At 47.1% G+C, this 60,948-nt stretch overlaps 2 protein-coding genes across 2 annotated transcripts; both read left to right on the plus strand.

Annotated features, from left to right (window-relative positions):
* The first annotated feature begins 14,349 nt into the window (after positions 1-14,349).
* LOC128060020 (membrane-spanning 4-domains subfamily A member 7-like) lies at positions 14,350-28,317 on the plus strand. The gene is made up of 5 exons (XM_052652225.1): positions 14,350-14,502; positions 21,280-21,414; positions 23,076-23,132; positions 24,782-24,988; positions 28,126-28,317. Exons 1-5 carry the CDS (start codon positions 14,350-14,352, stop codon positions 28,315-28,317), a joined length of 744 nt encoding a protein of 247 aa, XP_052508185.1.
* A 4,898-nt stretch (positions 28,318-33,215) lies between these two features.
* On the plus strand, positions 33,216-60,000 carry MS4A14 (membrane spanning 4-domains A14). The gene is made up of 6 exons (XM_052652227.1): positions 33,216-33,353; positions 36,717-36,845; positions 39,461-39,511; positions 42,752-42,901; positions 47,268-47,366; positions 57,985-60,000. Exons 1-6 carry the CDS (start codon positions 33,216-33,218, stop codon positions 59,998-60,000), a joined length of 2,583 nt encoding a protein of 860 aa, XP_052508187.1.
* The last annotated feature ends 948 nt before the right edge of the window (positions 60,001-60,948 follow it).

Below are 60,948 nucleotides of genomic sequence, written 5' to 3' on the forward strand. Positions count from 1 at the left end.
GGAAATGAAGATGTCTCTTTGAGATATTGTGTTCCTTTTTCTTTGAATATATAGATCATTCTTGAATAACACAGGATGCTTTGAACTGTGGTGCTGGAGAAGACTCTTGAGAGTCCCTTGGACAGCAAAGAGATCAAAGCATAAAATGCTAAAGGAAATCAACCTTGAATATTCATCGGAAGGACTGATGCTGAAGCTCCAGTACTTTGGCTTCCTGATGTGAAGAGCCACCTCACTGAAAATCCTAATACTGGGGGAAATTGAGAGCAGGAGGAGAAGGGGACAACAGAGGATGAGATGTTTGGATGGCATCCCTGACTCAATGGGCATGAGTTTGAGCAGACTCCTAGAGACAGTGGAGGACAGAGAAGCCTGGCGTGCTGCAGTCCATGGGGCGGCAAAGAGTCAGACACGACTTACCGGCGGAAGATCGGCCATGTGGAAAGGATGAGAAAACACGGACCCCTTGGAACAGTGCCTGGCAGGCGTTTCACCGAGCTCTCGTCACCCTTCCCAACCCTTCCGCCATGTTTGCTGCCTTGTTCCTAGATGGCAAAGCTAGTTCCCTGCTTCCGCCGCCTGACTCCTTTATTTTCTGCAAAGAACTTAGCCCTCTCCACTACGCCCTAACCAGCCCCACACAAGGGAGTTTCTGGTACAACTCCTGCAAGACCAAGCAAAGGAAAAGCAGTACAGTGAGCCCCCTACACACGAACCTTCACATCGCGGACTTGTACAAGGCGAGCACGTGTGTTCACACATCCAGTCACGTAAGTCAGTTCTGTTGGAGGAGGCACCGTTGGTTTACGAGGCTCAGGACCTGAACGTAGAGCAGTGCACGAAGGCTGCCGCAGCCATGCAGAATGCAGTCGCGTCATCTAAGACGGGGAGGAGAGCCCCCCGCAGCCCTGGATCGTTCCCAAGAGGTAGACCTGGAACCGCATCCGGCGAGGAACCAGGACCCGTGCCGTCAAGGTCAGGCGTGAACACGCTTGCAGCTCGCCCCCCGACTCCTGCTGCTGCCCACGCTTCAGCTCTGCCTTCTCCCCCCTCGTCTCCCTCCTGGGTCAGTGACGCTTCCCGCCTGTTCGCTGCATGCCAGCCCCCGCGTGCCAGCTGTTGTTTTCTGTACTGTTGTAATTTCCAAGGCACTCTATGGCAAGGTTAAACGTTTTATTTTTGTGTTTGTTTTCCATGTGTTGTTTGTGAGAAAAGTATTATAAATTCATTACCATACAGTAGTGTATATCGGTCTTCCCTGATAGCTTAGCTGGTGAAGAATCTACCTGCAATGCGGGAGACCCCGGTTCTATTCCTGGGTTGGGAAGATCCCCTGGAGAAGGGAAACGCTACCCACTCCAGTACTCTGGCCTGGAGAATCCCATGGACTAGTCCGTGGGGTCGCAAAGAGTCAGATAGGACTGAGCGACATCCACTTTCACTTTCTGTCACTGCACTACGCAGCCGACTGTGTTTTGGGTGCCGAGGCTCACTTTGTTGGACTTATGAGCAAATTGCACTCCTGAGAGTGCTCTCGGAACGGAGCTCATCCATATGGGAGTTTCTGTATATGCTGGAAAGTGTGCGCCTTGGTTCTTTTCATCTTGTTTAGGCGCTAAGTCATGTCCACCAGGCTCCTCTGTCCATGGATTTCCCAGGCAAGCATACTGGTGTGGGTTGCCATTTTCTTCTCCAGGGGATCTTCCCCACCAGGAATCGAACCCGCGTCTCCTGCATTGGCAGGTGGATTCTTTACCACTGAGCCACTGAGGAAGCCGCTTTCGATCTTAGATAACAATAAATGTTCCGTCTACTTTCTGACAGCTGCATGAACACATTTGTGTCATGCACACGGGCATACATGCACACACACACACACACACACACACACACTACCATCACAAATCAGGGTGCAGGTGGAACAATACACTGATCTAAGAGGCCCCACCCATTGAGTTTTGCAACTACTGCCCAGCAGATGGCAGCAAAGGAAGGGCCGTTTTCTCTGATCCAGCCCCGGAAGGCACTGTGAAGCTGGGGACTGATCGTCCATCCGGGGGCAACCGGACTTAAGCAGGAAGGACGCTCTGTCCAGTTCACCTGAGACCCAGAGACAGCAGATAACACAGCGTCATACCAAAGACAGGCAGTGGGAAGGATGTGCCCCGGGAACAGGCCATTTTCCGATCAGACTTTTCTGGAGCAGTATTTTATTATCAGTATTTAGAATTGCTTACACATAGATGATAAAGGGTAGATGACAGTTCAGTCATTGTTTGAAAGCTTCTCCAGACCATGTTCTTCCTTATGGCCTGCACCTGGACAGGCCACCTCCATCACCCCATTCTTGCCACTGACAATCACCCCCGATTTACAACATGAATTTATGCATTCACCCAAGAAAAAACTACAAAAGAATAGCCAGGTGGTTTTCTCAGAACTTGCTCAGAAAATAAATTTGAAGACTGAGAAGGAACCAACAGAATGTCATAACAGTCTATTATTTGAAAGGGCTTCCCAGGTGGAGCTAGTGGTAAAGAACCCGCCTGCCAAATGAGGAGAGACAGGAGACCAGGTTGGATCCCTGGGTCAGGAAGATCCCCTGGAGGAGGGCATGGCAGCCCACTCCAGTGTTCTTGCCTGCAGAATCCCATGGACAGAGGAGCCTGGCGGGCCGCAGTCCATGTGGCTGCAGAGTCAGACACCACTGAAGCGGCTTAGCACACACACATATCATTTGAAAACTTTGCTGCAGAATTCCATTGGAAGAAACTTACTGGAGTTCTGTGGGGCTTTACCCCTCCTCAGGGCTAAGCTCAGTGAGACAGGCTGCAGTGGGACCACGATCGTCACCGTAGACTTGAGTCTAGCCCACTGGGAAGAACCAAAATCGGCCCCGGCCGGGGCTTCTAACTCTGATGGCCAACGTCTGTTCCTACCGCTGCAGGACCCATTGCCACAGCCTCAGAGGTTGAAACAGCACAAGAAACTGGTTGTGGCTTGACAGGCTCCTATGCGTCTAGGTCTCACAAGGCTGCAGACAAGGTGTTGGCAAGGTTTCAATCTCAATTGAGGCTCGGCTGGAGAAGGATTCACGCTCAAGCTTCCCCTGTTGTTGACAGAATCCAATTCCTTGTAGCTGTAGGACCAAGGGCCCTGTGTTCCTGCTGGGTGTTAGCTGGCGGTCTATGCAGGCTGTTGGCTAAGGCCACCCTCAACACCTAAAGGCTTCCCAGTTCCCTGCTACGTGGAGGTCCCCAGCATGGCTGCCTGCTTCCTCAGAGCTGGCCGTGGAGAGAAAGCGACCCCAGAGGGCTTCTCTTGGGGTTCAGGGGTTAAGAAACTGCATACTAATGCAGGTGACTGGGTCGGACCCCTGGTCTGGAAAGTTCCAGACGCCACAGGGCAACTGAGCCCGCAAGCCGCGGTGACTGCAACAGGAGGCATTAGCACAGTGAGAAGACAGAGAACCGCAACGAGTGAGGATCCCCATCAGCTGCCACGAGCGGAGGCTGGGGCACAGCCACGAAGACTCGGCACACTCAAAGATAAACTAAAAATAAAAATAACTTTAAAACTATTAATTAAATAATTATTTAAGAATAATAAAGGATTAGAAAATAAAAATAGAGAAACCAGGAAGGCAGGTGCTGCGGTGCTCTGTACTATCATAAGGCACGCCCACGCGCGCATCTTGCCCACGTGCGCATCTCGACCCCTTCGCCATTCTGTACTTACTCAGAGCAAGTCACGGGTCTTGCGGTCCATAGTCAAGGGGAAGCTTTCACCAAAGGGCCCGAGCGCCCAGAGGCAGGAGTCGTCAGAGCCACCCCAGGGGCTGTCTGCCTCCACTGAGCAGGAGAGGAAGGTCGTCCTGGGAGAGCCTCCCGCTACAGGTAAGCCACGAGAGAGAGACAGCATCTGGGTGGTCTTAGACCTTGCCTCAAAAGGACATCAGGAGGAGAAGACCTCGAAGAGAAGGAGCCTGGAAAATGTTGATGGACACTCAGGGTGGGGTGTGGGAGGAGTTGTGAGCTCTGAGTACGTGGATTAGAATAAAAGGAATCTCAGCAGCGGAGCCACGAAGCCACCAGCTCTACCAGCTGGACAGTGAGCTGGGGAAGCAGCAGCCAGGAGACACTTCCTGCCCCCAGCTGTCCTCCTCCCACCCTGCCCTCTGCAAGGACCGGAAAGTCCTCTCAGCAAGCTAGAGACGACGCTTAAAAACAAAACCACGCTCTCCTCCTCCCCTGATGGGACTGCTGTCTCAAGCAGCTCCAACTTCCCTGTAAATAGCCGAGTTTCTATTCTTGCATAAGATAGTACATTTTAATGCTGAAGTGACAAGAATTCTCCACTTGCTGACAGTAACTTACCTTAGATTTTAAACAGAAAGCTGAAGGGAACTACCACACTGAGGGTGTTTATGAAGGACAGTTGTAGGGAAAGAATGAGGTTGTTTTCTTTGGATTCTGTGAGCCCAGCTTATTGAATTCCAAGTTGCAAAGATTCTGAAAACCCAAATAGGAGAAAAAGCAGTATATTATTTTTCTGTTCTTCATATTGCCTATATTCATGCTTTAGGAATTCAGCTATTAAATTCCTTAACACTGTGTGATACTCCTTAAAAATAAAATGGGATTTTTCAAGGGTTCTGTCTTAGAAAAAGTGTTCTACCCCTAAATTCCATACTTAAAGAGCCATAATTTTGAACCAGTTATAATATTATTTACTTACTTTAAGTAACCCATTTTCTCTATTTAAATACATACATTTAAAAATAAACCAAATACCACCGTGGCACATTTTTATGCAGTTTTTTTTTAACAATAAAAGGTAACCACAAATAAATGTAATTTAAATGAAAAATCGTATTTTAAGTAAATAAATATCTGTAACACTACACCCAGCTGACAGATGACAAGAATAAATGTGATTATAATTGGTTAGAGGTGAAGTGATTTTGTCTGAATATTACTTACTTAAAATGAAGGTGACATTTCATAACAATGTCTTTAAAAATTTGCCCACTTTTCCTTGGTGCCTCAGATGGTAAAAAAAAAAAATTGGCCTGCAGTGCAGGAGACCCTTAATCAATACTGAAAATCTCAAAAAACATGTGGAATCAGAAGCCTCAAAACATTTTAATCCTGTTATCTAATAAGATTTGACATGTGTGTCAAAGAGTCAAATATCACTACAGGGCACCCAAAATAAGAAATAAATAAAGCTGAGTTTGTGTGTTTATACATGTGCCCAGAGAGGAAACAAACCAGAGAGGAAATTCATTACTTAGCGAAGGGGAACTCAGGAGTTTGTCAACTGGGCCTAAGAAGGACATTTCATCCTGTTTATGCAGAGATGGCTGGATGGCATCACTGACTCGATGGATGTGAGTCTGAGTGAACTCCGGGAGTTGGTGATGGACAGGGAGGCCTGGCATGCTGCAATTCATGGGGTTGCAAGGAGTTGGACACGACTGAACGACTGAACTGAACTGATGCCGGGTAAAGAGGCTGAAAAGTAAAACCATGGTGGGAAATGCGAGTCCCTTAGAACAAGTCCTGTTATGCATAGTTGATCATCATTTTCGGCTTCAGGAGGTTGAATCAGTTGTAATGAGACATACTCAGCTTTATTTCCTAGAGATATTTACCTTTTATACTCAAAATTAATTGCTAGCCAAAATGATGGGAAACACTGACAAACAAATTTTGGGCTTTAAAATACCATCAAAATCTGACATAATACAGGTGTTGTATATTTAAAAATGAAAGATAAAATTCTTACAAGTGTATTTTAATAATTATCTGCAAAGTGATGGCAAAATGGCCCCATATCTATTCACTGCTACTAGCTTGTTTAAGCAAATACTTAGGAAGTAGACTTATTAAGTCTTCAATGTTTCATTTCATAATTTTTCAAACATTTTCAACTAAATCTTCAAAGGCAGGTGATTTCATCAGTTTCAGTCCACTGATGCACCCAGTCATTCTCAAATGCTGTAGACAGTGTGCTATTAACAAGAGGTGTAGGTTTCCCATGCCTCTGGACGCTGGGAGGCGCAAGGTCAGGGTGCTGGCAGGCTTGGTGTCTGGAGAGAGCTCTCCTCTGGGTTTGCAGGTGCCAGCTTCTTGAGTCTTCCGACGGCAGAGAGATAGAGGGTTCTGGCCTCTTCTTGTTTATAAGGACACTAATCGCTTCGTTTAAAACTGATGGCCTTCCAAAGCTTCCACCTCCTAATACCATATAAATTGGGGGAGCACAAACATTCAATCTGTAGAACACAGCCTGGCACAGAAAAGGTGCTCAAAAACAGTGAGTTGCATGAAAAGCAAGGTCCATTATTTCTCCATTTGGAAATTTCTTGGAAGGGTTACTATGTCCCGACACCTCTTCAGGAAGATTTTCTGTGAAGTTCCATGGCCTGACAGAGCTGCTGAGAGTGGTGTGAAGTGAGACTCCACCTTCCGTGGTTTCCCCGCCACCGTTCTGTCTGGCCTCAAGTGGACAAAGATACAGGTGCTCAGCCTTGTCACCATCGGGGGCAATCTCACCCTTTGTCCATTTTGCACCAGGGAATGCTCAGTCCCAGAGGCTGTGTAGATCCAGGCCATTACCAAATAACAATTTGTTCACATCTCACTCAGAAGGAAAGTTTTCACAAAAGAACTGAGTTCAGCTGTCCAAGTCAAGATATACACGCTACTGTATTTAAGACAGATAGCCAACAAAGGCCTACACAGGGAGCTCTACTGAATACTCTGTAGTAACCTGAATGAGAAAAGAATCAGAGAGAACAGGTGTGTGCATGGGTATCACTGAGGCACTTTGCTGTTCACCTGACACTAACAAACACTGTTAATCAACCACACGTCAACATAAAATAAAAATTAAAAAATAAATACAGTGCCTAATAGAAATGTACATTTAAGAAAGAGGATCGGGAAAGCAAGTTCCCAGCAGTGAGAGCACAGCGGACTAGTTAGAGTTTGGCCCCTGACATCTGATTACCTGAACTCAAATTTAGACTCCACAAACTACCACACACCTGGTAATAAGTTACATATCTGATATAACTTAGGCTAACAGTCAGGAGAAAAAAAAAATCTCCCAATGTGAGGCTGGGGTAAAGATCCTTTAGCTTTCCTTCTGCCGTCACGATGTGAGATTCTAAGAAGCAGCAGAGGAAAACCCATGAGGAGCGTCAATATCCGGGCTTCCCAGGTGGTGCGACTGGTAAAGAGCCCGTCTGCCAACGCAGGAGACGTAAGAGACTCAAGTTCAGTCCCTGGGTGGGGAAGATCCCCTGGATAAGGCCTGGCACCCCACTCCAGTCTTCTTGCCTAGAGAATCCCACGGACAGAGGAGTCTGCTGGGCTAGAATCCATGGGGTCACAGAGTGTCGGACAAGACTGAAACGACTTAGCACACACCCAGAGACAGTAACCGAAGTCAGACTGCAAAGAGAGTCAGTGAACTATGCCCCGAGGAATCACTCCTGGACAGTAGGCTCTGCATTCCCTATTTCTAGAGAGAAAACAAATCTCAGTCACCTACGTTCAAGGTCAGTAGAAGTCTGAGATGCACGTCAGCTTTACTAGGTTCACTGCCGGTTAGAGGGAGGGGGTGAGTGGGAAACTGGTAAATCCCTAGGCAGTCAGCTCAGTTGCTCAGTTGTGTCCAGCCCTAGGCTGCACGCTTAGAGCAAACTTAACACCAGGAGGTGCTTGCCAGCGCAGAGCACCAGGAAACGTTGAAAGGACTGAGTATGTCCCAGTCAATGCAGAAGAGAATCAGAGAGTAAGTGTGAAAAAAAAATTCCCCATCGAGACCAGAGATCAATCTAGGGATAAAATACACTTTTCTACAAAGCGGGTGGGACAAGATACTGGACACGGAACACAGATTTTTCTCAGTGTTACTCTATGTTGGATTCAATGCTGGGCACTTTACATGTGACTTTACAGGACTTCCCTGGCAGTCTAAAGCTTAGGAGTGTACCTACCAAAGCAGCGGGCCTGGATTCAATTCCTGGTCAGGGAAGATTCCACCTGCCACGGAGCAGCTAAGCCTGTGAGTCACAACTGCCACTCCAGAGCCCACAGACCGAGACTAGAGATGCCGCGACAAGAGAGCCCCATGAGCTGCCTCCAGAAACAGCCTGCGCCCACAGCAAAGGCTCAGCGCAGCCAGAGACGACAGACAGACGAAGGGGTGAACGTGACTTTATGGATGGCAATCATACAAGCCTTGGAGACTTTGTACTCTCATTTAATATATGAGGAAACTGACGAGATAGTCAACTGACCTTCCTATAAACTCCTACTTAGACCCGAAGGAGGATGAGAGTATCCCAGATGACTGAGATTCTTCTTTGGCAAATCACTCAAAGCAGATCACAGGCCTGGAGAGAGGCCTGGGCCGTGAGGGTTTTCTTAGATGAAGAAGAAATGGGTCATGGGGACGAAGGTGATGCTGACAAAATGGCAGACTGTCACCAAGGCCAAGACTTGTCCTACTTCACCAGCTTGACCTGGGATCTGGGCTGAGTTCCCTCAGCAGTATCACCTCCTTTGGAGTGATTTTAAAAAATGGACTAAAGTGATTAAAAAACTGGACTAAAATTTTCCCCAAGCATTTTACAAGTTTCCTACAGCCCTCCTGGCTGAGACCTCTTCCTCTCTCAGGGACAGCCTTGTCAGCCCTGGGGAAGTTGAAAAGCATCAAGCATGTCCCCCTTTCAGCTGTGGTCACCGGCTGCGTGTCCCAGAGTCATCCTAACCTCTCCCTTCCTGTTCTCCAAGCAGCCTTAAAAGGAGGTGAAAGTGGCAACAACGTCCCCAGCAATGCACATGTGTCAGTCTCTCAGTCGTGTCCGACTCTGAGACCCCATGGACTGCAGCCCCCCAGGCTCCTCTGTCCATGGGAATCTCCAGGTAAGAAGACTGGAGCAGCTTGCCATGCCCTCTTCCAGGGGATCTTCCCAACCTGGGGATCAAACCCAGGTGCCCACATTGCGAGTGGATTCTTTACCCACTGAGCAACCAGAGACGCCGCTGGCAATGCATACCTCCTGGAAAATGAGCTTGCTTTCAGCCCTGATGGCTTTGTCTTTGACTCCAGTCTACTGACCTGCTTCCTGAGATGCGCCTGCGCTTCTCTGAGCCTGAACTTGGGAAGATACGAAGCCAGGACATGAAGAAACATCCAAAGGGAGCAACAAGTGGGCAGTGAGAGATGCCGTAGGTCGCTTTCACTTTGCCAGCAGCCAGGACAATGGGGAAATATATCAGTTCTCCCAAGTTCAAAATTAATACCGTTATTATCACAAGTTATGGAATGCCTACATTCTGTAAACTCTTTCTGTCCTCTCCCTCTAATTTTCCCAACAGCCATAGAGTGGAACTAGCGTCCCACTCCAGTCCTCTTGCCTGGAAAATCCCATGGATGGAGGAGCCTGGTGGGCTGCAGTCCATGGGGTCATGAAGAGTCAGACACAACTGAGCAACTTCACTTTCACTTCTCAATTTCATGCATTGGAGAAGGAAATGGCAACCCACTCCCGTGTTCTTGCCTGGAGAATCCCAGGGACAGGAGCCTGGTGGGCTGCCGTCTATGGGGTCGCACAGAGTCGGACACGACTGAAGCGACTTAGCAGCAGCAGTAGCAGCACCCACATTATTATTGTCTACCTTCCCAGGTGGCTCAGTGGTAAAGAATCTGCCTGCAATGCAGGGGACACAGGTTCAATTCCTGGGTCGGGAAGATCCCCTGGAGAAGAAAATGGCAACCCACTCCAGTATTATTGCCTGGGAAATCCCATGGACAGAGGAGCCTGGTGGGCTACAGTTCATGGGGTTGCAAAAGAGTTGGACATGATTTAATGGCTAAACAACAAGCTTCATTTCACTTCAGTTCAGTCACTCAGTCATGTCCTACTCTTTGTGACCCCATGGATTGCAGCACGCCAGCCCTCCCTGTCCATCACCAACTCCCAGAGTTTATTCAAACTCATGTCCATTGAGTCAGTGATGCCATCCAACCATCTCATCCTCTGTCGTCCCCTTCTCCTCCTGCCTTCAACCTTTCCCAGCATCAGGGTCTTTTCAACTGAGTCAGCTCTTCACAGCAGGTGGCCAAAGTTTAGCAGATAAGAAAACTCAGGCTTAAAGGAATCAGCTGAATGTACCCAAGGAAAAGGGAAATGGATTCTAACTGGGGTATGCATCTCACGCATCTCCACAAGCTCTTTCTCTTATCTGTTACTTCTCCTTTGTGTTATTTCCCAGACCTTGAAATTCAGAAAGAGGAAGGAGAAGTATTTTTCACACATCAATTGTCTGTAAATAGAGCAAATCATTTCTTGTGTAATTGGAAGTACTGCCGTTCTGAAGAAGGGATGGGAAGTGTCAGAAGTGGGAGGGCAGAGGAGCAAGGTCGCTGCGGCAGGAGCAGCAGTGGGAGGTTCTGGCTGAGCTCCTCCGGCAGAGCTGCCGCGCCAGCCACAGCACACAGGCCTGGGCTGCAGGAGCAGGTAGGCACCATGGTTTGGGCTTCCCAGGTGGCTTGGATGGTAAAGAATCTGCCTGCAATGCAGGAGGCCTGGGTTCCTGGTCGGGAAGCTCCTCTGGAGAAGGGAATGGCAACCCACTCCGTATTCTTGCCTGGGGAGTTCAATGGAGAGATGAGCCTGGAAGGCTGCAGTCCATGGGGTCGCAATGAATTGGACACAACTGAGCAACTAACACTTTCACTTTTTCTTTTGACTTGGATCATGAATTTGCAGGGCGAGGACCGTCCTTTAAGTGGGCAGCCAGGAATAGGATTCTCGTTCTGTCTCTGACCCCATGCTTGGCTTGCTAAGACTTCCCAGGCTTCTGTTTATTTACTTTCCAAATCAGAGAATGGAGTGAAATGATCCTTAGGTTTCCTTCAAGATGTTGAGGGGATGATTTTCTATAGTTCTCTGCATTTCCTGGTGTGTCAGTCTTATACAGAACGTGCTCTCAATAAACACTGTGCAGTTAGATTGAACCCTCAGCACCGAGCCCCACTGCTCTGTTCTAATTCTGTAAGAGAGAAAATTGCTCGTTGCAGAGCAGGTGGCCTCCAAGTGGTGACTTGTCTTCAAAGTTGGGGTTTTAGAAGTGTTTTGCAAAGTTGGGAGCTACCACATCTTTATCTCCCCTTGATGAATGTGGAAGGAAAAAGGAGCTCTCTCAGACAGTGGAGCTTGGAGATGATGGCATCCAGTCTGGAGCCTTCTTGTAAAGTCATAAGGAATCTTGGTGATACAGAATTCTTCCTAAAAACCAGCCATATGTGTCAAAATTCAGGTAGTGTAGCCTTAAACTCCTTAAAAACACTTCTAAATGTTACACTCAGAAGGTAATTGAATAGACGTGGCACCACAGAGGGGCAAAGATATTCACTGTGGCATTGCTCATAATGGTAATTGTTCATAATGGGCTTCCCAGGCGGCTCAGCTGGTAAAGAATCGGCCTGCAATGCAGGAGACCTGGGTTCCATCCCTGCTTTAGGAAGATCCCCTGGAGCAGGGCATGGCAACCCACTCCAGTATTCTGGCCTGGAGAATTCCATGGGCAGAGGAGCCTGGCAGGCTGCAGTCCATGGGGTCACAGAGTCAGACACGACTGAGCAACTAAGCACAGCACAGTGTTGGAGTTTCAGCTTCAGCATCAGTCCTTCCAATGAACATTCAGGACGAATCGCCTTTAGGATGGACTGTTTGGATCTCCTTGCAGTCCAAGGGACTCTTAAGAGTCTTCTCCAACACCACAGTTCAAAAGCAGCAATTCTTTGGCGCTCAGCCTTCTTTGTAGTCCGACTCTCACATCCATACATGACCACTGGAAAACCATAGCTTTGACTGTATGGACGTTTGTTGGCAAAGTAATGTCTCTGCTTTTAATACGCTGCCTAGGTTTGCCATCGCTTTTTTACCAAGGAGCAAGCGTCTTTTAATTTCATGGCTGCAGTCACCATCTGCAGTGATTTTGGAGCCCAAGAAAATAAAGTCTGTTGCTGTTTCCACTGTTTCCCCATCTATTTGCCATACAGTGATGGGACTGGACCAGAACTGTGTCTGAGTGTCTCCTGCGCAGGTCCAGGTCAGCAGTGGCCTGCCACAGGGCAGGGGCTCTGGGTGCATCAGACCTGGGTGTGGCATAAACCCTCTTGGAGGAGGTCACCATTAACCCCAACATAGAGCCGACAGTACTTAGACAGGACTTGGAAACAGACTCTTGGAGGGCACAAACGGAACCTTGTGCACCAGGACCCAGGAGAAAGGAGCAGCGACCCCATGGGAGACTGGCCCAGGCTTGCCTGTGAGTGTCCAGGAGTCTCCAGCAGCCTACACCCGAAACGAATGCAACATTATAAATCAACGGTACACCTAAATTAAACTAAAAGGTTTAAGTGGTAACAGATAATAAACAGAGATGGTATATGAGAGTACAGTGAGGCAGAAGCACCAACGGATTCCAGCCCTAGTCTCAGGCTTAGAGCCAAGCATAGACTATAGCCCTTGGCTACGAGAACTGACAAATATAGGAAGGAATCCAGAACCACAAAGACTTTTTAAAAAAAATCTTTAAGTTGAAGGTCAATTTTTTTTATTTCTTTCGAATTTTATTTTTTAATTTTTATTGTGGTAAGAGCATAGAACATGAGCTCTTTGTAAGAGAATTTTAAATGTATAATACAGTATTGTTATCTATAGGCAAGATGTTGTACAGCAGATCTCCAGAGCTTATCTTGCATAACTGAAACTTTATACATATTTTACATCAACTCCTCATTTCCTGGAAACCACCATTCCATTCTAGTCCTGGCTTTTATGAGGCTGACTATTTTAGATACCATATATAAGTTGAATCGTGCAGTTTTTGTCCTCTGTGACTGGCTTACTACACTTAGCCTTTCCTAAGAACAGTCTTAAAAAAAAAGAAGGAAATTCTGCACTCTGTGTCAATATGAATGAACCTTGAGAGAATGGTTCCTAAGAGCGGCGCCAGCAGATAATCATGGGACTTTATTCAAAGTATGACCTGAAAGAAAGAGAATGTTGTTCAGAGAACAGATCTGGGAGCACCCCAGAGGCAGCAGTCCTGCTGAGCTGGTGGATAGCAGACAGCTCTCTCCTTGGGTCCACACTGAAGCTGCCAGTGTTAGGATGAAAGAAAGGGAAAGATGAGGATGAACGTGGTGCTGAGAGGAAAATCACAGGTCAGACGGCCTCGGTGCAGAAACACTCTCCAGTTATGCGAATACAAGCTTGCACTAGTTATGTTGGCTATACGATGGCAGGCTAAATACCTCGCATGACACTCTCATTTAATGAAAACCGCTTGCACTTATTATCCCTAAGTTTCTAAATGTATGAAGTGGATTGAATAACATCCAAGTTGTTATAAGGGTTACAGCTACTACGGCCCAGTGCCTAGAATTCAGCGGGAGTTAACTAGAAGTGTTCGCATTGACACTTATTAAACGAATAGAGACAAAGGGGTTGTTCTAGGCGCCGCCGCTGTCCTGTCTGGCTCTTTCCGACCCTGTGGACTACATGTAGCTCACCAGGCTCCTCGGTTCGTGGGATTTCTTTCCGGCAAGAACAGCTGGACTGGGTGCCAGTTTCTCCTCCAGGGGATCATCCCCACCCAGCGATTGAATGCACAGATGTCTTACCACCAGCACCACCTGGGAAGCCCCCGTTCTAGGTGAGAGAAGTCATTTGCTGAAAAGGATGTGGAATAGGATTGATCAACATCTTGAAGGAAAGAAAATAAGACTATGACGGAAGACTGGGAAGGACAGATGCAGCACAAAGTTACAATACGGGGGAGGGGGACCCTGGTGGTTCCGACTCTGTGCTTCCACGGCAGAGGGCCTGGATCTGCCCCCTGGTTGCTGCGAGGTCTGGCCATACCATACCGGGCGATGTGGCTGGGAATGTTCCATGGTGAAGCCGGGGTTCAGAGGGGTACGGAAGAGGGGTGAGAGCAGGGGTGGCTGGAAGGAGAGTGAAGTGGGTGCGAAGCGAGCTCCTTGTGGACTGTTTGCCTCCGCTCCGTGCGACTCCTCAAAATGCTTCCAGCTCTCACCCCGCGACACGCTTCCTGTCCACAGTGAAAGCACCGCGGCAGGCTTGCTACCGGCCAACACTTCCCCTGCTCCCCGTACTCGGTTTGGTCCCTAAAGGACAGGTCACCTCTTGGACAATGGGGAAAAATCTTAAGCTCCCGCGAAGTCTGGTTTCCTATCTTTAAGTCAAACCTTGGGTCCCAACTGGGTTCACTTCTTTTTCCAGCATCACCAGCACCAATGCCATCACCGCTCAAGCTCATGACTGACCGAGCCTTTGATGCCTTCACTCCAAAGGGCGTCGCTATTTCCAAAAGGCAGAAGCCTGGACAGGTCTACCAGAAAGAAGATGACCTGCCAAAAGGTCTGCCAAAAGAAGCCACAGTTCTTGGAGTAAGTCTGTCTCCTTACAGGCGGAACCCTGGGAAAAATATTATGAATGTATCCAGACCACAATCTACAATGGACCTGGGAGAATCTTTCTTTTTACCCCCCTGACTCCAGGCTTATTGGGACATGAAATGGAGCTTTATAGGAAGCCTGCATCTTCCTCAGGCTCTTTTGTAAACTAACGGAAACCATTAGATCTTTTCCACCAGAAATCTATACGATAAATCCTCTTATAATTTATCGTTAGTATAGTAGAGACTTAGGATTAACCATTTGATTTTACTCAGTATGTTTCAACTTGATTTTATTTTGAGCATATTTCTTAAACATTTTGAAATGAGACAATCTGGAGTAATCTCACTGCTCATTTTCTCCCGTTCACGGGAGGAACTATGAGACGCCCAGGTGTCCTAGGTCACCACCCTTCATATTCAGGACCGAATTCCCACATGCTCTTTAATATCGCCTTTAGAGACCTAACTCCCACTCATCCCCAGATTTGGAAATCTGCCGAAAATCAGAATTCAGGGTTAGTTAACAGCATTATAGAAGGGAACGACAGAGGATGAGATGGCTGGATGGCATCACCAACTCGATGGACATGAGTCTGAGTGAACTCTGGGAGCTGGTGATGGACAGGGAGGCCTGGCGTGCTGCACTTCATGGGGTCGCGAAGAGTCGGTCATGACTGAGCGGCTGAACTGAACTGACAGCATTATGGCGCTTCCCAGGCGGCCCTGTCAGTGCAGGAGATGCAAGACACCTGGGTTGATCCCTGGGTGGGGAGGAGTCTCTGGAGAAGGAAATGGCAACCCACTCCAGTACTCTTGCCTAGAAAATTCCATGGACAGAGGAGCCTGGCGGGCTGCAGTCCGTGGGGTTGCAAAACAGTCGGACTCGCCGAGTGACTGCGTGCACGCAGCTCACACACGGCACAACAGCGTTGTATTCTTTATCCCTCAGTTTTTTTCTCAGAGCCTCTTCTGAGGGCTTGTGCAAACAGAAATCTTGTTCCCAAGGGCACAGTTTCCCCTGACACACTCACTGCTAGGCATGGAAATGAAGGCAACTTCTTTCTAGCTTCTCGTGGAGACTTCTAGATCAGTCTTTTCCTCTCATTTCTATAAACTTCTACTCTAGAATCTCATGTCATCCTGGTGGGTTATTCACTCCAACTTTTAACGAAAGACAATGCAATTGTCCTTTTCATTTATTAATTGAAAAATCCTAATTTCAGTCTCTCACCCAGAAAAGATATTTTTGAAATGTTAGCTGTGTTTTCAACACTGGAAAAGAACAATTACTTCAAGCAATTGTAGGCAGTCATGAACTTCAAAAGGTATTTGTTAAAGGTAATTCTAATATTAGGAATAATTAAGAGTTGATAGAATAAAATCTTAAGAAGTTTGAGTTTAGTTTAAACAAACCTAAGAAAAATCAGTGTCTTAGAAAATAACAGTAAATGATACACTGAAAAGTTTGAAACATGATCGTCTTTAGGATAACTGTCTGATGAATACATTGCTTGAAAATAACACCACTTAATGTTTTTTATTCTACTATCATTTACCAATAGTCACTCTCTTAATTTACTGCTTTCAAATAGCTGGTTCTGAGCTGACTTGCCTTTCTCCTTCTTGTTTTGCCCGTGCAGCCCACAGGTAGCCTAGAATCACAAACACATTCCACCATTTGCTTCAGCAATCAATAAGAGACATCAAGAAGAGATATGTTTTTCATTCATACATTCACCTGTCTTTTATTGAGCACCTCCAATGTGCCAGCTACTATTTTACACACTTGAGTTAATCAGCAAACTCTACACTTGAGTTGTTTTTTTTTAAGCCCCATCCCCATATTCCTTGAAGGAATTGGAGAGACAAAGACAAACTTCAGTGAGTTCCCACTTCTTTCACTCTCCCAGCTAATTCACTCTTTCCCTTTAACATTTTGACAGTTCAGTCGCCATCACTCCATACAGTAGAGTTTCTATCATAAGCCACTGCTGTTTCAATATTTGTGTTTGTGATCTTTCCCAGTGCTGTGCCCTCTTAGTTCCCTGACCTCTTCTCCCCAAGGATCTTGTCTAGCCTTCCTTAGACAAACATTCCCTGGGTCACACCCCGTACCTTATCAACCCTAAGAGCAGGAAACCAGTTGAGAAGGTAACAGGCAGGAAACCTCTGGGCCCCAAACGGAGGAAGTAGGCTGCAAGTATCTGACGATTGCTTATCTCTCTCTTAAGCAGCAGGAGAAAACAAGCTACAAATGCAAGATTTTTTTCCCTTCTCCATACAAATTTACAAGGAGGTTTCTTTTAATATTCTGTGTTGCAATGACGACACCTGGTTCCACCTGAACTTCGGTTTTCTCAACCCTTGAGCTACCCAGTGTGGTTTTCCTTATGGAAATGTCTTTCTTAAGCTATGTTAATGAACTATCTATTTACCTTAGACTCTGTCTTTCTTTAAGTTGATTCTTCCTAAGACTCAGAACGGATTAGGGCTCAACAAACCAGTATGTTTTACTCACGGAAATGCTCTCTTCAGTTCAGTTCAGTTCAGTTCAGTTCAGTCGCTCAGTCGTGTCCAACTCTTTGCGACCCCATGAATTGCAGCATGCCAGGCCTCCCTGTCCATCACCATCTCCCGGAGTTCACTCAGACTCATGTTCATCGAGTCAGTGATGCCATCCAGCCATCTCATCCTCGGTCATCCCCTTCTCCTCCTGCCCCCAATCCCTCCCAGGATCAGAGTGTTTTCCAATGAGTCAACTCTTCGCATGAGGTGGCCAAAGTACTGGAGTTTCAGCTTTAGCATCATTCCTTCCAAAGAAATCCCAGGGCTGATCTTCACAATGGACTGGTTGGATCTCCTTGCAGTCCAAGGGACTCTCAAGAGTCTTCTCCAACACCACAGTTCAAAAGCATCAATTATTCGGCGCTCAGCCTTCTTCACAGTCCAACTCTCACATCGATACATGACTATTGGAAAAACCATAGCCTTGACTAGATGGACCTTAGTTGGCAAAGTAATGTCTCTGCTTTTGAATATGCTATCTAGGTTGCTCATAACTTTTCTTCCCAGGAGTAAGTGTCTTTTAATTTCATGGCTGCAGTCACCATCTGCAGTGATTTTGGAGCCCCCCAAAATAAAGTCTGACACTGTTTCCACTGTTTCCCCATCTATTTCCCATGAAGTGATGGGACCGGATGCCATGATCTTCGTTTTCTGAATGTTGAGCTTTAAGCCAACTTTTTCGCTCTCCTCTTTCACTTGTGTTAATGAGACTATGTATTTGCTTGGAAACCTGCCTTTCTTCAAGACTCATGTCAACTGTCTTATGTCCTGGGATGACTCACGTGGTGCCAATGTTATCTCAGAATGCACGTTGTGGGTGAGCAGCCTGGTGCCACTCTCTGAGTTTTGAGACATGTCCTTTCTCTAATTAGCAACCTGCTAACAGGTATATAGCTTCTTGCTAAAACCTAGTGGGGGCACTCTTTCTGTCCCCTTCTGATGTCTATGTGAGAAGCTTTCTCTATCACTTTTATACTTTAATAAATCTTTATCACACAAAAGCTCTGAGCGATCAACCTCATCTCTGGGCCCTGATCAAATTCCCCTCGTCTGGAGGCCAAGAATCCCAGTGTCTTTCATGGCTCAGCAACAACCTTTCACAATCATTATCTATTTTTCAAGAATCTCATACTACAGCCACAAATTCTAATCTCTCAAGGTCATTCCCTCCAACTTCCATTGATTCTTTGTTTAACCTTGCTGAAACTTACTGATAATAACCCTCCTTCACAGAGCCTTCCTCTCCCAGCCATGACCCCCCTAGTTCTCTCTCTTGTGATGCCCTCAACAACCTCATCCTCATATCCTTATAGCACACTCTCCAGCAAAAAACCTGACATTGTTTTAACTCTAACGCTGCCCCATTTGCCTAATCTGTACTTGAATTCATGCCTGGAAACATACACACACTCACGTGTGTGTGAGTGTGTGAAATGCCTGTGAGTGTGTGAAATGCCTGTGAGCGTGTGAAATGCCTGTGAGTGTGTGAAATGCCTGTGCGTGAAAACACACACACACTCACATGCCTGAAAACACACACACACTCGCATGCACACATACACATCACTTCTTAGTTATGACTCTGAGCCCACGTGGACTGTCTAAGCTGCCTGAAATGCGCATGACATTTATTTCATCTGTTCCCTTTCCTATGACCCCAGAAAACCACTTCATAGATTCTTTCCCTCCCCCGCCCCCAAAACCTCCAGAGTCTTCCTTTTCCATTGATCACCTCGCTTCCTAAAAGGCTGAGAAAACTGAGCCTCTCTGGTGAGAAAGTCTGCAAGCTTCTGCACGTCTATCATTACCCGCATCTGTGCCCATATGTTCTTTACCTCCTCCCCATTGCTAAAGATAAAATAAATGCCCACCTTCTAGTTAAGATATTCCTCTCTGGGGGCAGCAGATCCCAACCCTTATCACTTGCTCCAGAAATTCTCTGAAAATTTTCTTATCAATTCCATGAGGGCAGAATCTTGCTGCAATTTCTCCCCATCTTGAAAACAAACAAACAAAAAGCAAAAACAAATACTTTTACCTTCACACACCCTCCAGCTAATGCCCCCTTCTCCCCTTGCATTCCCAGGAGCACTTCCTAGTGGTGGGAAGCCAGTGTCTCTAATCTCTCTTGAAACATATCTGGTGGTATCTGTCCCCTTTGCTCCATGCTGCTAACCCAATTCCCAGGTCTTTGGTGTTGATTTTCTCAAACTAATAGAAAGGTCTGGTGCAGCTGATCACTCTCTCCTACCTGAAATACTGTATTTATTCTTGGATGGGCTTCCCTGATAGCTCAGTTGGTAAAGAATTTGCCAGCAACGCAGGAGACCGCAGTTCAGTTCCTGGGTCAGAAGATCAGCTGGAGAAGGGATAGGCTACCCACTCCAGTCTTGTTGGGTTTCCTGTGTGGCTCAGCTGGTAAAGAATCCACCTGCAATGTGGGAGACCTGGGCTCGATCCCTGGGTCGGGAAGATCCCTTGGCGAAGGGAAAGGCTACCCACTCCAATATTCTGGCCTGGAGAATTCCATGGACTAGTCCATGGGGTCACAAAGAGTCATACATGACTGAGCGAGTTTCACTTTGTATTCTTGGACATCTATCCTTCTGGGTTTCCTCCTTCCTTCTGGGTCTTGCTTTTTAAGTTTCTATTTTGCTGATCCTAAATTTGGGGTTCTCTACAGCTCAGCCCTTGACTCCATTCTCTTTCCATACCTGTTACCATGGAGAACTCATCTGGTAATAGGGGTTTAAATGTTATCTTCACTGACAACTTGGGACAAAAGGGCCGTATCTGTCGCCAGGATCTCTTTTCCCAACTTAAGACTCACATATCCAAAAGTCGCTGTGCGTGGCCAGTTGGATATCTGCTCGACACCTCTCCCTAGTCTGCCCCAGGCTGAAATCCTGACCTTCCACCCCAAGCCCACTCTTATACAGTACTGCCCAACTTAAACCAGTGTTGACTCCATCACTTCAGATACTCAAGCCGAGACCCTTGGAGGCACCCTTCATCCCTTCTTCATAATCCACATCCACACCATCAGCAAGCCCGATAGGTTTAATCTCCACAGCGCATCCAGAACCCAATGACGGAACTCCTCACCACCTCTGTTATCCACATCTTTCTCCAGGCTGGCATCATCTCCCATATGAATTATGGAAAAGCCTCTTTATTCACGCCCCTGCTCTATTTCCTTACGATCTACTCTCAACTCAGCAGACAGATGATCTTTTAAAAACGTGAATTAGAGCATGTGCTATCCTTGCTCAAAAGTGTGCAGTGGGCTGAACTTTTCACTGAGAGCGACAGGCAAGGTTGGTAAAAGCAGCCGACGATGCCGTATGTAGTTTGTCTCACACCCTTAGTACTTCTGAGGGCGCATTTCCTAATGCTTGGCTCTGAACTCATTTTGATTTCCGAGGAATTCATCAGTAAAGGATGTGATACACGTCTGGTGACAGTGATTTTCACTTGCTTTATTCCCCTGATGTCTGGGACAGTCAATAAAGATTAAACAGTGAGCAAAGTGAGTGAAGCTCCCTATTGGATGAATAGGGCTAAAAACCTAGTTCTTCCCTTTGGCCATTGGCATGGGTTTTTACAAGTTATTTTAACTCTCGTGCCTCATTTTTCTTATCTATATGTGAGACGAGATGAAGAGCTAAAATGTAGAAAGTGTCCAGCAAACACAGACTATTGTCACCACCATCGGTGTCATTAAAAAGTATTAATAATTATTAAAATCCGAAGACAAATAAGATGAATTATGGCAGTAAAGACTCTCTGCTCTACTTTACTTCAACTGAAATTGAGCCCTTTATTAACATTCCCATGATAAATTTGCTTTCTATAGCCATCTAACTGGACCATTGTCTAGAAAATTCTTCCCTATCTATTTGCCCTAGACCAAACCAAACCAAACAAAAACCTGTAAACTACCTTTTGCAAAACAAAGTTAAAAATGCATATAGCACTCCCTGATTTGCTTGGTTAAAAATTCTATCAGAAATAGAAGAGTTTAGTTATATACGACTCTCTGTAACACCGGCACCTTGTAACACCCCCACGCTCCTTTAATGACAGATGGTGACGTATGCTCTGCGCTCTTTAGAATTCGCAGCGTGCATGCAGGGATAGCTCTCATCTGTTCACAGTGCTGTCTGGAATTTTTTACACTTTTCCCTCTTATTTCTTTCAGACCATCCAGATCCTGTGTTTCCTGGTGATTTCAAGTTTGGGGGTCATTTTGGTTTATGCTCCCAATTCTCCCCAGCTCAGCCCAGCAATTTCCACCATTCTGATGTCTGGGTACCCATTTTTAGGAGCTCTGTGTGTGAGTAGTGGGGTCTCCAAGAAGGGATATGCTTTATAAATGCCAACTGGGTGCTAAGTCATGGAAAGACTCAATCCCAAGAAGCAGGAGAAGACTGAGTTCCGCCACCTTCCTTGTGTTGCTGTCGCACATCGTGTGCCTCTAGTTCAGGGGAAGTGGCAGAGGGTCTTGGCCATGCTGTGTGAGCCTCCCAGGGAGTGGCTGGTTGGGGCAGGAGGCCAAATGGTGACACAGTAGGCATGCGTTTCTTACCTGGCCTCATGACCTACTTCCAGAAAGTGGAAGGCTTTTCACACCCTTCTTTGGCCCTGTGGTGAGGCGCTTGGAATCCCTCCAGTTTAAGAGTAATCCACCTGTCAGCAGAAAGTGAAAAGCTCATTTTTTCTTAAATAAAATGAGCACCGGTGGTGGATGCCACAGACCTGCAGAGGATTAAACTAACAATGGTAAGATTCATGGGAACCAGGGACACTCTTGCTACATTGTCAGAGGCAATCCGGAGCATCTGGTAGAAAGTTTTTCTGAGGCCTTCCATGTAGTGGCTCATGGAAAAGGGCCCAGCAGACCCTTTTCCTTGGAGGTTAGCCGGGACCTCCCCACACCTCCCACAAAAGGCCACTTCTTCTCCATGCAGCATTCTGACAGAGGAGAAAAAGGCGCGTTCTGGGCAGACAGACTCTTACCACGGCACCTCCTCTGTGGGGATAGTCCTCGTGTGGACAAACCGTGCGTCGAGGCAGGGGAGCCCTGCTTCTGCCCCCAGAGCACTGTTTGTCCTTGACTCTTCTATCCAACCTGCAGTCTGTGCGCCTACATTCTCTAATGAAAGCTAGAATTGACTCATGCTTGACTGTCTTTGTCTGTGACCACCCAATCCCAAGTTTAAACCACAAGCTTAACCCATGTTTCAGCTTCTCAGAACATTATCCCTCCACCAGCTGGACCCTTAATACCACTGGGATCAAATGCGGACTTAGGGGGCTTTAAAAGACTTCACATCTGGCCTTCCCATTTTCCTCAACTCCCAGCCTAACTCAGGCTGTTGACTGCAGCGGCTCGATCCCGAGTGTTTCTGCACTCTGTGCCGGTGGGGTCTGTCTCCTGCGTGCATTAGGTGGCTGCTCCTGTCCTTCTGAGCCCTCAGGTCACGGTCCTCCTCAGTCTCTTCTCTTTCCACCTCGTCATCAGCAACACTCGCCTCCCTCCTTGTGTAGCTCCTTCCCAGGCTTCCTCAGCTCCTGGTGATTTCACTTACATAAATTCAGCTCCTCTGGGCATCCTGCCGATTCTTCATCCTGGGGGCGAAAATCAGGGGTCTCTATCCACATGGATCCCAACGAATTGACACGATGGATTGATTGAGCTGGGGCTTCCCAGGTGGCTCAGCGGGAAAGAATCTTCCTGCCAATGCAGAAGATACAAGAGACGCGGGCTTGGTTCCTGGTCAGGAAGATCCCCCGGAGCAGGAACTGGCAACTCACTCCAGTATTCTTGCTTGGGAAGTTCCATGGGCAGATGAGCCTGGGGAGTTATAGTCCATGGGGTCACAAGGAGTTGGACACGACTGAGCAACTCACACACACGCTGATTGCCTGAGAGTAACATGGTGGTCACATTTCTGTAAGTCAACTGAACTGATCATTTCTCTCTTTTTTGAGCAGTTTGCCATTACTGGAACCCTCTCAATTATCTCTGGAAAAAAGTCAAGTGAGACTTTTGTAAGTATGAGAACCATCGATTCTTAGCTGACTGGAAAAAAGGAAACTTCAGGGTGAACTCTTCGGAGGGAATTTGGGCTCTTTCCTCCTAGACTAGTGCTCTTTGCCCTAAAGAGACCTCCAGCATCATATTCTAAGCTTGTAGGAGGTTTACCTCATGTTGTTAAATGGTAGAAAATTTTGAATATCCCACGGGCTCTTTACGACTTGCTATCTTGGCCCTGAAGGGGACAGACAGCCATCTTGCTAGAGCCTAGAGATCCTTTCTGGGACAGGGAGGTCCTTTTCTAGAGGCAGAGGTGTGTGGGCTTAGGCCCTGCGGCCATCTCCTCCAACCCCTTAGAAACAGCCGTCAGACTGCAGCCACTTTGCTGACAAGGTCAGGAGGGGGCGAGGGGAGGCAAGCACTGAGGCCTTTGATCCTCTCCATAGCAAGCTCCTCTCCCCACAGCCACACACCCACAAAGATGACCTAGGGAGAAGCCACATCCTGACTCAGGAAGATCCACAGTCTGGTTAGCTATGGGTGAGGGCACATCAGACGGTGAATGAGGCCAGAATAAGCTCCTGATGCTTGAGGCTAAACATCTTAACCCCACAACCAGTGGACAGAAAAATGAAGAGTTCACAGCCTTGGACAGGGCCAAGGCTGACACTCTGTCGCTGACACTTCTGTGCGCTTCAAAGAGTTCCTTCCTTCTCCAGCCCCCAGTTTTCTCATCTATAGCATGCGGAAGAGAAACATGTAGCTCTCAGAGCTGGTTTCCCAAGTGCCCTGAATTCACTGAGAAGGCAAGCCACAACCGGGATGAGCTGACGCAATGTGGCTCACGGGCGGGACCCAAGACGATGCGTGGGCTCCACTGCCTACACTCGGCAACTCTGGGCCAAGACTCTGCCTGTTCAGGCTGCTCTTCCTCCAGGGACTCAGCACACAAAGGCCTGCAGCTATGGGGACAAGAGATAAGAGGACAGGGCAACCATCCTCCCAACAGCCGGTATCCCACTGTGATGTTGAAACAGAAGAGAGTGTGCGTGGGGAGCCTGACACCAAGCCTGGCTCATCTTTGCGGAGGAATCATACCCTGTGGAAGCCCGTTTCCCCAAGATGGAGAATACACCCCAGGAGAGGGTGTGACGGCTGTGGTTCTCATTGGTCTGATCTGCCTCCAGATGGGTATTCCAACTTCTGCAGCTGGTTTCTGCCTTTTCTCTGAAGCTGCTTCTTGATGGGAAGAGAGTCATAGAATGGTCCTCCCAGGCGGACCAAAGGCCATATTCCAGAAACCCTTAGAGCAAAAGAATGATGCTAAAGCCACTGAGGAAGTCAAGGAACCCTGGCAGCTGCCTGAGCAGCCCCTCCTCCGTCTTGGCGGCCCTGCAGAGTCAAGGAGCCGGACCTCTTCCCCTAAGAAAGAGCTGTTCATGCATTTTCTCATTCAACAAACTTTTACTGATTATATGAGGTGACAAACCAGGTAGTGATAAGGGCCTACAGAGTAAATAAAACACAGTCTGTGTCCCCAAGGAGCACACAGGTTGGAGGAAAATAGACGCAGGGAAGTCCCATTGCAGCGCAGTAGACGGAGGGTGAACAGCGTCACGTGCTGCATCTGTGATGAGGTCCCAGTGAAGAATTTCTCTTCCAGGCCATAAACAGCCTCACCTTCAGTGCAGTGAGCTCTGTGGCTGCTGGAGCGGGCTTCATTCTCCTCACTGGCAGCCTGGTAACCCTGAGGACGGCCTCCCAGCAGTGTGACTCCGGAAGGGATTACCTATCCTCACTGCCTTATTCGACCTACTATTACTCGATATATGACGTCAAGGACTGTCTCCTGACCAGTGTCGGTCTAACAGTAAGTAGACTGCACTTCCTGTTATGTGAAATCTCAATGTCCCTGCTTCGAAGACTTTTCTGCCTTTTCAGCAGTCTCCAGCCCTGTTGGTTTGAATGTCTGGAAGCAAACAGGAAAGACAATAATTATGGTTGAAAGAGGTTGGTCACCAGGCTGCATAATACGGGTGAAGCACTGTGTGAAGTCAAAACAGGGAATCAAGAAGGGCTGTGTGTGGTGACCCGTTTGAACATCCTTCTTAAATGATAAATACCCCATTCTCAATAGCTTTAGCCCTCAAAGTGCCCCCTTGTTGAACAGGCATTCCCACTGCCCCCAACACGGACAGAAACATTTCCTTTCGATTTGAATTTGATTTGATTTGGGATTAATGCATCATATGGAAAGTTGGTATGGAACTTGAACCTTAAGCCCAAGCACATAATTACTAGGCTGGCCCAGCAGGGTTGCAGACAATGAGACACAGTCTACCCAGGGATGTGACTCTTAGCAGGAATGCCAGCATCCCTGGGCACCATCTTCTTGCCACACTTCCCCCAAACCCGATGGTTGCCACCTGTTGACTATGGCCCTCTTGGCCTAGTCAGCCCTCTATAAGCTCCGAGTTTGGAAGCCATAAGCTCTGGCCTTTTAGGAGAAGGGTTACTCCCTGTGTGACCCCTCCTTGTCTGAGCTGGGAGACAAAGGCAGCCTCTCTCATTCCCTTGGATCTGTCTCTTGAATCGCAGAGAATGTGTGCGCGTTTCTGAACTCACAGCCTTCTGTGAGGTTGCCTGTGGGACCCAGAGGTTGCCAAAAGCATCTGCTTCAGTCCAGGAGCTTGAGGAAGTGGAAGGGCACAGACTCATCTGGCTGGGACTCAGCTTGAGGAATCCCAGCAGACAGTACAACCCTGGCGCACAGGAGAGGCCAGGCGAAGCAAGGAGAACGGGAGAGGCGCTCTCCCCCCGTGGGCAATCAGAGCTTAATTCAGCGAAAACGCATCTCAAACTGCCTCCCCCACTCAGGTAGCTAGGGCCAAAGAGAGCTTCCTGCAACATCAGAGAAGCCACGACTCGGCAGACCGGGTGGACTTCGAAGTCCACTCTCTTTAGATTACCTGGGGAAAGTACCAGAAGCACAGGTCAAAACACATACTGAGAGATGGAAGAAGGGAAGAAGGGAGGGTGGCAGGAAGGTCATCTCACATCCTAGAAACTAAGAAGGGTAGTGAAGCCAGAGCAGAGATCAGAAGACCAGGCGGCCTGGACAGGAACATAGGTGTTGGAGGCTGGGCTCGTGGAATTTTAATTCCCATGATAGGATTTGAGGTTCTTCAGGCACGCCGGATGCAGGAAGCTCACACCGAGTGCCCTGCAAAATGTTAGGAGCTGAGACTAAATATTTAGCCTATTTAAGAAATAAGAGAAAAAAAAAAAGAAATAAGACAAGGAAAACACTCTGTCCTGCATCTCAAGAAGCTTCCAGAAACTCTTCCATAAAGGTTTATAGGATGAAACCATCTCACCAAGCCTTGTGCAGATAGGGTACCCAAATCCAAAATTACATATAAAATAGAGGAACTTTGAATAAAATGACTACCTTAAAATTGTTCCTGGATCTGTGAAACTCCTAAGGTACTATCAGAATCAAACCCAACTCCCATCAAGAGTTACTGTTGCTCCGTCACTAATGCATGTCCAGCTCTTTGCAGCCTCATGGACTGCAGCATGCCAAGCTCCTCTGTTCTCCACTGTCTCCTGGAGTTTGCTCAGATTCATGTCCACTGAGTCAGTGATGCTATCTAACCATCTCATCCTCTGTGTCCCCTTTGAAGCTGTCAATCTTTCCCAGCTTCAGAGTCTTTTCCAGTGAGTCAGTTCTTTGTATCAGGTGGCCAAACTATTGGAGCTTTAGCTTCAACAACAGTCCTTTCAATGAATGTTCAGGCTTGATTTCCTTTAGGATGGACTGTTTGCAATCTAAAGGACTCTCAAGAGTCTTCATCAACAGAGATGTCTGTAAGTCCAAGTTATGAGTCTCCTACATACCAAAGAACCCTTCACCATCAATACCCACACACTGAAGTTATCTAAGAATGAAAATATTTTGAAAAACATAAGGGAAAAAATGAGGGATTGTGGAAAATGGGACAAACATGAAATTTAGTTACCTGAGAGTTAGAAATGACATCATAATTTGAAAAACTGCTGTAATGAAACTACATTTTAAATGATTAAATATATTAAAAAAGGAATTAAAACCAAAATGAAAGAATATGGCAATGGACAACAACAACAAAAAAAACAAGTGGATTTGAAAAAGAGCCAAATAGTATGATTAGAAATGAAAATTAAAATATTTGAAATTAAGAACGTAGCATCAGTTAAATAGAAGATACAACCTATAGGTCAGATTAAACCACATTGAACACAATACACTAAGATAAAAATTCAGAAAATATCAGTGAGAAGTTAAAAGACACGGAGGACACAGTGAAGGGAGAAGCCTCAACACGCCTCATATGAGCTCCAGTGGGATGGCCTGGGAGACAGGGAGGGTGCGAGAGAGATAAGTGGGCATTTTCAGAATGCAAGAAAGATGTGAGGTTTCAGACTGAAGGACTGCACTGAGATTGTTGCAGGATTAATGAAAACAAGCCCACACCTAGAAATGGCGTGGCAATCAAAAGCACTCAAGAAAAAAGAGAAACTAATAGGAACGACTATAGGTAAATGAGCGGCCTCCCTGGTGGCTCAGCTGGTAAAGAATCTGCCTGCAACGCGGGAGACCTGGGTCCGATCCCTGGGTCGGGAAGATCCCCTGGAGGAGGGAACGACGCCCCACTCCAGTGTTCTGGCCTGGAGAATCCCACGCACTGTTTGGGGTCGCCAGGAGTCGAACATGAGTGAGTGACTTTTGCACACACACAGGTGAATGAAGGATGACTCTCATCTCTGAATGTGGAATACCAAGGTCTTGAGGGAAACCCTTGCTATTCATTTCCCTGCTTTGGTTCCAAGACCCAAAAGAAAAGCAGGAAAGAGGATGGCGTGGTCCTCACCGCGCCGTCTTCTCTCCACTGTTCGAGTCTTCACTCGCGGTCTTGTCTCCTGAACAAGAGTCGGGGCACCAACCATTCCTGTGTCGATTTACAGGGTGTCCTGGTGGTGATGCTCACCTTCACGGTGCTGGAGCTCTTAGCAGCTGCGTACGCATCTGTCTTTTGGTGGAAAAGGTCTACTGCAACAGCCCTGCATTCATCCAGTCGAATAGGAAGAACTGGGGCACTGGAGTCGACATACGCGCGTTCCGACGGGTGGGCTGACTCATCAGAACCTGCTGCGTAACACAGGGACTCCGCTCGTCTGGGGTGGCGGAGAGGGAGTGTGCACGGATGGCTGCCTCACTCTGCTGTGCTGCCGAGCCGCAGACACTAACATAATGTGGCAAAGCAACTCAACTCCAATAACAAATAGGAAGAAGAGAGAAAGTGTGATCTTGAGCCAGTGCGAGCCGGCTGAGTCGTGTGGTTTTGCAGGCCCTGCTTCTGCAGTGTTTTCATGCTCACATTGCTTAAATTATAAACATCAGAGATTCCAAGAACGTTTCAATTAAAAAATACTTCTAAAATACTATGGCTCTATTTCTGTCAATTAAATATGCCTCTGTTCTCTGTCTCATTTAATAACTATTCTTAAATATCTAAACTCAAAGATCAAATTTAACCAGAAGGCGCTCTCCCGTCTGATTCTAGACCAAACAAGAAATTAGACACATAGAAATATAATTAACTTTGTTACTGTACTGGCGTGAACAACATGAACTACCCAATAAAGAGGTTCCTAATGTTGTCCCCTGGTCTAGGCCTTAGGCCTTATCCTAGAAGGGAATGTGCACAGAAATTCACAGCATGCTTTCCGAACAACGTGTACAAAGATGGCTGCAGAAGTGACGCGCATGACAGCCCCAAAGGAAGCTGTCCAAATGCCGAAGAACAGGAGAGAAATGAAAACTGCGGCCTTGTTAGACAACGGGTGGGCTTCCCGGGGGCTCAGACGGTAACGATCTGCTTGCAACGCAGGAGTCCCAGGTTCAGGGCCTGGGTCGGGAAGATCCCCTGGAGAAGGGAACGGCAGCCCACTCCAGCATTCTGGCCTGGAGAATCCCATGGACAGAGGAGCCTGGCGGGCTACAGTCCCGGGGGTCACAAAAGATACAACTGAGCGACTAACACACACGAACAATGGAGTGTGATAAACCAACACAAGTGAACACACAATTGTATGCCGCACAGATGATTCCCACGATGATGAGTCCACGGTACAGTTTAAGCAGAAGCACGACTAATTGAGAGTGTTAGAGAGTGGTTACTTTGCAGGTAATAACTGGAAGGAGACCTAGAAGGCCTATGGGTTCCTGGAGATACTGTTTTTCTTGATCTGAGTGCACTAGAGTGAACTAGAATGTTTCCGTGTGTGTGTGTGTGTGTGTGTGTGTGTGCGTGTGTGTGTGTGTGTCTGTAAATGTTTTACAGTGGGGCTGGAGAAACTTTGAGATTTTTTTTTTACCCAATAAGCCAAGCAATACAATAAAATTGTATGTTATCCCAGATCTATTTCTTATTTGTTTACTTTCTACTGTTAATAGAAAGTTTCTTCAGAACATCTGGAGGATTATATTCAGCATGATCTAGGTTAATATTGCAAACTGCCAGGAGCCCGTGTGAGGAATTTCACCCGTGACAAGGTCATGTGGCAGAGCTCTGATGGCAAGGCTAATCAGACCTCAGGTTTTCCCCCTGGAATTTCCTGAGCATCCACCCCCCAAAAATAAGAATCTGCCTGCTTTTCCACTCTTCTGACATTCTCTAGAAAAAGTCAATTCAGGGCTTTAGTCTTCTGCATTTGAAAGAGTGTTTCAATCCAAAAACCCCTCTGATGGCTTTCTGGCCTGCCTGCAGGATTCGTACAGCTGCACGTGTGATTGTTTGAGGCCTCCTGACCGCAGGAGGCTCAGGAAGCTTAAAACATCCTAGGAATGTAGGGGCTTCCGAGGAGTCAAAGTCACTAGAATAGGACTGATTAAAGGTTTCATTTGTTGAGCCAATACTTGGTGCCAAATTTTCATATCCTTTATTTTTAGATATAGTTGGTATATAGAAAAACAAGTAGTAGACCTGGTATTAGCAACATCAGATCTTTGAGTTAAGTACCTTCTTTGTTATAACCCACTGCACCTTTGTTCCATAGAGATGCAACTTTAACGCTTTAAGGAGATGCAGATTAAAGAAAAACACTTCAGGGGAAACGAAATTAACATTCATTAAGGAAGAGAGCCAAAAAGTGTTAACAAGCCTCTTGGCCAGAAGATAATGTAAATCACCTGAGACCTTTTGTATACAAAAAGATATACAGAAAGAGTCTGGGCTGCGAACGCTACATGATTTTGTATTACCCATTGATCTCTATGTATAATCAAAAGTATAAAAGGCCTTGAAGGACAATAGAAGGAGAGCCAGTCGCTGGACTGGTTTCCCCCGTGTCTCCTCTTTACTCTAATTTCAGGCTGAATTCCCATCTGGGACGTGGAGGCTCACTATGTCTACTTACTTGGCTTTTAAGATCTGTAAGGAGAAAGCCCAAGGCGGGGCACTCTCCGATATTCAAACGGGCGCCGGCGGCCTAACGTAGACGGTGCAGGCTCCTTGTCTGGAACTTTATTGGTTTTTCAAGTAACCCAAGTTAATCAGCCTCTTCTCTCCACTTCATTTTCCTACTACACTATTTCTTCCTAATCTAATCTTTTATTAATAAATAAATAAGTTGTCCTCGCCGACTCCATCCACCTTTCGAATTCCCTGGACCCACCCAGGCTGGACCCCGGCAGCAAACCGATGGGAGGATTGGTAAGGACATTTCACCTTTCATTTCTAACCTCTCATCCAAACCCTTACCCCTAGCCTGGTTGTCTTTCGGAACGGGAGTGACCGTCCACTAAGTTTCTAAAGTCAGAAATTTGGGAGTGCGTCTTGGCTCCTTACTTTTTGCTTCATAACCACATTCAGTTTGTGAAACCAATAGGCAAGAAGCACTGAAGGGAAGATCTAAGAAACTTGTGGTAAGAAAAGGGGTGAAAGGTTTCAACCAAGCCCAAGAAGACACTGCAGACATTTGTCATACATATTAGATGCCCAAGTTCTCAGCCCTGATTTTCTAAAAATGCGTCTTCCTCAGAAACTTAACCCAAAATCACTGGTTGAGTCACACACGCTCAGATCCTTATCACAAACTCTCTGATCCTTCTGATCTTAGCCAACTCCAGTGAGCGTCTCCTTGCTAAAGTAAGTTAGCAGCCTCACTGAATAGGCAAGGAGCTGAAGGCATCCTCTGATCTCCACCCCCAGGAGATGCTACAATGCACAGAACAACTTTCTAAGGCAAAGAGTCTTCAGGCCCCAAATGCCAGCAATGTCAAGGTTAAGGAGCCCTGCTATACATGGTTGCCACAAACTAGGAAACACTCACGGTAATATTTGAACATTAAGGGAGGTTTTGTGAAACTATTTGCTTTATGGTTTAACTGTTAAAATCATAACAAATATAGGAATAGCAAGGAGTAACACAGAAAGCAGGCCTTCCCTGGTGGCTCAGTGGTAAAGAATCCACCTGCCAAAGCAGGAGACACGAGCTCAATCTCTGATCCAGGAAGATACCACGGGCCACATGGAACAACTGAGCCCACGTGCCACAGCCCCGGAGCCCGGGAGCCGCAGCTGCTGAAGCCTGTTGGCTTGAGAGCTGGTGCCCCACAAGAAGAGAAGCATCGCAGTGAGAAGCCCGTTCACCGCAGCTAGAGAGAGCTCCCACTCACTGCAGCAGAGGAAAGATCCAGCACAGCCAGAGATAAAGTGAGAAAATGAATAAACATTTTTTAAAAATTAAAATAAAAAAGGGGGCTTCTCTGGTGGCTCAGATGGTAAAGAAGCTGCCTGCAATGCGGGAGACCTGGGTTCGATTGCTGGGTTGGGAAGATCCCTGGTGGAGAGCACGGCAACCCAATCCAACATCCTTTCAGCGAGAATACACGTGGACGAGGACCCTGGCGGGCTACGGTCCATGGGGTCACAAAGAGTCAGACACGACCGAGCAACTAAGCACAGCACTAGGTTCAGACACCCTTTCTCTCCCACAATCCATCTGCTCGTCACTACAATGGTGATAATACCAACACTTCAAAAACGTGCTGTGTACATTATCTCATTTAATTCTCACGACAGCCCTACATTGGGCCTCCCTGGTGGCTCAGATGGTGGAGAATCCGCCTGCAATGCGGGAGACCTGGCTTTGATCTCTGGGTTGGGAAGACCCCCTGGAGAAGGGAATGGCCTGGAGAATTCCACAGACAGAGGCCCCTGGATAGCTACAGTCCATGGGGTTGCAAAGAGTCAGACACAACTGAGTGACTTTCACACATGCACACACAGACAAGGTGAGCAAAATTCCATACAGAATTTTATATTGTTTTAATTGCATTTGCATAGCTTTAACCAGGAAGACTCTCGCTTGACTTCATCTTACCTGTCTTTTTGAAAGCTAGAATTATACTCTATGAAAGTGGCAACTACATCTGGTCCAACACCTTTATGTACTGATCTTCACGCTGGAAAGAAATGTGGTTAAACAGCAGTGAGACAATTAGTCAAGACAAGTGGGAAACTCCTTTCGGAAGAGGGCGGCAGCGTGGCTGATGCAGATTTTGGAGACGACAGGCAGAATCTGACTCCTTCCCCGCCCCTCGGCATGTGGCTTTGAGCAATTTAACCTTCTGTACCTTGTTTTCAGTGTGGTAGAAATGTTAAAAGAAGCAATGTGAATACATGTTTAAACAGAGCCCCTTCCGCAGTGCCAGGAACGTTGGGGGCATTTCATCATTGAGCTCCTCTCTAGCCCATGGACATAGGCACTGGGATTTGCTGGGACACCTGTTTACTTCGTGCTGACCACCTGTTCACAAACGAGTGGACACTAAAGCGAGTCTTCTGGGTAACTGGCTCCTTCACCGGAAGAAGAAGGTGCTCTAGAATTCTGGGACTCTGTGACGCAATGACTGCGGTTCTGTGGTTCTGGTGCTGGGTGATGGCTGAGGGCTCGTTGCCAAGGCCTCCCTGTGAGACTGAGGGCGGGCCATGATTTTGGCTGCAATGGTTACTCACCCAGTTTGTTTCATAGAGTTTTGCCACTGAATCATGGAATCATCATCTGAGGTCAAAAGATCAACCCACGTCATCAATGTGCAGCCAAATGAGACTGTACTGACCGCACTTCCCTATGGACCTCATAGCTCTCTGCTGGGATTCCTGAAGGGAGAGCCGAAAGTCTTGGGGGTAAGTCCGTTCCCACGCATGGGTCTTCTTGGAAAGGAGACTGTGTTATTTCTCCGAGTATGTTTGCAGAGACGCTTTTCAGAAAGGACATTGATGCCCTCAGTTTCCCCTCGTCTGTCATGTAAAATACACCCTTCTTTTTTATGCTCTTTAGAAGAGAGACGTCCTGTCTGTTTATTCGTTTACTTGGCACTGTTTGGCTGCCTTGGGCCCTAGTTTCAGGAGGCGGATCTTTCTGCGGCTCACGGACTCTTTAGTTGTGGCTCGTGGGCTTAGCTGCTCTTCGGCAAGTGGGATCTTAATTCCCTGACCAGGGACTGGACCTGCATCCCCTGCATTGCAAGGCAGAGTCTTCACCAGTGAACCATCAGAGAAGTCCCTGCAGACTTCTAAGTCACGAGCATGTGCATATAATCGGATACTCAGTGGAAGAGCTAACATGCAGCCTACAGGACCACTTCCCTACGTTTTACAAATTATTTCAGTTCAGTTCAGTCGCTCAGTCGTGTCCAACTCTTTGCGACCCCGTGAACTGCGGCACACCAGGCCTCCCTGTCCATCACCAACTCCCGGAGTCCACCCAAACCCATGTCCATTGAGTCAGTGGTGCCATCCAACCATCTCATCCTCTGTTGTCCCCTTCTCCTCCCACCTTCAATCTTTCCCAGCATCAGGGTCTTTTCAAATGAGTCAGCTCTTCAGATCAGGTGGCCAAAGTTTTGGAGCTTCAGCTTTAGCATCAGTCCTTCCAATGAATATTCAGGACTGATCTCCTTTAGGATGGACTGGTTAGGTCGCCTTGCAGTCCATGGGACTCTTAAGAGTCTTCTCCAACACCGCAGTTCAAAAGCATCAATTCTTCGGTGCTCAGCTTTCTTTATAGTCCAACTCTCAAAACCATACATGACCACTGGAAAAACCATAGCCTTGACTAGACAGACCTTTGTTGACAAAGTATTTATTTATTTTTAATTGAAGGATAATTGCTCTACAATATTGTGCCAGCCTCTGCCATACATCCTGCAATGCAGAAGACCTGAGTTTGATCTCTGGGTTGGGAAGATCCCCTGGAGAAGGGAATGGCTACCCGCTCCAGTGTTCTGGCCTGGAGAATCCCACGGAGTGTATAGTCTGTGGGGTTGGAAAGAGTCGGACACGACTGCGCTGCTTTCACTTTCACTGCCATACATCAACGCGAATCAGCCTTTCGTGCACACGTGTCCCCTCCCTCCTGAAACCCCCTCCCACTCCTCTAGGTTGTCACAAAACGTCCCTACCTTTTGATCAACAAGGGAAATAAAGTTCTGTTTAGAAACGTGCAGGGTTTGCTCATGTCTCAGCAATGCTTCTGAGGGCTTATTTAACTCTGAGAAATAGAATGCTCAACTGTCACGAATAAGACCACTAACTGAGGAAATCCCTGGCCTGTTTCAGGAGGAGCTAGTGATCATCTTTGAATCCCAGCAAGGGGGATGGAGGAAACCGGTGCCACTTTTCTCAATATCTTATTAAAGCAGCGACCTTGGGCTGTGGGAGCACCTCTCGCAGAGCTGAAAGCCTTTGGAGGTGAAGTTGAACATCGCCTTTCTGTTGCTGCAGGCACTGGGAGCTCTTAAAACCACCCTCAAAGCTCATAGTGAGCTGCAGTGTTGATACACACACACACACACACACACACACACACACACACACACACACACACACAGTCTGTCATAAATAGAGCAAAGTTGTGTGCACAGCCCCCATCCTTAGTGCAAGAATCAGAACACTACGGGGCAGCTGTGACCCAGGGCCACAGAGGTGTGGCCTGGGGGAACCCAGACGCCAGAGTGGGAATGGAGACGCTCTGCGCTGAGGAAAGCCGCAGACCCCCAGGGACCACCCCTCTCCCTGCGTCCCCTAATGGGCTGAGGGGCCCATGGGGTCACTCTTGGCTCTGGACAGGCCTTCGCATCAAGAGGTGAGACATAGTTCAGTTCAGTTCAGTTCAGTCACTCAGTCGTGTCCGACTCTTTGCAACCCCATGAACTGCAGCACGCCAGGCCTCCCTGTCCATCACCAACTCCCGGAGTTCACTCAGACTCACATCCATCGAGTCAGTGATGCCATCCAGCCATCTCATCCTCTGTCGTCCCCTTCTCCTCTTGCCCCCAATCCCCCTCAACATCGGAGTTTTTTCCAATGAGTCAACTCTTCTCATGAGATGGCCAAAGTACTGGAGTTTCAGCTTTAGCATCATTCCCTCCAAAGAAATCCCAGGGCTGATCTCCTTTAGAATGGACTGGTTGGATCTCCTTGCAGTCCAAGGGACTCTCAAGAGTCTTCTCCAACACCACAGTTCAAAAGCATCCATTCTTCGGCGCTCATAACCTCACCCCAACTCCTCTGCTCCAGCTCAGGGAACTTCATATACTTTCAGAGTGCTAGACTGAGGCTATAATTCTCAAAAAAGAAAGAAAGAAAAGAAAGTGAAAGTGAAGTTGCTCAGTCATGTCTGACTGTTTGCGACCCCATGGACTGTAGCCCACCAGGCTCCTCTGTCCATTGGATTTTCCAGGCAAGAGTACTGGAGTGGTTGCCATAATTCTCAAAGGCTATATTTAATGTGGAAAATGTGTGTGTGTGTGTGTGTGTGTGTGTGTTGGGGTGAGGATGGTAACAGGAGGCTGGTTCTACAGAAGGGGAAGAAATGTCAGGGTGAGTAGTTTGGAATCGGCGTCCCCGAGAAGCTTGCCGTCTAGGGCAGGGGTCCGTAGCAGCCCGTCATCAGCGAGGAACCGGCCACAGAGCAGGCAGTGAGCCCCGGGCCGGCGGGCAGGCGAAGCTTCACCTGCATCCAGCAGCCCCCCTGCTCAGGGCACCACCTGTCATGTCAGCAGCGGCGCTCGAGTCTCATCAGAGCGTGCTGGCGACTGTGAACCGCGCCTGTGAGGGACCGAGGTTTCACGCCTCTTTCGAGAACCACCCCCAACCGGACTCCCCACTCCCCCACCCCCTACCCAGCCTGGCTGTGGAAGAACTAACTGTCTTCCACGAAACTGGTCCCTGGTGCCGAAAAGGCAGGGACCTCAAATTTAGAGGGAGAGTCAGACACATGCTCAAACTCATGAGATGCAAGACGGACCGATAACCCCAGAGACACTGTCAGCAGGGAAGGGTGAGCAGGAAGGATTCGGACACGGACACAGGTGAGCGAGGGGAGGAAGGCCGCTGGGCCTCCTGAACACCTGAGTGGTGGGTGAACAGGAGGGGAAAGCACGCAGGCGGAGGGGTGCGCCGTTCTAGAGGCGATGCCTAGGCGCCTGGGAGGCTCCAGAGAGCCCGGGCACGCGTGGCCTCACTGGCCCATTCTTCTCTTCACAGGCTGCCCAGGTCCTGCTTGCCCTGATCGTTGCCGGCATCGGAGCTATATTTGCATTGAACTACTTCCACTTTGCCCAAAGATTCCCTCTGGTTTTCTTGACAGGATATCCATTCTGGGGAGCATTTATTGTGAGTACTGATAGGAGCTTTGGAGGAATTACCATAAAGACTGGTTTGAACTGACGTCAGTCCTGAGGCAATGAACCCCATGCAGGTGGGCCCCGAGGAGACCAGGTAGCCAACCCCCTCCCCCGGGAAAAGAGGTGATTCCATTTGGATCTCTGCAGTACCACCACCCTCATGGTGACAACCGCTCGTAGGTGTACCGTGTTGAAAGGGTTCCAGCCCTCGAGTGTATGGTACGTCACTTACTCCTTACTACCAACCTGGGAGATTAGATAGGCAAGTACCCTACTGTTCCCTTTGCAAATAAGAAAATGGGATTCGGGGGTAGGTAGTAATTTAAACCTGCCTGGCTAACACTCACAATCACAGCCTCTCAAAGCTTAAGGAGAATTTTAATACATTATTATGGTTCAGCTGCTTCATTATGCCCAGAGAGTTTTATGAGTGTCATTCATCCAGTTATTAAAAGAATCATAAACATAATTCCTAGTACAGAGCAATATGTCCCATCCCCACAGCTTTGGTTCCTAATCTTATGCCATCACATTCAAGGGTAGACTCCCCAGAGCTTCCGCCGTTAAAACCTGCAGCCCCAAGAGGGCAAGAATGTTGTCTGTTTAGTTGTTACATTCTCAGACCTCAGAATCGTGCTGGCTGCATAGCAGGCGCGAATGAATGAATCGCTCAGGGACCAGATGGACGAAAGAATGAGGAAATGAGACAACTGTCTCTGTTAAAGCCCTGTCCGCTTTTGATGAGCATAAACACTCCACACCTTTTCTGAGACACCTAGTAGTACTGCTGGCTTTCATTTCCAAAATGTCAATAACATCAGACAGAACACGACTTTCAGAGCGCACGTACAGAAAGCCAGGCAGACCAGCTCCTCACGTCCCCATGTCACGAGAGGACATTCCTGGTGTGATAATGTGTGATCGGCACGCGTGAATGACAATGAGGGTCTGGCACATTGCTTTTTAAAACTCCACTCTTCACTGAAAAGTTATTTACTGAGCACCCATCCTACATCTGCAGGAGGGTCCTGGGTGCTCAGGGTGCTGGTGGACAAGGCCCTCTCTGAGAGAAGTGATGAACTGCTCTCAGAAATAGACGGGGCTCGGCATCTAACAGGCAGGCTATAAATGGTAAGTGGCGGTAGCTCCACAGGCACGTTATCACACTCATGCTGCACACTGAGGAGTTCCGGGTGTCAGGTGAAGATTTAATGGGAAACTCGCCTGTGCTGGGAGGTCAAGGAAGTGCCCTGCACACGGATGTTCACCGCGTAAAGTAGAGAGAGAGCTCGCTCTCGGCAACAGTGAAGCACGAGCTGTGGGCTGGATGTGGGCAAGAGCAACAGAAAGGAGACCAATAGTCTTTGCAGTGGCATAAAACGAGGCCAAAAATGTAGACTGGAACCAGGTCGGGCCGATCCTTGTGGCCGTAAAAAGAATGTGGAGCTTTAATACTAGAGCAAGGTTAGCAAGATCTGAAGACTTGTTATCTCTAAGATATTACGTCCCCTGAGTGGGTAATGAGCCCAAGGATGATAAGGGCAGATCTGGGAGAGTCAGCTGGGAGGAGGCTGCAGGATTCCAGAACTCTCTGGGCAGCAGCAAAGATAAAGGTGGACGGCTTCGGGGATGACCTGGAAGTAGAGACAGCCTGATCGGTGAGCCGAGCTGGGAGGTGAAGCCGAAGGAGGTACCAGAGGTGACATTCTGATCCCTACATGTCTTCTCAAGGTCCTCGACTCCAAGGCCCAATATCCCCAAAGTGGAGAACCAGTTCCTATCGCAGAGGTTCTCATTATTGGACCCCACCCTGGGGGACACGGGTCTCATTGTTTCTCTGTGGTTCGAAGCTCTCTGCGCTTCCCAGGAGCTCAGTGGTAAAGGCTCCACCTGCAATGCAGAAGTTGCTGTTGTTCAGCCGCCCAGTCATGTCCGACTCTCTGTGACCCCACGGACTGCGGCACGCCAGGCCTCCCGGGCCCTCACTATCTCCTGCAGTTTGCCCAAGTTCACATCCATTGCATCGGCGATGCCATCCAACCATCTCATCCTCTGATGCCTTCTCCAGGAGACATTCACTCAATCCCTGGGTTGGGAAAATTCCCCGGAGAAGGAAGTGGCAACCCATCCAATATTCCGGCCTGGAGAATCCCGTGGAGAGAGGAGTGGGCTACAGTCCATGGAGTCCCAAAGAGTCGGACGCGACTGAGCCGCTAAACACCAGCTAGGCCCTTTGTGTTTCATATAAATAAGTGGGTGAGATAACACTAGATTCCAGGCCCCGCACTCACTCAGAGCAGACAGAGCTCACCTTCACTGTTCTTGGGCTCACCTTCACTGAGCCCAAGACTGTCTTTCCTTTGGAGCCCAGCGGGGGGGTACCTTCTGGACCTTACTCTGGCAGAGCCCTTGTTGAGTGCCAAGCACGGCCGGCGCGGGGCTTACGTCAGGGCCCACTGTCCTTTCCTGACGGAAGAGACCAGACACGGAAGGGTCTGGGAGGGTCACAGACATGTCGGTTACGATACAGTCTCCAGAGGAAGTCATCCTGTAGGGCAGCCAAACACATGACCGCTGCTGACGTTCCTCTTTCCTCCTTCACAGTTCACTGTCACAGGGTGCCTCACAGGAACCAGCAGCAATGACAAGTGTATGGTAAGTCACTGTGAGGCTTCTGTGCAGCTCGAAACTGTCTGCTTCTTTTAGACCACCTTTGTGCAGAAAGCCCCGGGTAATAAAGGACCTTCCAGGAAAGTCTTTGTGGGCCAAGTGTGCAGTTCAGGCCCCTGCTATCTGGCAGCCAGCATGAGCCGTGCACCCTTCCCCGGGTGCCACTGCCTTGGCCAAATCCACCAAAGGGGCTGCTTATTAAAGACCACCCTACATTCCTCTAGCTCAGCAGTGCTTAACTGGGAGTAGTTTTGTGCCTCCCCCAGCTCCACCCCCAGGAGTATTAGACAAAGCCGGAAGACACTTTTTTTTTTCCCTGGCTGCCAAGCGCAGATCGCAGGATTTTAGTTCCTGACCAGGGATGGAACCCACACCCCCTGCGGTGGAAGGGTGCAGGCCTAACCACTGGACCGCCGGGGAAGCCCCGCGCTGAGGACATTTCTGATTGTCACAAGCAGGGCTGGTAGGGTGAGGAGTACTGCTGTCATCCGGTGGGTAGAGACCGGGGAGGTTTCTAAACATTTTAAAATACAAAGGATAGTAAAAGAAAAAAACGGTATCTGGCTCCAAATATTTATTGTGTTAAGGTGTATAAACCCTACTGTAACCAAAATCGATCCCAGGGTGCCAGTTATGACACCCCCACCCCAACAACGGGCTCCCCAGGTGGCGCAGTGGTAGAGAATCCGCCTGCCGGTACAGGGGATGTGGGTTCAAGCCCTGGGTCGGGAAGGTCCCCTGGAGGAGGAAATGGCAGCCCGCTCCAGTATTCTTGCCTGGAGAATCCCATGGACAGAGGAACCTCGTGGGCAGTCCATAGGGTCACAGGAGTCAGACGTGACTGAGTGACTGAGTGCGTGCACACACACACACACACGCACACACACACACACGTGCGCACACACACACACAGACACACAGACACACACCAGTAACGGCAGACCTTCTCTTTGGGGTCTGCCCAAAGTCGCAGGAAAGAGTCTGGCACTGATGCTGATTGTTCTAGGGCTGAATCCAGGCCACTACTCATCGCCGTGTCAAATTTGCAGGAATATTTTGAGGATTTAATAAGATACCACATATAAGACAGAATGATACTTAAATGTTTACATGCCTTCTAACCAGTCTGATTTTTTTAAGGCCCTGGAGAAGCAGACCTTCTCTCAAAGCCATTTTTACTCTTTCTTTACGGTCCTCTGCCAATATCCCCTAGAGAGAGCTACAAACCACAGGGGCTTCTAGCCGGGACGAAGGCCTCCGTCTCTCTCTGCCTGTGGAGACAGATACAGACAATGCAGATGAAGCCTCAGCTCTCATTCTTCTCTCTGCACTGCCTTCCTTTTGGAGCTGAGGAGTGTACCAAGGATAAGGCAGACCTGCGTCACGGGAACAGCTGCGCTAACCCGGGCAGTGTACGATCTGACCCCAGCATCCTACTCACCTGTGACGTGGGGATAAAAGGGGGGTTGCCGACATCGTAAAACTGTCATGAGGATGAGAGGAGACTAAGGCTGTGCATGCTCTTTGTAAACTGTAAAGCAGAATACACCCGAGGGGTTGTTGAGCTAGAGGTGTTAGTCCATGAAATGTCCTCTGGGAGCCAAAACAGAGCCTTGAAGGGACCAAAAGACTTAGGGCTGAACGAGACGGTATATCCGTGTGCCCCTGGGTATTTTCTGCCAAAATCCCTGTGGGCAGAAAAAGATCTGTGTTTGGGGCAAACATTAAAATCATAGGTGTGTTTCCAAGTTACACCACAGAGAGTCACAAGTCCTCCCGGATAGGACAGGGTGTGTAAATGTCTAAATGTATCGCTGCACTTCCCACCCCAGCATCGTAACACAGTCGAGTATAGTAAACATCCATGGAACTGAGATGTGAGGCTTTTCTGTTTTTCTTTTAAAAGAGGACTATCCATGCTGGGATTAGGTAATGAATAACACCTCTCTTCCTTCAAAGGAACTCAAGAGTTATATAACAAAACAAAACCAAAAAAAAAAAAAAGGAAGTAAAGGGGATAGGAAATTGGTGGGGCTGTCTGAACTTTTAATAGCTTGGAGGTTCAAAAAGTGAGAGCAAAAGGAAGGAAACCATTAAATCTCAGCCCAAGTTCGTTGCCATCTGTAAAGATGTTATTGATTTGGCTGCTTATGGCTTGAATCCTCGAGGGGGTGATGTAAGCCGCGTGAAGGCAGGACCTCATCTTCCGTGTTTACCTTTGTGAATCACGGGCTTAATGCAGCACCTGACACGTAGCTGACCTACATGAAATATCTATTCAAATAAACAAGCAGATATGCCCTACAGTTAGGTGACACCACTCTCACTCGTAAAAGCAGAAATGGAAATTACAAGAGATCTGTTGATGTGTATAGAGTCCTAGTTCACTAGGTCTGAAAAATCAGTTCTAATTACAAGGCCAAGATATTCTCTAATGCACAGTTTTGCTTATAGATTCTGAAAGATGACACATTATGATAGAAAGAACGTTTTCTTTAGCATTAACCACAGAGCACCCCAGGGGCTTCCTAGATGGCGCGGTGGTGAAGAATCCGCCTGCCACTGCAGGAGGCAGAAGAGATGCAGGTTCGATCCCTGGGTCAGGAGGATGCCCTGGAGTAGGAAATAGCAACCCATTCCGGTACCATTGCCTGGAAAACTCCCATGGACAGAGGAGTCTGGTGGGCTACAGTCCATGGGGCTGCAAAGAGTCAGATCCAGCTGAATATGCACAACCATGGAGCGCCCCTGCTTTCCCAGATTGCTTCCTCAGCTCCCTGCTGCTGCCGCTGCTGCTGAGTCGCTTCAGTCGGTCCGACTCTGTGCGACCCCATACACGGCGGCCCCCCAGGCTCCCCCGTCCCTGGGGTTCTCCAGGCAAGAACACTGGAGTGGGTTGCCATTTCCTTCTCCAATGCATGAAAGTGAAAAGTGAAAGTGAACTCGCTCAGTCGTGTCCAACTCTTAGCAACCCCATGGACTGCAGCCCACCAGGCTCCTCTGTCCATGGGATTCTCCAGGCAAGAGTACTGCAGTGGGGCGCCATTGCCTTCTCTGTTCTTAGCTCCCTGGCTCATTCTAAAACTTGGCCTGGCTTATGACTCTGATGAATTCAGGATACTGATGGAGCAACTCCTTCCTGAGGGTTATCTGGAAAGATAAAAGCGCGAGGAAATTCTTTCAGTGTTTATTGATTTTGTTGTTATTTTTAAAACTATTTTCCAGGGACAAGGTGTCACGGGCCTGAATGTTATCAGCTCCCTGGTCTCAGTGGCTGGAATCATTTTCACCATCATCAGCTACAGATACCAACACAAGTACTGCCAAGGGCCTTCCCTTGAAGGAATATGTGTGATAGGCAGAGTCCTTTACAATGTAAGTGGTTCCATTCTGGGCGATGGATCTGTATCGACTTGTGTGAGCAATCTTCGTGATGCGTCGACACGAAGCTCCTATAATCGAGGCTGCCTCAGCATTTGAGCTCACTGTTGAGAAGAGCCAGTGAGACTCAAGAGCCACAGAGTCTGGATTTGACTCCTGGTTTTCTCAATTATAAGCTTGTGACCTTAGCCTAGTATTGTGTCTTCTCCAAGCCTCCCTTTTCCTCATTTGAAAAACGAAGACAGTAAGATTGCCCACTGGTGTGCTGTGACGATCACTTACACTAGAGCGTGACTAGGCATGGTGCGAGGGGCCAGTAGGCTCCAGCTCGTCCTATCAGCATCGACGGGGCTTGGATTCAATTCTACCTCATCAGTCTCATTAAGGAATAGAATGATCTAAAAAGTTTGCTCAGTTCAGTTCAGTCATTCAGTTATGTCTGACTGTTTGCGACCCCATGAATCGCAGCACGCCAGGCCTCCCTGTCCATCACCAACACCCGGAGTTCACTCAAACTCATGTCCATCGAGTCCGTGATGCCATCCAGCCATCTCATCCTCGGTCGTCCCCTTCTCCTCCTGCCCCCAATCCCTCCCAGCATCAGAGTCTTTGCCAATGAGTCAACTCTTCGCATGAGGTGGCCAAAGTACTGGAGTTTCATCTTTAGTATCATTCCTTCCAAAGAAATCCCAGGGTTGATCTCCTTCAGAATGGACTGGTTGGATCTCCTTGCAGTCCAAGGGACTCTCAAGAGTCTTCTCCAACACCACAGTTCAAAAGCATCAATTCTTTTGCACTCAGCTTTCTTCACAGTCCAACTCTCACATCCATACATGACCACAGGAAAAAACCACAGCCTTGACTAGACGGACCTTTGTTGGCAAAGTAATGTCTCTGCTTTTGAATATACTATCTAGGTTGGTCATAACTTTCCTTCCAAGGAGTAAGCGTCTTTTAATTTCATGGCTGCAATTACCATCTGCAGTGATTTTGGAGCCCCCTAAAATAAAGTCTGACACTGTTTCTACTGTTTCCCCATCTAATTCCCATGAAGTGATGGGACCGGATGCCATGATCTTCGTTTTCTCAATGTTGAGCTTTAAGCCAACTTTTTCACTCTCCTCTTTCACTTTCATCAAGAGGCTTTTTAGTTCCTCTTCACTTTCTGCCATAAGGGTGGTGTCATCTGCATATCTGAGGTTATTGATATTTCTCCTGGAAATCTTGATTCCAGCTTGTGCTTCTTCCAGTCCAGCATTTCTCATGATGTACTCTGCATATAAGTTAAATAAGCAGGGTGACAATATACAGCCTTGATGTACTCTTTTTCCTATTTGGAACCAGTCTGTTGTTCTATGTCCATTTCTAACTGTTGCTTCCTGACCTGAAAATAGGTTTCTCAAGAGGCAGGTCAGGTGGTCTGGTATTCCCATCTCTTTCAGAATTTTCCACAGTTTATTGTGATCCACACAGTCAAAGGCTTTGGCATAGTCAATAAACCAGAAATTGATGTTTTTCTGGAACTCTCTTGCTTTTTCAATGATCCAGCGGATGTTGGCAATTTGATCTCTGGTTCCTCTGCCTTTTCAAAAACCAGCTTGAACATCTGGAAGTTCACAGTTCATGTATTGCTGAAGCCTGACTTGGAGAATTTTGAGCATCACTTTACTAGCGTGTGAGATGAGTGCAATTGTGCAGTAGTTTGAGCATTCTTTGGCATTGCTTTTCTTTGGGATTGGAATGAAAACTGACCTTTTCCAGTCCTGTGGCCACTGCTGAGTTTTCCACATTTGCTGGCATATTGAGTGTGGCACTTTCACAGCATCATCTTTCAGGATCTGAAATAGCTCAGCTGAAATTCCATCACCTCCACTAGCTTTGTTCATAGTGATGCTTCCTAAGGCCCACTTGACTTCATATTCCAGGATGTCTGGCTCTAGACGAGTGATCACACCATCGTGATTATCTTGATTGTGAAGACCTTTTTTGTACAGTTCTTCTGTGTATTCTTGCCACCTCTTCTTAATATCTTCTGCTTCTGTTAGGTCCGCATCATTTCTGTCCTTTATCGAGCCCATCTTTGCATGAAAAAGTTTGCTCAGTTAATGCTAAATATAGTTGGAGAAAGTGTCTAAGGCACTTAATAAAGTGTTTTTTAAAATAATTTTAGAACATAAATCATTATATAGAGAGTTTTACACGTCACAAGAGATGAACCATATTTTCTTTACCAGAAAACCATAGGGGCTATTTTAAGTATTAATCTGATAAGTATTCAATGACATTATTTTTATGTATGTCAGCAATTCCAAAAGGCCTTTATTTCTACTCTCTCAGCAAATCTTGGGCTTTCATTCAATTCCAGTCAGTCAAATATTGAAGGCTTTTGTCTTTAAATGTTAATGAGATTTGACTTGGGTGGAGAGAAATGAAGTGGGAACATGGGACACTGTCTGCTCTGATAAAGAAGGAAAACAGCTATCAGTTACTGAATACAAGGTCTTGTTTCATCCTCATGATTACCCATTAAAGTGAGCCTAGTACACTCTGATATGTTCCGAAATAAATTACAGAATTAGACTCATAAACGGTTACTAAGGCAAGTCAGAAAACAATGTAAGAGGCAAAATCCTGATTGGACCAAGAAAGTAACGCTCCATTATTAGCCGTATCCCTTTTCCTGGTAGCCAGGAGGCCACCACCATGCATGACGTTAACAAACACTGGGAAGAAACTGTCTTCTGAGGTTAAATCCCCAGATGAATGGAACCCTGCTCCTGCCCGGCACAGATGTACATCAGAGGATTAGCCAGCTCCTGCATCCAGAATCCAGGAGACTCTGTTCCAAGACCTCCTATGTTCATCACTCCACAATCCCTTGTTGAACACAACCCAAAGGTCGAAAACAAACTAAAAAGGTCCAGGCACAGTGGGCTTTACACGTCTCTTGGACTGACTTCTGCCCCAAACACCAGCCCATTGTCTACATTGCAGCTACAGTCGTCACTTAAAATGCACACCTGAACAGAGGTACTCAGTGCTGCTGCTGCTGCTGCTAAGTCGCTTCAGGCATGGCTTCCTGTTAAACACAGAATTTAGACTCAAGTTTTAAAAGGTTTGTAAGACTCTAACATGTCTCTCTGGCCTAACTTTCTAGCGTTATTCCAGGCCTTTATCCTCACTGCTTGCACCCCCCTCCACCTCTAGAATTTTCTAGTTTTCTAGACTACTTTTTCTTTCTTCCAATATTCCTCAGCCCAGCACCTATCTTTTCCCACCCACCCGCTGCACTCCTCATTCTGTAAGCTCAAACATCATGTCTTTAAGGGGGTCCTTCCTGGTCACACTTCCTCCCATCCCAGGGCAGGTCTCCTGTTATATTAAGAGTAGTACCTTGCCCCCAGTGTTTTTTCATAGCACTTATCATAATTTAGTGATGCAAATAATTGCCTAATTATTTGTCACTGTCTGCCTCCCTTACAATGATGGAAGTTCCACAAAGACCAAGGTCAGACCATCTTGTTCACCAGCTGAACCGGTAAATTCACAGTGAAAGTGAAAGTCACTCAGTCGCGTCCAACTCTTTGCGACCCCATGAACTATACAGTCCATGGAATTCTCCAGGCCAGAATACTGGAGTGGTTAGCCTTTCCACTGCATATATTGTGGTTTTCTGGAAAAAAAAAAGAAAAAGAAAAAGGAGAATATTCAAACTTTTGGCTGTATTGCAGGGAAATAAAAATTGAGACAGACTCTTGTCCACGGTTAAGTGTGTACCATTGGACCCGACTGCAGTCAGCTCTTCTTGTTCCCAAAGGCTCAACTTTTTGGACACCATGCTGTTCCTGGCCACTTCTCCCTGCTTTAAGGCAACTAAACATCACCTTAAAGCAGAGTGTGCAAAATGGCAATCTGCAGGCTACGCCAAGCCCAAAGTGTGTTCCATTTGGTTCACAGAAGTGAACACATAACTGGGAAGCTTCACGTTAACAGTGTGTGTATACAGCTGCCTTAGGAAAGAAAAGAACGCGAGGCGTCGAGGTTCCCATATTCCCGCACGGCAACTATTGCCGGGGACTGAGTGATGGACACTAAGGGATGTATCTGTTCTCGCTTTTCTCCCCTCCTGTCTCACCCGTCTGAGATGGCTGTCTGGGGCCTCTACGGCACTGGAGCTCACTATCCCTGCCTATCAGAAAGACATACATGGGATGAAAGCGTTCAATCACTGACGGTTCCAGATGCGTCTAAAACATGGGCCCCAGGCTTGGTCACACCGTGTAGCTGGTCCTTGGTTTGTATCTTTAAAATGGTATGGCTTTCATTCCAAATGCCGTATACTTCTCTTCATTATTTACAGGGAATCTTGTCGGTCTTACTGATCATCAGCATAGCAGAGCTCAGCATCGCTGTGACCATCGCCTCCTTTAGAAGCAACTGCTGGGCAAATTCAAACGAGGTGAGTTCAGTGATGTTTGTGAGTATGGATTCCTACTGGGACACGTCAAGGTGACCTCTGGCCTATTAAGTGAGCAGAGCTCTATTCTCAGGGGCTGAATTACAATTTCTAAGTTTAGGAAGATCAAGGAGGGAAAAACTTAAAGCTGGTGGTTCACTCCACGCTTGGAGACAAACCATGTTGCTTTTTATTCCTCTATCTGCTATCCATAGTCATGCCTGTTCAGACATAACTCCTTATCTCCCTGTCCAAATATATGAAAAACAAGACTAAATGGGGATTCATATTGTTGTAACATGAGGCGCTTATACCTGGGCCACAAAGCTCTGTGAAACAACCCTGTTGACAGAGAGGAAGAAACCGTTTAAATGATACCAATGTGATGAGTTGTCACTCAGCCATGGCCGACGCTTTGAGACCCCATGGACTGCAGCCCACCAGGCTCCTCTGCCCATGGGACTTTCCAGGCAGGAGTACTGGAGTGGGGTGCCATTTCTTTCTCCAGGGGATCTTCCCGACCCAGGGATCGAACCCAGGTCTCCCGGATGGCAAGCAGATGCTTTACCCTCTAAGCCGCCAGGAAGCCCTAGTGATACCAATAGTATTTGTAATAATCACTGTAGCTTACATTTATTGAATGTTCACTATGCTAGTTATTGCTATAATCACCTAACACAACTTAATCTTACTTAAGTTATTAAAGCATCTTTATTTCACATATGAAAGAAATTAATAATCTAATTGTGGGTTCCTCATATGTGATGAGGCACTTTTGCTGTTTCAAAGATTCTCTGCCTTTGGCTTTCGACGGTTTAATTGCAATGTGCTTTGGTGTGTGTCCCTTTGAATTTATCCTGTTTGAAGTTCATTGAGCTTCTTAGATTTGTAGATAAATATTCTTCACCAGATTTGGTAAATTTTCAGTTGCTATTTCTCTGAATATTATTTTTGCCTCTTTCTCTTTCTCTTCCGAGATCTCAGCGACGCATGTGTTGGTCCGCTTGCTCATAGCTCACGGGTCCCGTAGGCGCTGTTCGCTTCTCTTAACTATTTCCTCTTTCTGTTCCTCAGACCCAATAATTTCAATCGTCCTATCTTCAGGTTCATTGGTTGTTTCTCCTGCCTGCTCAGATCAACTTCTGAACCCCTCTGGTGTGCATTTTTATTAAGTTTCTCAGCTCTAGAAATTATTTTGGTTCTGTTTTATAATTCATATCTATTTATATCTTCATTTTGTCCATATATCATTTTGCTGTGTTTGCACGTGATTTTCTTCAGCTCTTTCAGGGCCTTAGAGTTGCTTTGAAGTCTTTGTCTAGTGTCTCTGAAGTCTGGGCTTCCTCAGGTACAGTTTCTGCTCATTTATTTTGTTAGCTCAGTCAGTAAGGAGTCCATCCACCTGCAAGGCAGGATGCCGGGCTTTGATCCCTGGGTTGGGAAGATCCCTGCAGAAGGAACTGGCAACCCACTCCAGTATTCTTGCTTGGAGACTCCCACAGGCAGAGGAGCCTGGTGGGCCACAGTCCACAGGGTTGCAAGAGTCGGACACAGCTTAGTGGCTGAACAGCCACCACCCCTGAGTAAACTGCATTTTCCTGTTTCTTTGTAGACCTTGAGGTTTATTTTGTATCTGAATCTTAATGCAGGAACTCTCAAAATCAGATGCTCCCTTTTCCTCTGGGATTTCTCAGGGAGAGGGCTTGTTTGTTTTTATTGCCACAGAGCGTCTCTGTGCCAGAGAACAGCCTGAGATGAAAGCTTAAGAGCTCCTCAGGACTTTTCTCAACATGCATCTTTTCCCGGGCCGATATGCTGGGCTGCTACATTCTCACATATACATAATTGTTTCTGAACATCAAATCAAAACAAAAATAGTTGAAGATAGGGGTAGCTTCCTCAAAGCTGCCTCAGCCAATACGGATTAAAACAGTGGCATCCAGCCTCGGCACTTGCTCCTCAGTGATGAGAAGCCCTGACCTACAATTAAAACACGGAAACCTATGTTTGGGAGACAAGGTCCCTATTGCCCATCCCGACTCCAGCAGGTCACAGCAGGGACGTGGGTGGCCGTCTCCCAGCTTCCTGCCAGGGGCCGGGAGTGAGAGATGAGTGGTCACTGCTGCTCTGAAGGCTGAAACTGACTGACATAACTTGCCAGCTTAGCAGCCCAGAGGCCCTTGGAAGCTTCACGTGTTCAAACAGACTCCAGAATTTCAAAACGGTTGCTTCAGGGTCTGCCAGTATGATTACTGCATAGATGAGTAGACAGATTGCAGGAGTTTCCTATTCTGCCTTCCTCCCTGTGATCTCTCTAGAGTAATTCCTAAAATCAAGTAGTGTATGTCTTCTTTGTTCTTTTTCAAAATACTTTTTGGCTGTTCTAGCTGTTCAAGATTTCCGTATTTGTTTTGGAAACTATCAGTTCCTGTAAAACCCTTCCTGGGATTTTGATTGGAGCTCTCTTGGACCTATAAATGATCTGGAGAAAATTGCTTGCTCATCATATTTAGTCTCTTACCGATGTCTGTGATGTGTGTATATTTTCTTATGTCTCCTTTCATTTCTCTGAGCAACAGTTTGTGGTTTTCAGTGTATAAATCTTATGCATATTTTGTTAAATTCACCCCTAAGTATTTCATGTTTTTTCTTGCTATTTTACATAGCATTTAAAATTTTTACTTGCCAGATGCTCATTCCTAGAAAGAGAAATGCAGTTATTTTTATATATTGGTATGCTATGAACTTAGAAAACTTACTAACTCTAGTAGCTTTTTATTGATTTCCTAGAATTTTCCAGATAGACATCTATTTTCCCAGTAAAGACACTTTTATTTACAAATTTTATTCCTTATTTTTCTTGATTTACTGAACTGTGTAGAGCCTTCTGGACATTTTTTCTTTTTTTTTTGAATGCTGAGCATACACAACCATGCCTTGTTCCCAATCTTAGGGTAAAAAAAATATTACAGTTTACCCTTAAATATGATATTACCCTATAGGGTTTTCATGGACTAAATTTACCCTAGTTTGCAAAGAATCTTTCATTATAAATGAGTATATATGTAAAGTTTCAACTCATATGGAACACTTTTATTATCTGAGCCCAAATACCTGATGCACTGCTCTTTTCTTGGTACAAGTGCAGAAGATTATAAAACTCTGGGAGCAATATTAAAACAAATTGCTCACCCTGAATAATTATCCAATTAAATTCTATGAACAGCACTTTGTAATTGCGCTGCAATATGCAAGCTATGACAGAAGATTTAAAGATATTATGTAATATGCACCCTGATCTCAAGAAGAGGAAAAGGAAGTGAACTCTTGATATTTCCTGCACCCTCCACCGTGCCCACCACCATGCCCTCCACTGTGCCCTCCACTGTGCCCTCCACTGTGCCCACCACCGTGCCCTCCACCGTGCCCACCATGGTGCGTGAAAGCGTTATTTCCTATAGTCTTCAGTCGTAACCACTCTGAAGTAAGGTATAACTGAAGTGGCTCTTACAAGGAAGCGTAGGTTAGCATGTTAGGCAGGAAAGCACAGGGCCTGTAATTCTCCTGCAGCGTATGAATCCAAGTTCACAAGGTAACAGCTCTTGACACTGGTTGGATCACTCAAAATCTCTCTCTGAACCTAGCTCTTTAAGTCATAAAACAAGGATAACAACCTCATACAGATGTCATAACAACTAGCTAACATGACTTCGGAGCCTTGCTTAGCACCTGGTAATCTCAGTTATCATTAGGGACGCTGCTGCTGCTGCTAAGTTGCTTCAGTCGTGTCCGACTCTGTGAGAGCCCATAGACGGCAGCCCACCAGGCTTCGCTGTCCCTGAGATTCTCCAGGCAAGAACACTGGAGTGGGTTGCCATTTCCTTCTTCAATGCATGAAAGTGAAAAGTGAAAGTGAAATCGCTCAGTCGTGTCTGACTCTTCGCGACCCCAAGGACTGGAGCCTACCAGGCTCCTCCGTCCATGGGATTTTCTAGGCAAGAGTACCAGAGTGGGTGGCCATTGCCTTCTCCACATTAGGGATGAGTAAACTTATTAAAATCATAGCACTTAAATAAAGCTAGATAAACTATAATTCATGGCTCCAAACTGCTCTTTTAACAAACGAATGAATTATAATTCAAATGAAATGGAAGTTTGGAAATAAGTAAAAATTCAGACATCTTCCTTAAAGTACCATTTATATTCCCATAAATGCCCTCCAACAAGGATGACGTGCAGGTGAGGAAACAAATTGGAAGAGTGGGGAATGGTGATGTGAGAATGTGGGGAGCCACATTTTCAGCCTGCCATCCATCCACTGGGTGACCACAATTAGGCCATTTAATCACTTAGAGGTCCAGTTGCTTCATCAGATAGAGACAGTAGTCTCTCTGGCCCTATAGATGACCTCAGAAAAGGGCCCAGGCTGACAAAACCCAGAAGACTGGTCTGTAATGACAACCCCTCTCAAATAAAAGTAAGTTGTAAGGAATGGGAAGCACTGGCTACAGGTTGTATCAAATGCTGTCACTTAGCTGTTTAAAGAACGTCAATAGATCTTACTTGTCCGTGATGAAACTGAAAGGGTTACTCGCTCAGTCGTGTCTGACTCTCTGCGATCACATGCACTGAAGCCCGCCAGGTTCCTCCGTCCATGGAATTCTCCAGGCAAGAACAGGAGTGGGTTACCATTCCCTTCTCCAGGGGATCTTCCCAACCCAGGTATCAAACCTGAGTCCCCTTCGCTGCAGGCAGATTCTTTACCGTCTGAGTCGCCAGGGAAGCCTATATGGAAAGTCCGAATTTCCTAGACTAACGTCTTAACCCTTTTAGGCTTCTATTAAAAAAAATAAGCAAAAAACAGATTGGGTGACAGCAGAATTTTATTTCTTGGAGCTCTGCAGGCTGGTAAGTCCAAGATCAAGTTTCCAGGAGGTTCAGAGTCCAGTAAGAGCCCACTTCCTGGTTTACATCTCGCTGTGACTTTATATGGCAGAAGGAGCCAGGCATCAGGGAGGCCTCTGATGTCTCTTTTATAAGATCGTTAACCCCGTTCATGACAGCATGGTTCTCATGATATAATTTATCACCCGAAGCCCACACCTCCAAATATAATCACATTGGAGATTAATTTTCAACATATGAAAATTAATTAATTTCCATCCTTCAGTTCAGTCGCTCAGCCGTGTCTGACTCTTTGTGACCCCATGGACTGCACAGCACTCCAGGCTTTCCTGTCCATCGCCAACTCCCGGAGCTTACTCAGACTCATAGTCAGTGATGCCATCCAGCCATCTCATCCTCTGTCGTCCCCTTCTCCTCCCGCCTTCAGTCTTCCCCAGCATCAGGGTCTTTTCAAATGAGTCAGTTCTTCGCATCAGGTGGCCAAAGTATTGGAGTTTCAGCTTCAACATCAGTCCTTCCAATGACTATTCGGGACTGATTTCCTTTAGGATGGACTGGTTGGATCTCCTTGCAGTCCAAGGGACTCTCAAGAGTCTTCTCCAACACCACAGTTCAAAAGCATCAGTTCTTCGGTGCTCAGGTTTCTTGACAGTCCAGCTCTCACATCCATACACGACCACCGGGAAAGCCATAGCTTTGGTTAGATGGACCTCTGTTGGCAAAGTACTGTCTCTGCTTTTTAATATGATGTCTAGGTTGGTCATAACTTTTCTTTCAAAGAGCAAACATGTTTTAATTTCATTGCTGCAGTCACCATCTGCAGTGATTTTCGAGCCCAAGAAAATAAAGTCTCTCACTGTTTCCAGTGTTTCCCCATCTATTTGTCATTAATTTCCATCCTTGCTCCCTCCCAAATTCATGTCCTTTTCATATGAAAAATACATCCTTTCTATCCTAGTAGCCCCCAAAAGTTCTTTCTTGTTACAGCATCAACTTTAAAGTCTAAGTCCAAAGTCTCAGCTAAAATTAAATACGGGTGAGAGTTAAGATATGGCTTAACCTGAGGCAAGTTCCCTCCAGCTGTGAACCCATGAAACCAAACATGTTATGAAACCTAACTTCCAAACTCCAGCAAAGGAGTGGGCATGGGATATATACCCCCATTCTGAAAGGGGGAGATGGGGAAGAGGGACCGATAGATCTCGAGCAAACCTCAAGCCTGACAGTGCAGGCAACTGAGACCTTAAGGTGAAGAGTGGTGCTCTTGGGCTTCACGCGCTGTCTTCCAAGCTCACTGGAGGGCCTCAGCCCCGCAGCTGAACAGGGAGACCCCGTGGCCACTCCCCGCCTGGGCGCTGTGGCTCACCTGCGCCGGAGCCCCCTGCCTATGGCTGCCAGCCTGGGGTCCTGCGCCCGTGGCTCTGTGATTTGAAACCGAGGGGGCGGTAGCCATGTCCCTGTGGGTCTGCTGGGCACAGTGCCTGCAGCAGCTCTCAGTCTTGGCCGCACCTCAAGGCATGGGGTGAGGGCATCTTGCCTCTGCCTGAACCTGTGAGCTGGTCCCATCCTTTGAAACCATTCTTCAGGAGCCCTTGTGTTCAGGGTCTGCAGTGGGAGGGCAGCCCTGGTGATCTCAGATGCCTTTGGGGGCCCTTCTTCCGTTGTCTTGGAGAATCGCTTCTGGCTCCTGCTGCGATCGCTGAGCCACAATGCTTTCCTCACCAAATCAGTCACTCAGCCCACTCTCTAGTGCTGGGCTGCTGGCTGGGTCTTTGCTGCAGCTCCTGAAATTCTTCAGCTGCGGTGCATGGGCTCTCCAGATGTGGCATGTGGGCTTCAGAGCACACAGGCCCAGCTGCTCTGTGGCACACAGATCTTAGTTCCCTGACTGAGGATCAAACCTGTGTCCTCGGCATTGGAAGGTGGGTTCCTAACCACTGGGCCACAAGGGAAGTCCCCCCTGATATACTCTTAAATGTTCTCATTTTTTTTTTTGCAATACAAATGGACTGAGAATTTTCCAAACCATAGAGTCCCACTTCCTTTTGGCTTAATAATTCCATCCTTAAATCATTTTTCTCTTCTCACGTTTTACTGTAAGCTGTCAGCAGAAGTCAAGCCTCACCTTCAACACTTCACCTAGACATAGCTTCAGGTAAACTTCATTGCTCACAAGTTCTATCTCGCACAGAATGCTAGAACATAAACACAGTTCAGCCAGTTCTCAGCCACTTCATACCGAGATCACCACCTTCTGGTTTCCAATGACGTTTTCCTCATCTCTGTCTGAGGCCTCATCAGAATGACCTTTATCATCTGTATTTCCACCAACACTTCATTCAGGATTACTAAGGTGTTCTCTAAGACAGAAGTTTTCTCCCCAGCTCTCCTTTTTCCCTCCTGGGCTCTCACTGGAATTGCCCCTAATGGTTCATTCACAATAATATAAGCCTTTTCTAGCATGCCCCTCAAAGCTTTTCCCGCTTCTACTCATTCAGTTCAGTTCAGTCACTTAGTCGTGTCCTACTCTTTGTGACCCCATGAATCACAGTTTGCTAGGCCTCCCTGTCCATCACCAATTCCCAGAGTTCACTCAAACTCACGTCCATCGAGTCGGTGATGCCATCCAGCCATCTCATCCTCGGTCGTCCCCTTCTTCTCCCGCCCCCAATCCCTCCTAGCATCAGAGTCTTTTCCAGTGAGTCAACTCTTCGCATGAGGTGGCCAAAGGACTGGAGTTTCAGCTTTAGCATCATTCCTTCCAAAGAACACCCAGGACCGATCTCCTTTAGAATGGACTGGTTGGATCTCCTTGCAGTCCAAGGGACTCTCAAGAGTCTTCTCCAACACCACAGTTCAAAAGCATCAATTCTTCGACGCTCAGCTTTCTTCACAGTCCAACTCTCACATCCATACATGACCACAGGAAAAACCATAGCCTTGACTAGACGGACCTTGGTTTGCAAAGTAATGTCTCAAGCTATCTAGGTTGGTCATAACTTTCCCTCCAAGGAGTAAGCGTCTTTTAATTTCATGGCTGCAGTGAGTTTGCAGTGATTTTGGAGCCCAAAAAAATAAAGTCTGACACTGTTTCTACTGTTTCCCCATCTATTTCCCATTAAGTGATAGGACCAGATGCCATGATCTTTGTTTTCTGAATGTTGAGCTTTAAGCCAACTTTTTCACTCTCCTCTTTCACTTTCATCAAGAGGCTTTTTAGCTCCTCTTCAATTTCTGCCATTAGGGTGGTGTCATCTGCATATCTGAGGTTATTGATATTTCTCCCAGCAATCTTGATTCCAGCTTGTGCTTCTTCCAGCCCAGCGTTTCTCATGATGTACTCTGCATATAAGTTAAATAAGCAGGGTGACAATAAACAGCCTTGATGCACTCCTTTTCCTGTTTGGAACCAGTCTGTTGTTCCATGTCCAGTTCTAACTGTTGCTTCCTGACCTGCGTACAGGTTTCTCAAGAGGCAGGTCAGATGGTCTGGTATTACCATCTCTCTCAGAATTTTCCACACTTTATTGTGATCCACACAGTCAAAGGATTTGGCATAGTCAATAAACCAGAAATTGATGTTTTTCTGGAACTCTCTTGCTTTTTCCATGATCCAGTGGATGTTGGCAATTTGATCTCTGGTTCCTCTGCCTTTCCTAAAACCAGCTTGAACATCTGGAAGTTCACGGTTCACATATTGCTGAAGCCTGACCTGTAGAATTTTGAGCATTACTTTACTAGCGTGTGAGATGAGTGCAACTGTGTGGTAGTTTGAGCATTCTTTGGCATTGCCTTTCTTTGGGATTGGAATGAAAACTGACCTTTTCCAGTCCTGTGGCCACTGCTGAGTTTTCCAAATTTGCTGGCATGTTGAGTGCAGCACTTTCACAGCATCATCTTTCAGGATTTGAAACAGCTCAGCTGGAATTCCATCACCTCCACTGGCTTTGTTGTAGTGATGCTTTCTAAGGCCCGCTGGGCTTCACATTCCAGGATGCCTGGCTTCTGCTCCTTGCCCAGCTCCAAATCTGCTTCTGCATGTGTGGGTATTGGTGGCAGCAGCAATCCCGCTTCTCGGTGACAGGCTTTGTCCTGGCCCGGCTGGGATGCTGTGGTAAGGATGTGTGTGCACACACGTGTGCTCCACACTCGTTCCAGGCCTGACTCTGATTCTGTGGACTGCAGCCCACCAGGCTCCCCTGTCCATGGAACTTTCCAGGCAGGAATTCTGGGCCGGGCTGCCATCTCCTCCTCCATGGGAGCTTCCTGCCCCAGGGACCAAGCCTGCGTCTTGCCTGGCTCCTGCTCTGGCAGGTGGGGTCTTCACCACTGAGCCACTTGGGAAGCCCCGTAGTAAATACTGGGTAGCTTAAGCGATAAAGATGTATTCCTCACAGTTCTGGGAGCTGGGAAGGCCAAGATCCGGGTGCTAGCAGATCCTGGGTCCAGTGAGGACCTGCTTCTTGGTTCACAGTTGGCAGTCTTCTCATGGAAGAAAGGACAAATCATGGGGCTCTTTTACAAGGGCACAAATCTCATTGACGAGGGCTTCACAGTCATGACCTAATCACCTGCCACGGATTCTAACTCTCAACACCACACCCTGGCAGTGAGGTTTCAGTGTACGGCTCTGAAAGGACACATTTTGTTCACAGGACCTACACACCAGCTGACAGCATCTAACTGCTCGCCACCTGCCGTCACACTTGCTACACCCCCGCCTGATGGTTTTGTATCCACTCTTCCCGCTCCCTGGACTTTGGTTCCTTTCTCCCTTCATCTTACTTTATACCCAAGGAATTTCTGTTTATCTGTCAAGATGCAGACCAATGCCTCTTCTTCAGTGAACTCTCTGCCGGCTCTCTCAGAATTAGCGCATCTTCTGCGTTCCCGTGAAGCACATAGTTACTAGTTCTGTAATGGCATCGCATAGACTGTGTCGTTAGCCGTTTATATCTTGACCTGTCTATAATTCTGAGCACAATCACAGGGGAAAACCCACATTTGACTGACCTCGAGCATCCAGTTCATCTAGGAGGTGATAAGTGGACCATTATAACCCTGAATATATGAGTATTGAGTAGATAAATTTTCTTAGAAAGTGGAAGTGTTAGTCCCTCAGTCGTGCCCCACTTCTTGGCGGCCCACTGGACTGTAGCTCCTCTGCGCATGGGATTCTCCAGGCACCGATATTGGAGTGGGTAGCCATTCCCTTCTCCAGGGGAGCTTCCTGACCCAGGGATCGAACTCTGGTCTCTGCACCCCAGGCAGATTCTTTACCATCTGAGCCAAATCCTAAGTATGGGAAGACTAATCCAGACCATCTCAATAAACTCCCCTCTTCGATAGATGAGACAATAGAGGCTGAAGATTTGTCCATAAAAGAAAAAAAACGCAGTGAGTTGGGACTTCCCTGGTGGTCCAATGGTTAAGCTTCACATCAGGAGGCATGAGTTCTATCCCTGGTCGGGGAACTAAGACCCCATATATGCCATGTGGCATGGCCAAAAATCAAATTAAAAAACAGTAAATATAAATAAACAAAACTAAAAAGCTGATGGCAAAAGTCCTGGGCTTCTTTTCTGACTCCTCCTGTAGATGTCCCTTCCTTTCTACTGTCTTGAGGCGGGGAGGAAAAATAATTTGGGACTACAGGAAGAAAACGATGTCAAAGATGACTCTGTTCTCTTGCTTCCCTCACCCTTTGGTTTTATAGATTGTGTTTTTCTTGCCTTCGGATGCTACTCAAGAGAGTGAACTGTCTGTTCCCGACGAAAATGCTGTCATACAGTTTGAGCTACAAGAAGAGTCCACTAGTGCTGATTCAGTGACCAACATAAAGCCTGTTTTCTTTGGAGGCTACTCATTCTTCAAGTTAAGAGTCACAAAAAATCAGTTTGCCTTCCACCATGCAGGCAGGAGAGGCAGTGATAGTTTCAACACATCTTCTCTGTTTATGGAAGATGAACGACAGAAATATGTCCCTCAGACAGTAAGCCTTTATGGGGAAGAAGCGGAGGTGAAACATTCGCCTCCCATTCTAGAGGAAAAGTCCCCAGAAATCATGATGAATACTGAACCACTGAAAGATGAAGACCTACAAGCTGCTATCACACGATCCCCGGAAGAGAAAACTCCACTGTTGCAGGACCAAGCCTCAAAACTCCAACTTTTTCCATCTTATTCTGTAAAAAGTGTCCACAGTTTACCGCTCCAAGACTTGCCATCACAAGCTTCAAGAGCTGAAACTTCGCCAGAACAAGACTTGCTATCTGAAGCGTCATCTCATGTCACAGAGTCTCATGGAATTACATCCCAAGACAAGCAATCCCAGGGCATATCACTGCAAAATACACAATCCCATGACATGCTATCTGACTACCTCCCGGCCCCAGACATGCCTGCGCAAGACCTCCCTTTCCAAAGACAAGCCCTGCCATTACAAGCCATACCGTTTGCAGCCACATCATTACTTTCTGTGCAGTCCCCTACTATGCAACACCTAGATCGACGGTCTCTGGATTTTCAGCTACACAATGTCCAATCTCAAGAACAGAGAGCTGTGCATCTATTATATCAAGACATTAAATCGGAGGTCATGCTAATGACCGAAGAATGGAAACCTGGGGAGGAACTTCAGAGCAGGAGGCCATCAAAGCAGCATTCCCAACTGCAGCAAAGCAAAGGCTGTCCGTGTGCAAGACAGAAAGCCCCTGACATGTACAGTCAAGACCAACCGCCCCCAAGGAGGAAATCCCTAGACAAGCACATCAGAAGCTGGCTCTCTCCAAAAAAGCAGTACCTAGACAAGGAAATCCAGGTTAGTCAAACCATACTGCAGCTCCCAGACCAGCAAGCTGAGAGCCTGCGGATCCAAGAGGAGGAACCCCCGAGGCAGCTGTACCAGGATATGCAAATCCAGGAGTACCATGACTGGCAGTCTCCAGACAGGAAAGTCCAAATCTGGCAATCTTTAGGCCAACAATCTCAAGAATGGAGAACTCAAGACTGGAAAAACAAAGAATGGGAAAAACAAGAATGGCAACTTGAAACACGGCATTCCCAAAATTGGGACTTCCAGACCTGGAAAACCCAAGATCTACAAGTGAAAGAATCCCAAAAGCAGAGGTCTGTATTCCAAGAAACCCAGACTCTGCATGCGGCTATTCCACCTGACCTAGAAGAGCGATCCCAGGATGTTCTACAAGACAGTCAGCACCAAGATAAAGAGCAACAAGGCCCTCAGTCTGCAGGAGTCCAGAAAGAAGTTATGGAAACAGATGCCGTGCAAACAAGGGACATCAAATCAGAGGACACGAGCTGTGGAAAAAGTCAGACTCTAAGTGACTTGCAATCAGAAGACACGAAGTCAGATTTTAACTGTTTCTCCTACCAAAGCTCAGTACAAGAACTTCAGTCCACAGGAAGTCAAAAACAAGATATGGAAACAGACGCCGTGCAAACAAGGGACATCAAATCAGAGGACATGAGTTGCGGAAAAAGTCAAAGCCCAACTGACCTGCAATCAGAAGACATAAAACCAGATTCTAACTGTTCCTCCTACCAAAGCTCAGTACAAGACACGTATCACACCTACATGTCCAATAAAGATTCAGAACAAGGTGTGAAACAAGACACATCAACTTGCTCAGCTGTATGCGAAGAAGACCAGTCTTTAGCTTCCACCTCCTGTGACCCAAAAGAAAGACAGCAATCTGAAGACTCGAGCTAGCGTGCAGACTCCCCTACACACTGCACAGCTCCTGATTTGGGAACCAAATTAGGGAGAAGCAATCTCCAACCTCTGTGCACAGGTGTGGTCACTACCTTCTTTATGCGCCAGAAAACAAAGGGCAAGCAAAACACTCAAAGGATGTGTCCCTAGTTATAATAAAATGACAGCAAATATTAACGCTGTATCAGAACTTTCTGGGGATGAACAAATAACTCACATTTAAACTCTGTTATCAAGGTTGGTGTCTCAGCTTATGATCACTAATTCTTTTTACAGCTTAATATTTAATGGGCTTACTCTTCCACGGTGCTAACACGTTTTGCCTTCACCTTTGTGTATTATAGAAGCTCAGTAAGTCAACCAGAAAGAAGTCTACATGGCTGTCTAAGGGCTCAAGGACCGAAAGAGTTGGCAAGGAATAGAAATCAATCCCACCATGACCCTGTTTTGCTGTTTCCCATCACCTAACTTACTCCCCCCTCCGAGTCTAAACATATGTTGAGGATACTTCGTTGAGGGACTTGGTTCAGTTAGTGAGGTAGGATGTGGCAGTGAGTACAGAACGCGGTGAAGAGGGAGAGAGAGAATAAAACACGCCCAGAGACAGGGAAGTAGGAGCAGGGAAGGGAAGGAAGAGACGCAGAAGCCACAGCAGAAACTATGACGGAAGCATGAGTCGCTCGAAGCTCTGCTGCCGTCATGCGCCTCTGCTCGCCGCTGCTAATCTCTTACACTCATGACATACAGTGTCACCCCCAGTGGGCAAAGGAAACTGATCACAAGCCAGCAGTTGCCCTCCATCCTCCAAGCCTGATGACATTTGCAATCTTCTTTCTCCTTGAACTGTGTTTGATACGTGTGGGGTTATTCACCAGCCTTTTTCCCACTAATATTTACCACCTTTGTTGATGTCTGCATTTTCCCCCCTTTTTCTATTTCAAGAAG

The sequence above is a fragment of the Budorcas taxicolor genome, chromosome 15 (genome assembly GCF_023091745.1).
Source record: "Budorcas taxicolor isolate Tak-1 chromosome 15, Takin1.1, whole genome shotgun sequence".
NCBI lineage: Eukaryota > Metazoa > Chordata > Mammalia > Artiodactyla > Bovidae > Budorcas > Budorcas taxicolor.

What these genes read in the sequence shown, in the direction of transcription:
- LOC128060020 (XM_052652225.1), top strand. Translation starts at nt 14,350, where the DNA reads ATGCCATCACCGCTCAAGCTCATGACTGACCGAGCCTTTGATGCCTTC. An exon ending in CATTTTTAGGAGCTCTGTGT is followed by an intron (nt 21,415 to 23,075) that starts GTGAGTAGTGGG and finishes TTTTTTGAGCAG; the next exon opens with TTTGCCATTACTGGAACCCT. An exon ending in AAAAGTCAAGTGAGACTTTT is followed by an intron (nt 23,133 to 24,781) that starts GTAAGTATGAGA and finishes TTTCTCTTCCAG; the next exon opens with GCCATAAACAGCCTCACCTT.
- MS4A14 (XM_052652227.1), top strand. Translation starts at nt 33,216, where the DNA reads ATGGAATCATCATCTGAGGTCAAAAGATCAACCCACGTCATCAATGTG. An exon ending in GAGAGCCGAAAGTCTTGGGG is followed by an intron (nt 33,354 to 36,716) that starts GTAAGTCCGTTC and finishes TTCTCTTCACAG; the next exon opens with GCTGCCCAGGTCCTGCTTGC. An exon ending in GCTGGGCAAATTCAAACGAG is followed by an intron (nt 47,367 to 57,984) that starts GTGAGTTCAGTG and finishes TTGGTTTTATAG; the next exon opens with ATTGTGTTTTTCTTGCCTTC.